Consider the following 72,089-nt stretch of genomic DNA (forward strand, 5'->3'; position numbering starts at 1 on the left):
TGAATCATAAAATCATCACATTTCAGCAGTAAACATAGTCAACCTCAGACACATCCATGGGAGTCACATATAGGGGTTAATGTTCTCATATATGCAGCGTAATCCTCAAGTTTCTCTTTTGTCATGCTTTTTTACAGTTTCTGCCAAAGCCAACGTGCAGAATATATCATTTGCATTCTCATCGGTGAAGTGTAAGAACCAAACTAAAATGTTCAACAAAAAGTAGCGAATGAAACATGTCAAAATGCTTATTTTCTTTGCTGAAAAAGCTATCAAAATGGTACCGTACAATTCAGCATGGTAGGTACTTAGTTTAGGTTCTAACTTAAATCAATTAATTTGTTCTGCATAGATACCATAAGCAAAAAACTAATTGAAACAAAACGTCAATTACCAGGGAGCGAAATGTAAGGTTAATTAGCATAATCACGGTTCTAGGATAAGATGAGTGAGGTCACTCCGTATGTATGGGTACGTCTCCATTGGTCGTAGTCAATAAGGAACTCCTATCACACAACATCTGTCGTAGACAGACAGGAGCGACAGCCAATAGACCCCGCTCCTTTATAAGGCGCTGTCGCTACCTCCTGCCTCACTTGTACAAGTATACGTTCTTCCATACGCAGATTGTGTGAAGGGCAACGAGCTAAGTGACCTCAGTCATTATCATAGAACCAGGGTTAAGTAACTTCACATTCTATTTCAAATAATCATTCGATCACTCAGTATGGGATTTAGCCAGCTCCTGTAGGGCTCGTACACTCCCCAGGTAGTCTAGACATAATCAACTCTCAGATGTGCTGACTCGAAGCACACGTGCCGGTGAGATCGGTCAAATTTACTGAGGAATAAAATCCCATAAATATCTCTGAACAGAGATACCTTCTTAAACCAGGCCTGTGACGCAGCCACACCTCTGGTGGAATGAGCTCTGAAGCCCTCCAGAGGTAGTCAACCCTTGCTATTATATGCCTTACAATAACCTCCACTTATCCAAAGGATAAATGCCGGGTCGAGAAATGGGTTTCCCTACATTATGGAAGTCCTTTCAGGGCTCTCATCCTTTCCATGTAGAAGCACAAAATATGTGGAGCACATGCAGTGGAAACAATGTTCCTCCACGGAGGAATAAGTGGTGAGTGAAAAGCCAACGGCTCTAAAGAGCGGTGATAAAGATTAGTAGGGCTTCTAAGCACAAAAAAGGATTTATGTTGAAATAACTGTGGATAACCCCAGGGCAAGGAACAAGCACTAGTGGTGAAACTGACAGTGCATGCAGCTCACTCACCCGCTTTTGTGGATATAATGGCTAAGTAAAGCGGTATTAAATGAGAGAAACTCATTTCCACGCTTTCCAGCGGCTTTGAAAATGACTCTCAAGCACCCTAGATGTTCCAGGGTGGGACTATCTGCTTGGTCACTGGGCGTAGGCGAAGTCCACCTGCCTGCGGCTGCCGTACTGGGACCCAAGTGAGACCGGCAGGGCCCAAAACAGGGCCATAGGGCTGGAGATGTTGGGGTGTGTATCACAATCCCTCCTTAGCGCACACTGCTAGAGGGAGGCTTCCCTCGTCATATTGCTCCAGCACCCATGTATACCATCTGGTGACAGCCAGGCCTACCAACAGTGAGGAGGCTAGACGTCAATCAGTCTCGGTTTTAAGAGGGCAATACAGAGGAACAGAGCAGGGCGATCTGCCACCGAGGCATAACCTTAGGAAACACACGCATGTTGTGTTCCAATGGTGCCTTGGTCACCATCCCATATCTAGCACCAATGTAACGAACAGCAGGACATGGAGGCCAGCCCGGGTCAGGTGTGGGATGTGCATGATGCCCAATGGTGCTATGGCTTTAGCTAGCAGCAATGGTGAAGAGTGCCTGCTGTCTAACAGTCTGGGAACCAGTCTGCTAGACGAAGATGGCGAACGTGCCCTAGCGGTTGCGAGTCGTCAATGCAGTCAAATCCCTCTAGAGTAGGATAGGATAGAAATGACGTTGAAGGACAGTTAACTAAGTGGATGGAGAACTTTAGTGACCAGCCCAAGGGGTTTGTACCTGCCTACTATAACCCGTCCCCTCTCTCTCTCCATTGCTCGCTAGCTCTCTATGAAAGATGCAAGTGTTTGTGTTCTCGAAAGTAAGACTAATCAGTGTCCTCCGTTCCAAAAATACTGAATCGAATCTCGACACTCAGAAATGGGAGTCGACACTGAAGGAGTCATGGAATCAATTATTCTAGAGTCAACTCTCCACCACTACGTCATCAACATTTGGAAAAATGTCAGAGAAAGACAAGCGACAGCAACCAAATCCTGTATGGCAATACCCTGAGAAGATAAATTAGAAGAAAATGCAAACTTTGGGAGGCGGAATTGAGGTACAGCAATGTTAGTAGAGGTACAATGCTTTACCATCTGAAAGGGACGCACCTTGAGACCCAAACCATTGCTGGCAGCAGCATTGTGAATACACATGGAATGTATGCATTTTTCTTATCATTTTAACGGACAATCGCAAAAAACATAAATGGGCATTTAAACTGTACGATTTTTTCCCCTCCAATTTGTCACATCCCTAGCAGAGCAGCCCCTCTGCTGCGCCCTCCTTATTGCTTGTTTTCCTATGAAGGAGAACAGAGCAGGTAGTAGCCCTACATGCCTGAACCAAATGCAGGGTACAAGGATGAGGCGGAATAGCACTGCAGGCTTAAAGGATAGCTTTCTGGGGCCTAGTCCGACAGCACCTGCCCCCCTCCTTTTTCAAGAACCAAGAAGTAAATACACTATGTTCCCTGGCTCTAATAAAGGATGTAGCAATAGAGACGAATTCCCGAAAGCCAACGGAAACATTGGGGCTGATGCCTGCCGTTCCTAAGCAACCCTGTACATCACCCGAGGGAGACTGCATGTGCAACAATCTTTCCCAGCCAGTAAGGGTGCATGCTATAGGTGCCGAGACCCTCGTTTGCCTGAGGCAAGGATGCCCTCTAGCAGCGCAAACAAGGTGTCACCTCTTTCATTATAATAAATTAGCTCTGTGCCGTCGGTGAGGTGTCTGGATGTAACAGAAAAAGGTTATAAAAGAGGTATAGTGCACAGGGATGGCGCTTGATGGCAACTGGTGTACTGCCGTCCTGCTCCTGTCTGACCTAAGCAGTACGGAGGGAGAGCGAACACATCGTCTCCTGGCCCTGGCTGGAACAACATAGCCGGGGGGGAGAGCTATGAATGGGGGCGGCACTCGGGGGGCGAGGTGCGGATCCCAAGCTTATCACTGTTAACGAGGCCAAAGATAAGACCCTGTGTAGTAGATGGGTAGAACAAACGTAGTAGCATTTCTCTCATACTACAGGGTGGGGAGAGAAGTCTACACTGAACTGGAGAGAGGGTAGGGCAGGGAGCACCTAGTGTGTCTACACGGGTGCAAACAAAATAGAGTCACTGGCCATCCTGGCCACCAGGGGGCTTTAGGATGGCGGAATTTTGCTGTGACTGCATCGAAGGACTGTTAACCTCCAGGTTTTCTCTGGTTCTGGGGCTTTGCCTGTGTATGGACAGTCGGCTGCGTAGCCAGGGACCGGAGTTCCTTATGCCTTATCCGTTGTCCCCTTCTAAACATCCCCATGTGGCTTTTTGATGCAGGACCTAGCGGACTGCCACGTGGGCCAAGTTGGCGGGGGTTACAGGAGTTCGGGGGCCCTCTTTCCTACGGGTACAGCATGTTGCGTAATGAGTGGGCCCCCTCCCTCCTCGTGGGTATGAAACTATGGGTTGCTGCATAGAGGATAGGGCTCTAGAAAAGCAGAGGCACCCCCTCCTTTGTTATGCAGGAATTAATCTTCTGCCTAAGAGGGGGCAGGGCAGGGCCGGACATATGAACTGTGCCCTGTTTTTCTATGGTGCTGGCCTCTAGGCTGTCCCCACTGGCAGCGTTAAAGAGCGCCACTCTTTAAGGATCATAATCACCTTAGACCCACTACAATTTGCATACCACCCCAACAGATCCACGAACGACACAATCGCCATTGCACACCGCCCTATCCCACCTCAACAAGAGGAATACGCAGGTAAGAATGCTGGTCATTGACTACAGCTCAGCCTTCCACAGCATAGTGCCCTCCATGCTCATCACTAAGCTCAAAGTCCTGGGTCTGAAACCCTCCCTGTGCAACTGGGTCCTAGTCTTCCCGACGGGCCGACCCCAGGTGGTGAAGGTAGGCAACAACCCCTCCGCTACACGGGGGCCCCACAGGGGTACGTGCTCACCCATTACTGCGTGGCCACGCACATCTCCAACTCAATCATTAAGTTTGCTGACAACAAAACAGTGGTAGGCCTGATTACCAACAATAACGAGCCTACAGGGAGGAGGTGACAACCCTGGCAGAGTGGTGCCAGGAAAATAACCTATCCTTCACTCAACAAAACAAAAGGATCTGATCATGGACTAAAGGAGACAGCTGAGACAGCACGCCCCCATCCACATCAACGGGGCCGCAGTGGAGAGGGTCAAAAGCTTCAAGTTCCTCTGTGTGCACAACACTGAGGACCTAAAATGGTCCCTTAACACCGACAGCGTGATGAAGAAGACGCAACAGAGCCTCTCCAACCTCAGGAGGTGGAATAAATTTGGCTTGTCCCATGATACCCTCACAAACTTCTACAGATGCACCATCGAGAGCATTCTGTCGGGCTGTATCACCCCATGGTACAACTACACCACCCGCAGTCGAAGGACTCTCCAGAGGGTGTTACGGACATTCCAACGCATCATCAGGGGCACACTGCCTGCTAGGCTTTAGCTAGCTAGCGTTCAACTGGAAAACCCTGGGCTGTGTGTGTGCTACTGATGCTTAGCTGTGTAGCTAGAAGTCCTGTCAGTAGCTAGCTAGAGTTCACCTTGTGGGTTAGTCGTCTAGCTATTGCAAGCACACTGGAAAGAGAGCCATAACTCTGTTGGAGTGAGCTTACAAGCCTCTATAGGCTAGAGAATCTCACAAGACCGCAGTACCTATAGGCAAGACCGGTCAACCTGGTCAGCGAGGCCGCTGGAAAGTTAGGCAGGAGGAAGGGATGCTACCTACGCCAGGAGATAGCTCTAGTCGTGTGCTCGACGACGCTTAGCTGTGTAGCTAGCTAGTCCTGGCATAGGAAGCTGGTTTTCACCCCAAGGGTTAGTAACCTAGCTGGTGCTAGCACACTGCTAGCACACTGCTAGCTGAAGAGAAGGTGCATTCTTTGTGAGCTAGCTGGGTTAAATTCACCTGAAGCAGGACCAAGCCAAGTTTCTTCCTTCCTCCACCTCATTGGGAATAAGCAGCAAGAAGTGGTAGCTAGGTGCGCTGGTAGGGTAGAACTAGCTGTGTGACGCTAGCTAGCCAGAGACAAATTTACTTTCGGGTAAAAAGCTAAACACTCGACAAGAAGCTGGATTCCTACAATCAACAGCGAACCATACGGGTTAACCTATCAACAGTTCAGCAGGAAACAGTAGTCCAAGTCAATGCTGAGGAGAGTATATTAGCAGTATTACAACATCGTAAGGAAGAATGAAAAGTGAGGCAGGAGGGAGCGACAGCGCCTTATAAAGGAGAGGGGTTCCCCCTTATTGGCTGTCGCTTTGTGTGATAGGAGTTCCTTGTTGACTACACCCAACGGAGATGTACCCATACTGAGTGATCAAGCAATTATTTGAAATAAAACATCTAATTCACAAGTATCAACTACAAGGGCATCAGAAATGTGATACCTCAGTTCTTTGTCCATTTCTATTTGGCTGACAAGTGAAATACAGTACCACCTCAAATATGAAAAGCAAAATGGTAACAAGTGAAAAGCAGTGGATAACAACGTAAGTTGTGATAAACCTCCCCTAGTTGTGCTCAACTTGGTCCTCTTCTCACACTAGTGCCAATTTGATTCAGGCCATCGGAAAAGAAACGGTGATGCTTGATAAAAGTTTACACTTCACTACTTAAGAGTCTAAACAAGTTGCACAACAACCTGCATTTTTTTAATGGAGAGTTGAGATATAAGAGTACATGATATGGAAAGCTGTTAAGGCAGAATCTTATCACTCACGGTGATTCGTTCAGATTTCATTTTTTATCTTGTTTGCGTCTGAAAACCAGCTACCATTGGTGGCATATTACAGCCGAAATGTCATTTCATGGATAAATTGCCAAAGTGACGCTAGGCTGACATCCTTTTTTTTTTTTTTATGTGATTTTTCAAGGTTTGTTAAACTGGAATTTAGGTTTTTACTTCAGCTGCCCTGGAAAATCATAAAAGGGGAGGGTTATAACTCCTAGTTGTTCAACTAAGTAAACCGCTTAGCTGTTGACCAGCACTATGACAAGTTCGGAAGGGAACCTAAAGTAAAATACTGGTCAACTTCGTGGCAAAAATCAGAGCACCAATAAATACAACTAGTGTGAGTTAGACAGCGAGGTTAAGGGCATTGATGGAAATGTGACGGGCAAGATTTACCATGAGAGGGCGGTTCTGAAAAGCAGATGAGTGATTATATAAGCTAAGACATGCTAATCTAGAATGGCAGGTGAGAGAAAGATAAACAGTTTCCCCTGCAGACATGATTTGAATCAGTTAATGTCTTCAAAATGGGAGGCGAGACCAATGTAGTGTTGTAGCCCCTACTGTTTTTCTTCTTTACAAAAACCAAAGCATCCAACAGAATGGCCGGCAGGATGCATGTGTAAAAAAAAAAGAAAAAAAAAAAAAAGTTAAGGGATGAAGAAAGGTAAGCACAAACTAGTCACAGCAGGACCATAAGCTCAATATCCACCAGACATGACAACGTTGCCATCCATCTTTCCCATTCTGAAGAGAGAAAGCAAACTGTGTCGACCATTTCTTGACAAACTAATTTCCCTACTACCTCACTATCCCATAGCTCTTAGAAAGGGGCTGCTGGTGAAGGGAGGTGGGATGAACACACTTCACAGCTGGGGCCTCGCCTTGGGCTCCCACACCCCAAAAGTAGCCCTCTCCCCTCAGACACAAGCCCTCAACCCCTCAGGCCGGGTTTCACCGACACAGTCGGTGACTTTGGCAGCAGCTCTACAGCCGGTCCATCCGAAAGGCGTCTTCAGTGGCAGGGTCAGTGAGGACCATGTCAGGGTCATTGAGCATGTGCAGCCCGTCCAGGGTCAGCGGGTCGATCTTCAGCTCGTCTAGGGGAAACTGAGAGTCCGCATCGAAGCTGATGTCAGCTGACAGAGAGCTAGAAGACAACCCCTTGGACAGTCTGGGTGGAGACTCTCCTGTGGCTAAAACAGACATGGGTAGAGAGATGAGGAGATGTCAGAGTCTTCCAGTTGCATTTACTCCACATAAAGAACAGGATCTCATTAAATATTTCAAGGAATAGCCAATAACAACAAGTGAGTGCCAAGCAAAATCAAATCCAAATAAATGCAGAAAACCTCTACTTTTAATGAACTTAGCTAAAGTTAGGAATGAGGGTACAGTCATGACTGCAATTATTTGCACCCTTGATAAAGATGAGCAAAAAATTATACAAATACCGAGCTATATTGTATGCTCCGGAAAAAATATTTTGTTTAACAAATAACACATTTTTCTCAAAAAGATAGGGGTGATAATTATTGGCACCCCTGTTTTCAATACTCCGGCACCCTCCCCTTCAGAGGATAAGAGCACAGAGCCTTTTTCAAAAATGTTTTGTGAGATTGGAGCACACATTGGGAGGGATCTTAGACCATTCCTTCATACAGAATATTTCTAGATTCTTGATATTCTTTGTCTGTGCTTATGGACTGCCCTCTTCAATTCAAACCACAGGTTTTCAATGTGGTTAAAGTCCAGAGAGAGATGTTGATTTTGTGGGCAATTAACCATTTCTTTGTGGATTTTGATGTGTGCTTGGGGTTATTGTCTTGCTGGAAGATCCACATGCGGCTAAGTTTCAGCCTCCTGGCAGAGGAAACCAGGTTTTTGGCTAAAATGTTGGTACTGAGGAATGTTCATGATGCCGTTGACCTTAAAGGCCCAAGGAAGCAAAATAGCCCCATAAAAAAATCTAAGATTCTGTATTTTACAGTAGGTATGGGGTTCTTTCATCCTTCTTTCGACTACTGGTGCTCTATTTTCATGTCATCCAACAAATGTAAATGCCTGTAGTTTGCTAAACGGCATTGGCACTTGGATGGACCTGCTGACGGGTGAGTTCAACAAGGCTCCCGCTTGCGGCGAACATGTTACTTAGTAACAATTTAAATGAACAACAAATCTTACAGTGAAGCCACAAACTGCTACTTTTTGTGTAGATTACTGTGGGTTTTTAACAGCAATATTCAAACAGCCAATTACTTTGCTATTCTTACTACATGTAATAGAAACCATATGTCAGAATTATTATTTGTAGCGGCAGTTTAGACCTGAAACAGACATGTTCGCCACACACTACCGTCTCATACTGTTAGCTAACGTTCTCAACGAACAGAAAACAAATGGAATGCATTAGCTAATGATTGCTAACGTTCGCAAACTATTTCACTTGTTGAACACACCTCAGCTCACTGATTTTTCTGCCATTGAAATCATCAGGCAGTATAAACAAACAGAAATACATTTTCTGGATGGAAAAACACTTTCATTGTAAACTTAAACAACTAAAAACAGATAGTGCCTTCAAAAAGTATTCAGACCCCTTGACCTTCTCCACATTTTGTTACAGCCTTATTCTAAAATGTATGAAATAAAAACAATTCCTAAGGCAATCTACACACAATACCCCATAATAACAAAGCAAAAACAAGTTTAGACATTTTTGCTAATTTATTACAAATAAAAAACAGAAATACCTTATGTACATAAATATTCAGACCCTTTGCTATGAGACTCGAAATTGAGCTCAGGTGCATCCTCTTTCCATTGATCATTCTTGAGATGTTTCTACAACTTGATTGGAGTCCACCTGTGGTAAATTCAATTGATTGGACATGATTTGGAAAGGCACACACCTGTCTAAATAAGGTCGCACAGTTGACAGTGCATGTCAGAGCAAAAACCAAGCCATGAGGTCGGAGAAATTGTCCATAGAGCTCCGAGAAAGGATTGTGTCGAGGCACAGATCTGCGGAAGGGAACCAAAATATTTCTGCAGCATTGAAGGTCCCCAAGAACACAGTGACCTCCATCATTCTTAAATGGAAGAAGTTTGGAACCACCAAGACTCTTCCTTTAGCTGGCCGCCCGGCCAAACTGAGCAATCGGAGGAGAAGGGCCTTGGTCCGGGGGTGTGACCAAGAACCCGATGACCACTGACAGAGCTCTAGAGTTCCTCTATGGCGACAGGAGAACCTTCTAGACGGACAACCATCTGTGCAGCACTCCACCAATCAGGCCTTTATGGTAGAGTGGCCAGACGGAAGCCACTCCTCAGTAGAAGGCACATGACAGAGAGCTTGGAGTTTGCCAAAAGGCACCTAAATGCTCTCAGACCATGAGAAACAAGATTCTCTGGTCTGATGAAACCAAGATTGAACTCTTTGGCCTGAATGCCAAGCTTCACTTCTGGAGGAAACCTGGCACCATCCCTACGGTGAAGCATGGTGGTGGCAGCATCATGCTGTGGGGATGTTTTTCAGCGGCAGTGACTGGGAGAGTAGTCAGGATCGAGGGAAAGATGAACGGATCAAAGTACTGAGAGATCCTTGATGACAATCTGCTCCAGAGCACTCAGGACCTCAGACTGGGGCGAATGTTCCCCTTCCAACAGGACAACGACCCTAAGCGCACAGCCAAGACAACGCAGGAGCGGCTTCAGGACAAGCCCTCTGATAGTCCTTGAGTGGCCCAGCCAGAGCCCGGACTTGAACCCGATCGAACATCTCTGGAGAGACCTAAAAATAGCTGTGAAGCAGCGCTCCCCATCCAACCTGACAGAGCTTGAGAGGATCTGCAGAGAAGAATGGGAGAAACTCCCCAAATACAGGTGTGCCAAGCTTGTAGAGTCATAACCAAGAAGACTCGATGCTGTAATCGCGACCAAAGGTGCATCAACAAAGTACTGAGTAAAGGGTCTGAAAACTTGTGTAAAATGTGATTTCAGTTTTTTATTTTTAATAAATGGGGTAGTGTGTGTGTGGATTGATGGAAAAAACGATTTAATCCATTTTAGAATAAGGCTGTAACGTAACAAAATGTGGAAAATTTCAAGGGGTCTGAATACTTTCCGAAGACACCGTATAAAGTATGAAGAAAATATAATGAAACTATATATTTATTTTAAATAACAATCTTTGAGAACTAACAATCACCAAAATAAAAGCTAGACGGAAAGGTAGAATTGAAAATTCCAAAAACAATGAATCTAGCAGTCTAGATTTTGTTATTATGTTTGAGCAAAATAACACAGCATTAGCCATGGCAAAATGCGTAGAAGAGCAGGAAATTAGCTTTAGAACTGCACAAATGTGTCTCAGCTCAATGGAGGAATGTTTTTAATTGCAGGAAATTTGCTTAAAAATGCTAAAATGTCTCTACACCACAAAGATGGGGGTCTGAATTATTATTATTATTATTATTTTTCTTATTCAGCCGGGTCGATGGGCTTACCACGCCCCCTGACATGCCCCATACTCAACCCACTACCTTATTTGCCCCAGAAAAAAATCCAACAAATGACCTGAAATTACAGCTCTTTGGCACACAAATACGTGCAAGTGATCGGCAGGTGATCAGTGAGAAGAGAGTTGCCATGGATTGAGTAGCCCGGCGAGGTCATTTGTTTGATCATTTTTTGTTTAGGCGTGCCTTTTTATATTTGTCCCAACAAGAACAAATGGGTTGGGCTGGCCGACTTAGATAGAGCTCGCCCTGGTAAGTACTTTTTCTTCCTAGGTAGATACACTGACAACATCAGTCCGCTTAAACATTCAGACAGGTTATGGAACAGCTAGGTGTGCCTTAGACCTGTAGACATAAGAGTTAGAGCCTTGTATGGAGAGAATGTTTACATTGACTGAATTCTATTCCACTGCCTAGCCTTACTGGGGCTTGAGTGAGCCACCTGGTGAGTCAGAATAGTACCTGTGAGAATGATGTTGGGGATGTTGCCATGGCTACTGTAGCCCAGCTGCTGGGAGTCTTGCAGGTTGCCGTGGCTTCCCGTCAAACCCATCATGGCTGCTTGGGAGTAGTTGAGGGTTGAGCCCTGTCTGTACAGACTATTGTTGTCGATCATGTTGAACTGCTCCAGCTGTTTGAGGAACAGAGAAAACAGCACATCAACATGCCAACACTGAACAACAAGGGTTCATTTCTGTACACAAATGGTCAATATAAAGATATAGTACAATGGAGGAAAAAAAATGGACATATTATTCTATTGCGCTTTGTTTCCCAAATATTGTCAGAATGGATCAATAGATAGCCCATCACATCAAGTGTCTTATCCAATATAAAGATCCAGTTCAAAGAAAAAACTGGAGACCTGTTGTGTTGTGAGGCAAACATATTGGAAACTATTGCCATGTAAACAAGTATCTAATATTAGCTTGCATAGTTAGAACTGAGGTAGACTGTTAAACTTAACTTACCTGTTGGGAGAGAGCACTGGTCTGTCTGGATGCGAGTTGCTGGTCATAGAAGTCTGCAAATACACTTCCCAATATGGAGTTGTGCTAGAACACAAGCATATCCCCTCTTTTTGTTAAAAACAACACCAGGATATTAATCCACAAGTATAAAATAAGGGAGAAGAAGAGCAGACACAGAGAGCATTTGAATCACACCACAACTCTGTAAATTAATGATTTCACAATTCATAAGACATTCATATCAAACGATTGGGTATTGCTTTCCATTGAGCTCCAGGCAACACAGAAAACACTGCACACATCTGCAATCCTGCAAACAAACCATAACATACTGTAGCCCGGTCTAGATTAAGCATGATACAGTACAAGCACAGCAGGATTCATGTTTCACAAGCCCATCTATTAATTCACTGTGCATTCAACCTCAATCTCATCCATTAGTTGATTAAGTCATCATAGTAACCGCTTCAGATCTATGCCCATCTCATCTTTCAGGATGACTCTACAGATCAATTGCATTTACCTCTTGTTTTTCTGATGTTCATATAAGTGCCCAACCAGCCAATATGTCAACATGCACTGAATACTAGGACCTACTTGAAAGCTCTTAATAAATGTTATCAACCCACAACCGATAATGTTGTAGGGAGTCTTTCAAAAGGGTTGCGGTTACCATGTAAGCCTTGTACTGAGAATTCTGGTTAACTTTAAATAAGTAAATAAATACAATGATATGAAATCATATGGAAATCCCTTTTCTGAGTAAAGCTAGAATTGACAAAAAATTCAATCGTCCAGTAATGCTCTTCAAGTTTTAAATTGCATATCCTTATTAAACCCGAAAAGAGTATCCTCTTTCATCGTCCGCCTTAATGTAAAAATAATAGCATTTTCACAGGCAGACTCAGTAAGGCAGCCTTCGCCATGCCCCTTTAAGTTCAGAACCACATTATCTGTGCCCTGCCAAAAGAACATGATATTAGCACATGGACTGTCAGCTGCACTGCATATAGCCCACAACACTGTAGGTTAGCCATCTAGATGAGAGAAAGAATCGATGGGCAAAGCCAACAGAAGCACAAACGAATGAACAAATACAACAAATGTAGCTACTCAATGAAAGATTTCCCCTAGCAAGAGATGACTTAGTCGTTCAATGCTGTAAGTTTAGGCCTATGTAATACATTTACATTGAACTTACAATGTACATCTAGCCTACAGGCCCTTGTAGAGGGACACTGCTCCTTGATTTTTCACAATAAACAAGTGATTCAAAACTCTAGCAAGGATAAAAAGGTGGCTCAGGTGGCTAAGTGTTAACTACTAAGTACATTTTCCTTACTCACCTAACTAACTAAAGTGTATCAATTTAGCGACTATGCTACTTAGGATGCAGACACAGAGAAGCAGCAGAGGGGACGGGGTCAGTGACATTGCGAGACACCACGATGGGGGTGGCAGGGAGTTGATGACACAAGAGCAGCCAGTAGGGGCAGCCAAGAGGCCTAGCTGGCGACGAAAACAGAACTACGATGGAGGAACAGTGTATACAGTAGGCAGGTTTTGGCCACACGCCCTTACTTGAGGCGAGCCTCCAGGTGAGAAGCCTTGATTGGAGACTGGAGAGGTTGGAGACTGATTGGCTGAAGACCCAGCCCTACTGCGGTACTGTTGGGGGAAAGAGCCCTAATACAGGACATTTTAGTTAGACTGACTGACTGACTGTCCCTTCTGAGAAGGTATGCTGTGTGTGTCCCAGCCTGCCTATGAGGACACATACACACAGAGGATGGGGCTCATGTCTTTGCTAATTTTTTGCTAAATATGCCCTGTATTAGTTGACTTGTACCATCATCACGGCTTTGATTTAACCTAACTGCATAAAGAGACCAGAATTAGGCTAACAATCAAATGTTTTAATGGAATCCCTCAGACTCTGTGGCTTCAATGATCAAAAGTAATTTTATGTAAGGGTTTGTTCCTCCTTTAGGGTGTGTACTGTGCAAATAGCTGACTCACTAGCTAGCCATTTGGGGTCATTCTTCAACAAGATAACCGAGTAATCAACATTTACAGTAGTAGCTCTCTCCTCTCTGTCTTCTGCTCAAGACAAGAGCACTGCAATCCACTTCCACAGGATCCAGCACATCACCACTACAATGGTCAAATTCCATGTTCGCGCAATAGAAGGTTAGTTGACTGTATATGTTTACTCAAACAGAAGCTGAGTTGACACATGATCACCCAATGTGAGGTGATGAATCACGTCAGTATTGACAGACACTCATATTTTATCTCAGTTCACTACTGAGGTGTACAGTATGTGGGTCTTTCTATAAATAAATGGGGCCAATGTGTGACATTGGGGTAAACAATTTAAAATGGTTTGAAACAAAAATATGCTATACATTCATGTTTTTGTATTTTCTTATATCTGAGAATTAACCAATGATATCAGGCCACACCCGGCCATGGTTACAGACACCTGTGTGTTCTTTGACGCTTTATAAACTAGTGACCCGCAGTGTTTGTCATTATACCCTGATGAAGACAGCTTGTCTGTCGAAACGTTGGTGATTAAATTATTGCATCTGAGCTCCTAGAGTGTGCGGCTCTCCTTTTATTTTCCAGGTGTTCTACTCCGCTAGCCAGCACCTCACCTAAACAGTTGTTCTACTCCGCTAGCCAGCACCTCACCTAAACAGTTGTTCTACTCCGCTAGCCAGCACCTCACCTAAACAGGTGTGCGTTTCTTTCGCCTCTAGATTGAAACAAAAATAAAACAGATTTTCATGCAGTTCCACATACTTCGAGGAATAATTAATTCATTACTCCATCTATACAACAGGCCTATAACTATACATAATTTAAGCAGGGTTCATACAGACATTGGCAAGTCCAAGCACTTAAATATAATTGTCAAGGACCTCAATGTTAAACAATCGTATCATTTATATTATGAACTGGTTGGTTTGAGCCCTGAATACTGATTGGCTGAATGTTTTGTTAGACAAAACATTTATTTTCACTGTTCTAATTATGTTGGTAACCAGTTTATAATAGCAATATCTCCGTGTAGTGTCGTACAAGAACAGCCCTTAGCAGTGGTATATTGGCCACAGCCCCTCGTGCATTATTGCTAAATTATACCATGACATTGTTGAATGCTCGTTTCTGATTGGCTTGAAGGGCATTCTAGAGTGTGCATTACGTAAGAAATAATCAACGAGATGCTATGCTTTATATGGTAAATAGTGAACGTCGTAGAAGGTGTATTCCACGACACGCTAGCAGAATGGAACTAACGTTCAACGGAATTGCATTATTTTCCAGAGAAAGCATAACGTTAGATCCCCGAGTTGATTATCCGTTTTATACCATGGCTATAATTTAACACATTTGCACGGTAGAATTCAATGGCTAGTTCATTCTTACATGTTCTATGTTTGAGCTGCTTTTGAAAGCAAACGTCAAATTGAAACATTATTGGCAGAATTGGATTTTCATAATAGCAAGCTAGGACAAATAGTTTGGTTAGCTAAACTAGCAGGTCCGTTTGTTTGGTTACCATAGCAACTACTGTAGTTCTCTAGTAAACTGGCTAGCTACTTAGGTGGATGTTGAACACATTTCTACCAGCAAATGAACACATTTCTTGCGGGCAAATGTGTTAAATTATAGCCATGGTATAATAGGGATAAACAACTCTGGTCTCTATGCGTTCTCTGGAAGATGACTTCCACGACGCACTAACACCTCCCACATCGTACATTATTTTCCATTTACTAATTGTACATATAGGGCCTAACATAGATTTTCCTGTAGCCTACATTATGTGGCCGGCGCAGGCACACAAAATAAATCCATGAATAGCGGTAGCATTAATCTCACCATTTGAATCTCACCATAACTGTTTTTATAATGAGAAAGTAAACAAAAAACAGGTTCATTTTTTTAATGGAAGGATTTGTATGGAAAGCCAAGTAGAAGCCAACAGATATTGTCTTCCTCATAATAACCATACATGGTTTTATCGCAACAGAGTAGCAAGACCCTTCAATTGAAGCAGCGGGAAACAAATGAAAGTGGCCACATCTCTCACAAAAACGGATCAAAAATGAAATCACAGATAATTATAAAGGAGTAGGATAACTTATAATTTGGCTACAATAATTACAAGGACTTCTCAAGCCCAAATTGTGGAAATGTCTGATTTTCAAGGTAGGCCTATTCCAGTACTTGAATTTCTGAGCTCCAAATTCAAGTAGGCTTTTTCAAGCCCCTTGTATTGTTCAAAATTGCAGGTGTAACATGGAAAACAAAATATATTTATGTTATTTCATTACCAGATCATGTAAAGACGCCCACTAGGCTATGTAATTTGTTGTCATTATATCCAGAATATTTAATAGGAATAGCGTAGACTCTGTGTCCAATTCGAGGCACAAAAACATTACCCTGATTCTTTCTCTGTGAAATCTAACAAGACCCTGCTGTAAATCAAGCAGAAAACCACAGATGATTTTTCAATTTATTATTTGGGATTTGTGTGCCCATGAAAAATGTTTTCATCCCGTAACATAAGGAGACTAAATGTTACGTAGTTACACTGAATTTCTGAGACCTCTATACAAAAAACTGACCGACAGCTAGATCCAGTATTCTTACAGGGTTTAAGTTCAATGTCTATTTTAACTGTAATGCTTAATATAGATAACGATAACTTAAACTCCCATGAAGTCATGTTTTATCTCACGATTTTGGACAAATCCATCAAGACACCAACCATGATAAAGGGATAAACATAGGTTTTAAATAAACTTGTGAATTGTACTGAATATAGCTATGTAGCTATATATAGCTATATACCCCCTTATATCTTAATGTAATGACATGAAAATGACATGAAAAATTGGCAGATTATTATCAATGACTTATCAACAGCTGTAACAAGTTGTCCAGTGTTGGAAATCCTCACGGGTACCCTAACTTATAGAAAGACCTATGTATGGGTTGCTCAATAAATGATGCTGTGAATTAAGAAATAAGTGATGCTATATAGCTGAAGCAGATGCCTCTACTACAGCCATAAAATAAAAGTAAAAGGGTTAGCAATAGCTTCAGACACATCAAGTTGACATAAAAATAGAATAACTTGTCATGATAGAAAACTGCACTCTGCTAAGAGGTAGTATACAGTATTTGAACACACTTGCAACAGAAACTGATGCATTCGTATTGTAATACTATTCAATGAACCATCTGCCTACACATGGGCACTAAAATCTCTAAGTTCAGCACGGTTGGGGCGATGCTAAAGAAATGTTTGACACTTAAATTCCAGAGCATTTCTCTACCGAACGCTCCTGCAGCAGAAAGAAAAAACGACTTCAAGAAGTAGGCTAGTTCCTCTGATCTCAAGATCAAACCAAAGATAGTTGAACAGGAAAAAATGTATTTGTGTTCCATAGTGTAGGAACACTAAGTGGGCTTGAGTACTATATTGTCCTACGGACATAGTAGTGTAGGACAGGGAAAAGTTTGAAGAGGGAAGGGTTTGATTAGGTAAGCTTACCGAGTTCATATCCATGGAGTTCTGTGTCTGGATGGAGGAGGTGTTCAGAGGGGAGGGGAGCTGGACCAGCCTGGTCAGTCCTTGAGTGGTCTGCTGCTGTTGCTGCTGCTGAGAGGAGGACTGGCTGAAGAACGCATACTGGGACATCTGCGCTTCCAGAGTCATGGCATCTATGGTCTCCGCCTGAGACAGATGGACATAGGGGTTTGAAATTAGTCAGTGGGGAAAAGGGAGAATTAGGTCTACAAACATCTACTACATTCCTCCATTCTCTTACCTTTTAGTCATTTGGCAGATGCTCTTATCCAGAGCAACTTTAAGTGCATTCAAATAGGGAGGATACAACTACAGAATACAATAATTGTCAATACACAAGGAAGGTTCTTTAGAAATATGCAACAATCACAGTGCTAGAAGGGTAAAGTACGGTACGTGCTACCTGGGCGAGGGTGAGCGGTGGCGACAGGGTGGGGGAGAGCTGTAGGGAGTGGTGCTGGTGGGAGTCCTGGTTGACCATGTTGTCCTGCCTGCCTTGCTGGGAGGTGGTCTGTCCTGGTGGGACACAAAACAGCAAACATCCCCTTGAGAATTCCCACAGTTTCATAGAAAGCTAGAGCAATAGAGTCATAGATAGATACATTTTGGCACCATAAATACATTTTGGCAAACTGTTTGCCATTTTGTCACCATACGTTGTCATCATCTCCTCACACTTTTGAAAAATCAGAATTTCAAACCCGGTTTGCAAAACTCTGTATATCTATTGTTCTGGAAGGTGGAGGACAGAGGTCACCTTGGCTGGTGGAACTGAAACTGTGTGAGTGGCTGGGGGCCAGGTTTCCCGTGCTGTTGGAGGCGCTGAGGGTGGAGTCTTCGGGGTCCAGGGGGGTGGGCAGCGGAGGGGGGAACTGGATGTTGGTCAGATCAGGCAGGGAGCCACCGCCCGTGTCGTGGGCTGATGGCATCAGTGTCGCGGTCAGATCCTGATCCGGAGACGGGAATATACTGAAAATAGAAAAAGAGTTGATCGGTATCCCCATAATGATAGTTGAGGTAGTATCAATGATGTATATCAGCCCTGGATTGCTGATGCTATGTATTGGCCAATAAGAGGTGTTGACTCCACCGGTCAGCCATATTGGTACTCAGAAGAAGAAGCAGTCCCTCCATAGGAATGAATGGAATTTTACAGTATTTCAATTAAAAGGACAGAATTACATGTATTTACAGTGCCTTCAGAAAGTATTCATACCCCTTGACTTATTCCACAATTTGTTGTGTTACAGACTGAATTCAAATAGATTTTTTTCTCACCCATCTACACACAATACCCCATAATGACAAAGTGAAAACATGTTTTTTGAAAATGTTGCTAATTCATAGAAAATAAAATACAGAAATGTCTAATTTATATAAGTATTCACACCCCTGAGTCAATACTTTGTAGAAGCACCGTTGGCAGCGATTACATCTGTGAGTCTTTCTGGGTAAGTCTCAATGAGATTTTCACACCTGGATTGTGCAACAATCGACCATTATTCTTTTAAAAATTCTTCAAGCTCTGTCAAATTGGTTGTTGATCATTGCTAGACAACCATTTCAGGTCTTCCCATAGATTTTCAAGTCGATTTAAGTCAAAACTGTAACTCTGCCACTCAGGAACTTTCATGGTCTTCTTGGTAAGCAAATCCAGTGTAGATTTGGCCTTATGTTGTAGGTTATTGTCCTGCTGAAAGGTGAATTAATCTCCCAGTGTCTGGTGGAAAGCAGACTGCAAATAATCTGGGTAGCCATTTGATTAGCTGTTCAGGAGTCTTATGGCTTGGGGGTAGAAGCTGTTAGAAGCCTCTTGGACCTAGACCTGGCGCTCCGGTACCGTTTGGCGTGCGGTAGCAGAGAGAACAGTCTATGACTAGGGTGACTATAAAGAGTGTTATTCAGTAATGTGTTGTATTAGCCCCAAACATAAGGCTTTGTATTCAGGACAAAAAATGAATTGCTTTGCCAATTTAAATGGAAATGTACACTACCGTTCAAAAGTTTGGGGTCACTTAGAAATGTCCTTGTTTTCCATGAAAACATACATGAAATGAATTGCAAAATGAATAGGAAATATGGTCAAGACGTTGACAAGGTTATAAAAAAATGATTGAATTGAAATAATAATTGTGTCCTTCAAACTTCGCTTTGTCAAAGAATCCTCCATTTGCAGCAATTACAGCCATGCAAACCTTTGGCATTCTAGTTGTCAATTTTTTGAGGTAATCTGAAGAGATTTCACCCCATGCTTCCTGAAGCACCTCCCACAAGTTGGATTGGCTTGATGGGCACTTCTTACGTACCATACGGTCAAGCTGCTCCCACAACAGCTCAGTAGGGTTGAGATCCGGTGACTCTGCTGGCCACTCCATTATAGGACAGAATACCAGCTGACGACTTCTTCCCTAAATAGTTCTTGCATAGTTTGGAGCTGTGCTTTGGGTCATTGTCCTGTTGTAGGAGGAAATTGGCTCCAATTAAGCGCTGTCCACACGGTATGGCATGGCGTTGCAAAATGGAGTGATAGCCTTCCTTCTTCAAGATCCCTTTTACCCTGTACAAATCTCCCACTTTACCACGACCAAAGCACCCCCAGACAATCACATTGCCTCCCCCATGCTTGACAGATGGCGTCAAGCACTCCTCCAGCATCTTTTCATTTGTTCTTCTTTGTGATCTGAACACCTCAAAAACGTCGATTTGTCTGTCCATAACACTTTTTTCCAATCTTCGCCTGTCCAGTGTCTCTGTTCTTCTGCCGATCTTAATCTTTTCTTTTTATTGGCCAGTCTCAGATATGGCTTTACTTTGCAACTCTGCCAGCATCCCGGAGTCGCCTCTTCACTGTTGACGTTGAGACTGGTGGTTCTGCGGGTACTATTTAATGAAGCTGACAGTTGAGGACTTGTGAGGAGTCGGTTTCTCAAACTAGACACTAATGTACTTGTCCTCTTGCTCAGTTGTGCACCGGGGCCTCCCACTCCTCTCTATTCTGGTTAGAGCCACTTTGCACTGTTCTGTGAAGGGAGTAGTACACAGCGTTGTATGAGATCTTCAGTTTCTTGGCAATTTCTCGCATTGAATAGCCTTCATTTCTCAGAACAAGAATAGACTGACGAGTTTCAGAAGAAAGTTCTTTGTTTCTGGCCATTTTGAGCCTGTAATCGAACCTACAAATGCTGATGCTCCAGATACTCAACTAGTCTAAAGGCCAGTTTTATTGCTTCTTTAATTAGGACCACAGTTTTAAGCTGTGCTAACAATTGCAAAGTGGTTTTCTAATGATCAATTAGCGTTTTAAAATGATAAACTTGGATTAGCTAACACAACGTGCTATTGGAACACAGGAGTGATGGTTGCTGATAATGGGCCGCTGTAGATATTCCATTAAAAATCAGCCATTTCCAGCTACAATAGTCATTTACAACATTAACAATGTCTACACTGTATTTCGGACCAATTTGATGTTAAATTAAATGGACAAAAAAAGTAGCTTTTCTTTCAAAATCAAGGAAATTTATTTTAAACGGTAGTGTACATGGTCCTTCAAGCCGGATAGGAAGTTGAGCATCATGTTGTGCTGAGCGATTAGTGCTTTTTGAGGTTGGTTCGGTTAGAATATTAAAACATTTCGGTATCTATATATATATATTTTATTTTTTTATTAAATGCACTATGCATTATGTGGGCTGAATGCTGTAACACAGAATTAAACAATTAATACAAAAGTTTAAAAACTATTAAATGGTAGTGACTACCCATTACTGCTTATTAACCATCATTTATTCACATTACTTTATTTTAATAAAACATTTGTTTTGCTTTATTTTAGTAGTTCTTCAAAGTAAATATGGCATACTTTTATGACTACTGAATACCAACTATCAATCACTTAGATTGTGTATTTTCTGGTAGCAATACCTTGTGAAGCAACTGCTTTTATTCCTCAATCATGCAGTCGGTCTTCCCTCAGTCTCTGTGTCTGCTCCACACCGTTCTTATAACAACTCAGTGCTCCACACAGACTGGACAAGTAGGAGGTCACGCAATGGATTATGGTCACTGTAGTTAATTACCACGTTTTCTGAGCTAAACTTTGTTGAATATTTTTCTGTTGGAAACTACAACTCCCTACTACATCGCACACATCAGGCTTGATCTGATTAATCTCTACAGAAACTACACATTCAGCTCACAGAAGAAGAAAAAACAAAATGGAATTCAAACAATGGAACCAACATCGGTCAATTAGTTGTTAAAAAGCTAAAAATTAATTGCACACAAGCCAAAGGGAAGGCAAATTGTCTCCAGTTGTTTCCCCTCTTATAAGATCAGGACACATATCTGCTGAGATCCATGCAAGGGACTCTGTTCACATTCTAAAAATAACAATAACATAAATCATACACAGCCAGAAATGGCTGGATCCACAACATTTCTCAAAGATCTCAAAGTATTCCAAAATATAAGATGTCTACAGGTGAAAAAACATCAACATTACTAAGCCACCATAATCTGTCAGCTGTCGCAGGCTATCGTAATCAGCCATTCAAAGCTCACATGAAGGCAGGATTTTTTAAATGTTACAGTCTGTGGAACTCTTTGAAGTACTCACTTGATTCCTGGGACCTTGGACCTTGATGAAGCATTCTAAGGGAGAAAATAAAAATTACAACTCAGAATACAATACAACTCAGTTAGGGCTGTATAACAGTGGAGATACAGTTGAATTTGGAAGTTTACATACACTTAGGTTGGAGTCATTAAAACTAATTTTTCAACCACTCCACAAAAGTGTTGTTAACAAACTAGTTTTGGCAAGTCGGTTAGGACATCTACTTTGTGCATGACACAAGTCATTTTTCCAACAATTGTTTACAGACAGATAATTTCACTTATAATTCACTGTATCACAATTCCAGTGGGTCAGAAGTTTACATACACTAAGTTGACTGTGCCTTTAAACAGCTTGGAAAATTCCAGAAAATTATGTCATGGCTTTAGAAGCTTCTGATAGGATAATTGACATAATTTGAGTCAATTGGAGGTGTACCTGTGGATGCATTTCAAGGCCTACCTTCAAACTCAGTGCCTCTTTGCTTGACATCATGGGAAAATCAAAAGAAATCAGCAAAGACCTCAGATTTTTTTTTGTAGACCTCCACAAGTCTGGTTCATCCTTGGGAGCAATTTCCAAACGCCTGAAGGTACCACGTTCATCTGTACAAACAATAGTATGCAAGTATAAACACCATGGGACCACGCAGCCGTCATACCACTCAGGAAGGAGACGCGTTCTGTCTCCTAGAGATTAATGTACTTTGGTGCGAAAAGTGCAAATCAATCCCAGAACAACAGCAAAGGACCTTGTGAAGATGCTGGAGGAAACGGGTACAAAAGTATCTATATCCACAGTAAAACGAGTCCTATATCGACATAACCTGAAAGGCCGCTCAGCAAGGAAGAAGCCACTGCTCCAAAACCGCCATAAAAAACCGCACATGGGGACAAAGATCATACTTTTTGGAGAAACGTCCTCTGGTCTGACGAAACAAAAATAGAACTGTTTGGCCAAAATGACCATCGTTATGTTTGGGGGAAAAAGGGTGAGGCTTGCAAGCCGAAGAACACCATCCCAACCGTGAAGCACGGGGGTGGCAGCATCATGTTGTGGGGGTGCTTTGCTGCAGGAGGGACTGGTGCACTTCACAAAATAGATGGCATCATGAGGAAGGAAAATTACGTGAATATATTGAAGCAACATCTCAAGATATCAGTCATGAAGTTAATGCTTGGTCGTAAATGGGTCTTCCAAATGGACAACGACCCCCAAGTATACTTCCAAAGTTGTGGCAAAATGGCTTAAGGACAACAAAGTCAAGGTATTGGAGTGGCCATCACAAAGCCCTAACCTCAATCCCATAGAAAATGTGTGGGCAGAACTGAAAATTGTGTGTGAGCAAGGCCTACAAACTGGACTCAGTTACACCAGCTCTGTCAGGAGGAATGGGCTAAAATATTCACCCAACTTATTGTGGGAAGCTTTTGGAAGACTACCTGAAACGTTTGACCCAAGTTAAACAATTTAAAGGCAATGCTACCAAATACTAATTGAGTGCATGTAAACTTCTGACCCACTGGGAATGTGATGAAAGAAACAAAAGCTGAAATTAATCATTCTCTCTCCTATTATTCTGAAATGTCACATTCTTAAAATAAAGTGGTGATCCTAACTGACCTAAGACAGGGAATTCTTACTAGGATTAAATGTCAGGAATTGTGAAAAACTGAGTTTAAATGCATTTGGCTAAGGTGTATGTAAACTTCTGACTAAAACTATGTCACCAGATCTAGGTGGATTTCACCTTTTTCCCATCCCAGTTCTGTTTTTGTTCGTCTTTGTCCATATCTGATTCTGTGTCTTCTGGCCTTGGTACATGAAGCAGAAGCACTGGGGAGATTGAGGAGAAGAAAGAGGGAGAGGGAGTTGGATTTATCTAATTGTCACTTATCTAGAATAACAAAGCTACAAATATACAGTACCAGTCAAAAGTTTGGAAAACACACCTACTCATTCAAGTTTTTTTTTTGTTGTTGACTATTTTCTACATTGTAGAATAATAGTGAAGACATCAACACATACGGAATCATGTAGTAGTCAGAAAAGTGTTAAATAAATCAAAATATATTTTATATTCTTCAAAGTAGCCACCCTTTGCATTGATGATGACAGCTTTGCACACTCTTGGCATTCTCTCAACCAGCTTCATGAGGTAGTCACCTGGAATGCATTTCAATTAACAGATGTGCCTTGTTAAAAGCTAGTTTGTGGACTATATTTCCTTCTTAATGCCTTTGAGACAATCAGTTGTGTTGTGACAAGGTAGGAGTGGAAAACAGAAGATAGCCCTATTTGGTAAAAGATCAAGTCCATATTATGGCAAAAACAGCTCAAATAAGCAAAGAGAAACGACAGTCCATCATTACTTTAAGACATGAAGGTCAATCAATACGGAACATTTCAAGAACTTTGAAAGTTTCTTCAAGTGCAGTCGCAAAAACCATGAGGGGCTATGATGAAACTGGCTCTCATGAGGACCGCCACAGGAAAGGAAGACCGAGGGTTTTCTATTTATTTTCACCTTTATTTAACCAGGTAGGCCAGTTGAGAACAAGTTCTCATTTACAACTGCGACCAGGCCAAGATAAAGTAAAGCAGTGCGACACAAACAGAGTTACACATGGAATAAACAAACGTACAGTCAATAACACAATAGAAAAGTCTATATACAGTGTGTGCAAATTAAGTAAGATTCGGGCGGTAAGGCAATAAATAGGCCATAGTGGCAAAATAATTACAATTTAGCAATTAAACACCGGAGTGGTAGACGAGCAGAAGATGAATGTGCAAGTAGAGATACTGGGGTGCAAAGGAGCAAAAATAATAATAATAATATGGGGATGAGATAGTTGGGTGGGCTATTTACAGATGGGCTATGTACAGGTGCAATGATCTGTAAGCTGCTCTGACAGCTGATGCTTAAAGATAGTGAGGGAGATATGAGTCTCCAGCTTCAGTGAGTTTTGTAATTCGTTCCAGTCATTGGCAGCAGAGAACTTGAAGGAATGGCAGCCAAAGTAGGAGTTGGCTTTGGGGGTGACCAGTGAAATATACCTGCTGAGTGCGTTTTATGGGTGGGTGCTGCTATGGTGACCAGTGAGCTGAGATAAGGCAGAGCTTTATCTAGCAAAGACAAATAGATTACCTGGAGCCAGTGAGTTTGGCGACAAATATGAAGCGAGGGCCATCCAACGAGAGCATACAGGTCGCAGTGGTGGGTAGTATATGGGGCTTTGGTGACAAAACAGATGGCAATGTGATAGACTGCATCCAATTTGCTGAGTAGAGTGTTGGAGGCTATTTTGTAAATTACATTGCCGAAGTCAAAGATCGGTAGGATAGTCAGTTTTACGAGGGTATGTTTGGCAGCATGAGTGAAGGATGCTTTGTTGCGAAATAGGAAACCGATTCTAGATTTAATTTTGGATTGGAGATGCTTAATGTGAGTCTGGAAGGAGAGTTTACAATCTAACCAGACACCTAGGTATTTGTAGTTGTCCACATATTCTAACTCAGAACCGTCCAGTGTAGTGATGCTAGACGGGCGGTCAGGTGCGGGCAGCGATCGGTTGAAGAGCATGCATTTAGTTTTACTTGCATTTAAGAGCAGTTGGAGGCCACGGAAGGAGAGTTGTATGGCATTGAAGCTCGTCTGGAGGTTTGTTAACACAGTGTCCAAAGAAGGGCCAGAAGTATACAGAATGGTGTCAATTTCACCTTTTATTGTATAATCTAAAATGCGAACGTCATCATCCAAACATCACACGGAACACATCCACAGCCAAACTCATTCCATAAACTAGTCTAAATAACAGGTTGCGCTGACCCCCCCCCCCCCCAAAAAAAAAACATAAGTTAGCAACCTAACAGCTAGATTTGTTTACAATGTACCACATCTCTGGTGACCACAAGGAGAGATGTAATATTGTTTAGAAAAGAGATGTGTGTCAGTTAAGCTAACAGCAGCTAAATTCTTTATGATGGCAGCCATGTTTGTTTATGTTTGAAAAGCAAAAACTCCTAATTCCTGAATGCCAATCACTATAAAATGCAAATAAACAAAGTTTAAAAAAAAGAATAGTAACTTACTTTGGCCACTTTTCAGCATATTACAAATCTTTGATGTACGTGTTACAGTGTATACAAGAACCGGAGCATATGACTTGTAACACGGAACCCAAACCGGCTGCACGCGTGCGCCATCGTGCATAAATGTATTTTGTCCCCCCACACCAAACGCGATCACGACACGCAGGTTAAAATATCAAAACAAAATCTGAACCAATTACATTAATTTGGGGATAGGTCGAAAAGCATTAAACATGTATGGCAATCTAGCTAGCTAGTTTGCACTTGCTAGCTAATTTGTCCTGGGATATAAACATTGAGTTGTTATTTTACCGGAAATGAACAAGGTCCTCTACTCCGGCAATTAATCCACACATAAAACGCTCAACTAAATTGTTTCTAGTCATATCTCCTCCTTCTAGGCTTTTTCTTCTCTGGACTTTATATTGCGATTGGCACGTTTCATAAATTAGGTGCATTACTGCCACAGACCTTGTTCGTCTTTCAGTCACCCACGTGGGTATAACCAATGAGGAGATGGCACGTGGGTACCTGCTTCTATAAACCAATGAGGAGATGAGAGGCAGAACCTGCATCACAAATAGAACTGACTTCTATTTTAGCCCTTGGCTAAAGGAGAAATTTATATGCTAAATAAAAATAAAACCCCTGGAAAGCGGGTCTGAGCTGGCAACCCTGAAGTAGCATAGTTACAATCTGATGCCGCGTTCAAAACAACACTGGGAACTCCAAAAAAAGAGAAGCTCCAACTGGGAAAAGTCATTTTGAACGGTCATCCAACTCGGATTTCCAACTCGGGAACCTCTCCAGAGCTCCGACCTTCCAACCTGAAGATCACTGATGTCGTGATTTTACCTCGTATTTTTCAGAGCTCCCAGTTGTCTTGAAAGCACCATAAGTCAGTCGAGTGAACGATCCCTTGTTATAACATCTTTGGTCTGACAGACGCTTACGTGACAACTAGAATGCATTGTATGACATCAACAAACATGACGCCACCCACAGCTGGCAAATAGCTTAGCATTAGCTCATCATAATCAGTACAACCCTCAAAAAAGTACGTTACACACATATGTGTCCATTACAATCTATGCAAGAATCAGAATGCATGATTTGACATCAGTACTTGAAAACATGTGAATAAAACAGTAAATACATTATGATCCATACATACGGTATGCTCCCGAGGGGCTCCCGAGTGGCGCAGCGGTCTAATGCACATCAGTGCTAGAGGCATCACTACAGACCTTGGTTCGATTCCAGGCTGTATCACAACCGTCCGTGATTGGGAGTCTCATAGGGCGGCGCACAATTGACTCAGCGTCGTCTGGGTTAGGCGGGGGTCACTGATGTCATGATTTTACATCGTATTTTTCAGAGCTCCCAGTTGTCTTGAAAGCACCATAAGTCAGTCGAGTGAACTATCCCTTGTTATAACATCATTGGTCTGACAGACGCTTACGTGACAACTAGAATGCATTGTATGACGTCAACAAACATGACACCACCCACAGCTGGCAAATAGCTTAGCATTAGCACATCATAATCAGTACAACCCTCATTGTAAATAAGAATTTGTTCTTAACTGACTTGCCTAGTTAGTGCAAGGGCTGTTCTGACTAAAGATATGCAATGTCTTCATACTTAATCTGGTGTAACTATGGGGAAGTGCTTGGGCTCTCATTGAAGAGAAAAGTTTGTCTGGCTCAGTAAATCCTCAAAGATAAATTATCCGCAACAGTGAAATGGGCTACTTCTTACGTGAATTCATGGGGACACGGAACACACCTGAATTAAAACTGTTGTTAGAAACTACAAATTGTTCGAAAATAATTTGAAATTGACAAATTGAAATGTGGACTATAGATAATTAGCCTTGGTTTGAGGGCAGCTCGGGTTAACTTCTTATGGCTGGGGGCAGTATTGAGTAGCTTGGATGAATAAGGTGCCCAGAGTAAACTGCCTGCTACTCAGGTCCAGTTGGTAAAATATATGCATATTATTAGTAGATTTGGATAGAAAACACTCTGAAGTTTCTAAAACTGTTTGAATGATGTATGTGAGTATAACAGAACTCATATGGCAGGCAAAAACCCGAGAAAAAATCCAACCAGGAAGTGGGAAATCTGAGGTTTGTAGGTTTGCCTATCCAATATACAGTGTCTTTGGGGTCATATTGCACTTCCTAAGGCTTCCACTAGATGTCAACAGTCTTTAGAACCTTGTTTGATGCTTCTACTGTGAAGAATGAGGGAAGGAGAGCTCTTTGAGTCAGGTGTCTGGCATGAGCTGACCATGCGCTCTCCCGTGAGAGTGACCTGCGTTCCATCGCATTACAAAGGAATTCTCCGGTTGAAACATTATTGAAGATTTATGTTAAAAACATCCTAAAGATTGATTCTATACATTGTTTGACATATTTCTACGAACTGTAATGGAATTTTTTGACTTTGTCTGGACCTGGTGCCTGCGCATTTGGATTACTGTACTAAACATGCGAACAAAAAGGAGGTATTTGGACATAAGTTATGGACGTTATCGAACAAAACATTTTTTTTTGGTGGCACTGATTCCTGGGAGTGCATTCTGATGAAGATCACCAAAGGTAAGTGAATATTTATAATACTATTTCTGGCTTCTGTTGACTCCACAACATGGCGGATATCTGTATGGCTTGTTTTGGTCTCTGAGCGCTGTACTCAGATTATAGCATGGTGTGTTTTTTTAAAATCTGACACAGCGGTTGCATTAAGGAGAATTTTATCTAACGTTCCATGTATAATACTTGTATTTTTTATCAATGTTTATTATGAGTATTTCTGTAAATTGATGTGGCTCTCTGCAACATTACTGAACATAACGCGCCAATGTAAACAGATTTTTGGATATAAATATGAACTTTATCAAATAAAACATACATGTATTGTGTAACATGAAGTCCTATGAGTGTCATCTGATGAAGATCATCAACGGTTAGTGATTCATTTGATCTCTATTTCTGCTTTTTGTGACTCCTCTCTTTGGCTGGAAAAATGGCTGTGTTTTTCTGTGACTAGGTACTGACCTAACATAATCAGATGGTGTGCTTTCGTCGTAAAGCTTTTTTATTTATTTTTTAATCGGACACTGTGGTGGGATTAACAACAAGTTTATCTTTAAAATGGTGTAAAATACTTGTATGTTTGAGGAATTTTAATTATGAGATTTCTGGCGCCCTGCACTTTCACTGGCTGTTGTCAAGTCGATCCCGTTAACGGGATCTCAACCATAAGAATGAACTAGAATAGTGAGTAAAAATATTACATACCAACAATTCCCTCTGGGCAAGTCTGAAGACTATATCTAAGAATAACCAAACAACATTTGGTGAACACAGATGATTCTGAAGCAGATAAAAACGGCAGGGGTGGCAGGTAGCCTAGTGGTTAGAGCGTTGGGCCAGTAACCGAAAGGTTGCTAGATCAAATCCCAGAGCTGACAAGGTAAAAATCTGTTGTTCTGCCCCCGAACAATGCAGTTAACCCACTGTTCCTAGGCTGTCATTGTAAATAATAATTTGTTCTTAGCTGACTTGCCTAGTTAAAAGGTTAAATACATGTTTTTATTTTAAGAAACCATTAGCATGTAACCTTGAGAACCACTCAGATATTCCTATTCATCCCATGAGTAATATCTATAGCCTTCGAAGACGTAGTCTAAAACCTTTTATCAGGTACACTAGACACTATTCAACAGTACAATAAAGAGTAGCCAGCAAAGCCATTACAATATATTTCATTGTCAATACATTGAATACCACCTCCCTCATAACAACTTGGCTAATAATTCAGGGCTGGACTCAAAAATCATTACTAAGCCTACCAACTGGAAACAGAGCATTGTACCCTACAATGGCTAGTCATTCCTCTTATGGGGTCATTGTAGGGCCAAGGCATTACGCTAACCGGTTCTGTCCAAAAATAATTAATGTGTAATGATGAACTAATGTAAAGTTTATACAACTTGAAATACCAAGTTCAAATCCAACACACCTCGTTTAGGCTGCATGTCCTGTGAGCCTCCCGCGAAAATGTCCTGTGGGTTCAAGGTGCTTTGATGCAACGCAGAGTCCGAGTTAGTCCTATAGCACAGGGAAAGAGACATACACCACTTAGGGGGTGACCAACTGTATCAGTTGTGGAAAGTCAAGGGAGCGTTTCACAACGAAATCCCAACAGTTTCACGTCACATAGTTGGGTTATCTTACCTCCTCCAACTGGTGTCAGGTGGGGGTGACAGATACACTGAACCGTATGGACAGCTATCAATGTGATACCCCTGGTTAAGGGCAACACAAATCTGTAGCATTTCACAACTGATGTCAATGTAAAACACCATTATGCCATAAAGTACAGCATATGCTTTTGAAGTTCAATGGTTAAAGATGTTACATAGTGGTGCTTGCTTTAATGAAAAGGCAAATTGTTACTGTAAAATGACTATGTAATTACCATGTCATTCATAATCAAATATCCGTTGCATAGCAGACCGTAAAATAAAAAGTTATCAACTATACAGTAGCATAAGCCGACAGTAAAAGATATTTGGCGTCCATGTTTGTCGAGGGGCCTTCCATGTGGGGACGTGATGCGGTTTCTGTCCCGGTAAACTCTGTCAACCAATCCATGATGCCGTGTTGTCCTGCTAGTGTCACCTGAACCTTGAAAGGGAGTCTGCAGACACCGCACAAAGAAAACCAGTTACAAGCTCCATAGATAAAAGAATGAAAAATATGTCAAAAGAGTAAACAAATTTCCATTTCGGGTAAGACACATACAGAACCTTCAAAAAGTATTCACACCCCTTGACCTGATTGTCTTTTTTTTGTGTGTTTTTTTTGTCACTGGCCTACACACAATACCACATAACGTCAAAGTGGAATTGTTATTCGAAGTTTCTACAAATTAATAAAAAATGAAAAGCTGAAATGTCTTTCCAGTATTCAAACACTTTATGCAAGCCTAAATAAGTTAAGGAGTAAAAATGTACTTAACAAGTCACATAATAAGTTGCATGGACTCTTTATGCAAAAATAGTGTTTAACATTTTGAATGACTACCTCATTTCTGTAACCCACACATACAGATAATTGTAAGGTAAGTCAGTCAAGCAGTGAATTTCAAATACAGATTCAACCACAAAGACCAGGGATGTTGTCCAATGCCTCGCAAAGAAGTGCACCTATTGTTAGATGAGTCAAAAAAAAAAAAAGCAGACATTGAATATCCCTTTGAGCATGGTGAAGTTATTAATTACAATTTGGATGGTGTATCAATACACCCAGTCACTACGAAGATACAGGCGTCCTTCCTAACTCAGTTTCCAGAGAGGAAGGAAACCATGAGGGATTTCACCATGAGGCCAATGGTGACTTTAAAACAGTTACAGAGTTTAATGGCTGTGATAGGAGAAAACTGAGGATGGATCGACAACTATGTAGTTACTCCACAATAGTAACCTAATTGACAAATTGAAAAGAAGGAAGCATGTACAGAATATGTTTGCAAAGAGGCACTAAAGTAATACTGAAAAAAGTGTTGCAAAGCAATTATCTTTTTGTCCTGAATACAAAGTGTTATTTTTGGGACAAATCCAATATAACACATAACCGAGTACCACTCTCCATATTTTCAAGCATAGTGGTGGCTGCATCATGTTATGGGTATGCTTGTAATCGTTAAGGACTGGGGAGTTTTTCAGGATAAAAAAATAAACGGAATGGAGCTAAGCACAGGCTAAATCCTTCAGGAAATTCTGGTTCAGTCTGCTTTCCACCAGACAATGGGAGATTCATTCACCTTTCAGCAGAACAATAACCTACAACACAAGGCCAACTCTACACTGGAGTTGCTTACCAAGAAGACAGTGAATGTTCTTGAGTGTCCGAGTTACAAATACTCACAGCTGTAATCACTGTCAAAGGTGCTTCTACAAAGTATTGACTTAGGGGTGTGAATACTTATGTAAATTACATATTTCTTTAATTAATTTTAAATAAATTTGCAAACATTTATTTGGGGTATTGTGTAGGTGAGAGAAGAAAAATGTAATCCATTTTGAATTCAGGCTATAACACAACAAATTGTGGAATACGTCACGGGATATGAATACTTTGAGTCCTACAAACACACATTACCTGAAAAGGCATGTCAATGGTGCCATTTCCAATCTGATTGACATTTGGCAATGATCCGCCATAGTACTGCCCACGGTTTTGTCCCAGCTGTAAATACTGGGTCTTCTGTAACTGTAACTGTATAAGGAGTGACAAAACAAAAGCAAACATGGCATCAGATAATGTTCGGTATGAAATATTCAACAATAATTCAAAAACAAAATGAGTGTGACAGAGAGCACAAAAATTCTGACTGATGAAAAAAACAACACTATCCTTGTTTAACATTGATTCTATAGATTACAAATCACTCCATCCATCTCAGTCAGAACCAAGGGGATAAGACTTGTCTGGCCTAAGCAATCACCCATTGTTGTGTGAAAATGACATTTACTCACCTTTAACCTCAATTTACCTAATAAACGTCATAGAGAAAATACATTTTTCAGCAATTACAGATCACCCATGATTAAATTATGTTTTCATTATTTATAATCTTGCCACACCGACTCATCTTGACATTGAATGGCGCCACATATAGGCCTAACTGGGATAACTATCACCTATATGAATGTCTTTCCATCCTTACAAAAACTCAAGGTCACACCCTTATAGGTTCAACAGTTCACCTGCTATGAGTATGCAAATAGTTGACCTCAAATCAAATCACATTTTATTGGTCACATACACATAGTTAGCAGATAATGCGAGTGTAGCGAAATGCTTGTGCTTCTACTTCTGACCGTGCAGTAATATCTAACAAGTAATCGAACAATTATCTATGATTGGCTGTGATTTCAGGTGGTGACAGCCAACTACATAAACTCAGCAAATAAAGAAAAGTCTCACAGAAACGTGTCCCTGAACAAAGGGGGGGTCAAAATCAAAAGTAACAGTCAGTAGCTGGTGTAACCACCTGCTAAATTAAGTACTGCAGTGCATCTCCTCCTCATGGACTGCACCAGATTTGCCAGTTCTTGCTGTGAGATGTTACCCCACTCTTCCACCAAGGCACCTGCAAGTTCCCGGACATTTCTGGGAGGAATGGCCCTAGCCCTCACCCTCCGATCCAACAGGTCCCGGACATGCTCAATGGGATTGAGATCCGGGCTCTTTGCTGGCCATGGCAGAACACTAACATGCCTGTCTTGCAGGAAGTCACGCACAGAACGAGCAGCATGGCTGGTGGCATTGTCATGCTGGCGGGTCATGTCAGGATGAGCCTGCAGGAAGAGTACCACATGAGGGAGGAGGTTGTCTTCCCTGTAACGCACAGCGTTGAAATTGACAACATGCTCAGTCCGATGATGCTATGACACACCGCCCCAGACCATGACGGACCCTCCACCTCCAAAATGATCCCGCTCCAGAGTACAGGCCTCGGTGTAACGCTCATTCCTTCGACGATAAACGCAAATCCGACCATCACCCCTGGTGAGACAAAACCGCGACTCGTCAGTGAAAAGCACTTTTTGCCAGTCATGTCTGGTCCAGCGACGGTGGGTTTGTGCCCATAGGCGACGTTGTTGCCAGTGATGTCTTGTGAGGACCTTCCTTACAACAGGCCTACAGGCCCTCAGTCCAGCCTCTCTCAGCCTATTGCAGACAGTCTGAGCACTGATGGAGGGATTGTGCATTCCTGGTGTAACTCGGTCAGTTGTTGTTGCCATCCTGTACCTGTCCCGCAGGTGTGATGTTCGGATGTACCGATCCTGTGCAGGTGTTGTTACACGTGGTCTGGCACTGCAAGGACAATCAGCTGTCCGTCCTGTCTCCCTGTAGCGCTGTCTTAGGCATCTCACAGTACGGACATTGCAATTTATTGCCCTGGCCACATCTGCAGTCCTCATGCCTCCTTGCAGCATGCCAAAGGCACATTCACACAGATGAGCAGGGACCCTGGGAATCTTTCTTTGGGTGTTTTTCAGAGTCAGTAGAAAGGCCTCTTTAGTGTCCTAAGTTTTCATGACTGTGACCTTAATTGCCTATCGTCTGTAAGCTGTTAGTGTCTTAACGACCGTTCCACAGGTGCATGTTCATTAATTGTTTATGGTTCATTGAACAAGCATGGGAAACAGTGTTTAAACCCTTTACAATGAAGATCTGTGAAGTTATTTGGATTTTTACGAATGATCTTTGAAAGACAGGGTCCTGAAAAAGGGACATTTCTTTTTTTGCTGAGTTTACGTTTCAGAAAGTTCTCTTATGTACTAGAGATACTGAGTAATATCACGAGACAATCATTTTGCTATTTTGTTTAGAAAAGCAGGTAATCAAAGTTGTTTAATCCTATACACAGACAGTACCCAAACTGTTCATGTCTGTCACGCACACGCACTATTGATTAAAGCAGGGAAATCATTTATTAACAATCTCTAAAGCCTATTTCTCCAGAGTATTTTGAAAATACAGTAATCTCCCAATAGTGAGTCAAGTTTGAATACATCTTGTTATTTTGTTGACAGAAGATTACATGCATTTTGGGATAAGTGTTTCACAAATCCAACCACATATGAATCAAGTCAATAGGGTAAATGTGCCTACTTGAGTGAACTTGTAGGCTCGCTGCCTACTGCACTGTCAAAAGGTATTATCAAATACTGAGTATTAGACTTGCCCTTCCTATTATTGTATGCATACTGTATGTTACAAAGTAAGGATTATATTTATAGCCTCATACTATACTAGGGCTGGGAATTGCCTGGGAACTCATGATACGATATTACGATACTTAGGTGTCAATACGATATGCATTACGATTCTCACGATTGTATATTTATTGCGATTCGATACTGTGATTTTATTGCGATTTGATGTTCCAAACCTATATTGATCACCATATGTCTGCTGCAGAGTGTCAAGAGAGACAGTGTTTATCAGTCATGGAAATAAAAGTGTTGTAAAAAAGTGCAGGTATACAGGCAACTAGCACAAAAATGATATTGAGTTATTGCCACAATGATACGATACAATATATTGTCCAAAATAATATCCCGATATGTAGCTGTATCGACTTCGTCCCCCATCACTATACTATAGGGCCAAAAGCAATATTTTAAAGAGATTCTCCAGTACTTTTGTATACTTTTTAGCTAGTAGCCCTCTCGCTCACTCTGTGTGCATCTTGCTAGCTGTCACTCAAATGGTGAGGGGCTAAAACTCATTGGCTAGAACTGGAATTGCTAGGGGGCTGTCCCATGTGAGGGAAAATGTAGGGGAAAAGGTGCACCATTTCCATAAAAACAATCGCTTTTCATGGCTGACTGTGGTAACAGTAATTCTGCTCATAAATGCATGTCTGAACTACACATTGACACATCCACCCCAAAGTTCCAGAGCATGTCTTCAAATAGTGAAACCTACTCTTCCCAAATGTGTTTGTTGAAATTGCACCCAATTTTGACTTCCAAAGGTTCCAGCCTAACACAATAAATCACCCACTTCAGGAAAAATAATACATGTCACCTCAACACTGAATGAATCAATTGAAATCAATAGAAAATGTGTTATTTTCTGTGAATTAAAAACAAAAACTACACTGATGATTGTCCAACGTATTCAATTTTACATTTACATTTAAGTCATTTAGCAGACGCTCTTATCCAGAGCGACTTACAAATTGGACAAGTCAGTTAAGAACAAATTCTTATTTACAATGACGGCCTAGGAACAGTGGGTTAACTGCCTTGTTCAGGGGCAGAACGACAGATTTGTACCTTGTCAGCTCGGGGATTTGAACTTGCAACCTTTCAGTTACTAGACCAACGCTCTAACCACTAGGCTACCCTGCCGCCCCAATGGATAGTACCATCCAAATAAGGATGCAGTAATTTAACCAGTCAGTGAGCGATGCCAATATTGCTACAGTATCTCAGAACCCGCCCATTTGAAACTCTTTCAAATGCGCTGGTTCTGCTGGCAACGTTTCTCAAATGCACCAATGTTATTTCGTATACATTTTGTAGAAAAATGTACTGCCAAAAGCACTGAAATGACATTGATGAAGAGCGCAATATGTTGCTGGCATTAGAGGCCTGCGGCATGCGGTTTGTCGTCAACATAATCTGTGCGGGTTTGTCCTCATCTTTGATATGCCACTGTCAATCATATTACTGTACTTGTCTGCCCAGTTTCACAGCACGACTGCTTTTCCCACCTGATTATTAGCTTATGTGTCTTTGGTGATCTTTAAACTGAAAATACTGCTTTCCAAAATACCAATACATAGAAATTGCTGTTCATCTGAAGCGTCTTCCTCGCCTAGAGTGCGATCAGAAAAACCAACGAACGTTCTATTTTGATGTGGCTGTCAAACACGCATGCACGCCCCACATTAGTTGGCTATTGCTTGCACTGGAGCTATATTGTGCAACTTTTGAAGACGGAGGGACTTGAGCCGGGATACCTCTCCATTTGAGAATAACTACACGAATACGATAATAAGACTGCTGGTTGCCATTCATGCCAAGAATATTAGCTGGCACGTAGGGGCTGTTTGTTATTGTTTACCTCCCTGGCCAAGCTACGTGCCCGCCGTGAATATTACTGAATTTGACATCTCACCAGCAATAACAGCAAATGGGTATAAACAGACAAGCTTACCCTCGCTGCTCGGGTAATACTCAAATCTTTCATCACTTCCTCGAATGCTGCGGTCTCCTCTGCCTGCTTCTGATTATGTAAAGCGATTTTCTCGCTAAATTTCCGCGGATTGTTTGATGTCGCCATGTTTCGCTCTTCTGCTCTGCTTTCCCTCAATGACGTTGCATGCACACGTCCTTGCGCGTGGGCGTAGGTTACGCGCACATCTGGAACGCCTGCAATCCCCACCTTTTTCACCAGGGATGGGTAAAATACAAAAAAGTGATATTAAGTTATACATTTTACCCTCATTGTTGCTTGTCTGAACATGTTATCAACGGTACACTTGTCAGACGTATGCGGATAATAACAAAAATAAGATGATGCTCCAAAGAACGTGTTTGTCAGGTTCTTCTTGTTTGCCTGCCTTTTGTAGCCACTTAGCCTACATGGCATAACAATACTCTATCCTGTTCCCCTTATTTTCCTCTGATGAAGGCTATAGCCTATAAAAGTTGTTGTGTGTGTCTGTTCCTTTACAATTCTTGTAGGCCTAGTGTCTTTAATAACTAGCCCCTGGCCAGATGTCCCCACTCAAAGGAGAGTGCTTACTGGCAATATAATTCTCACTTGGAATTAAACGCATAAACCACTGTAAATCACACAATTCACTACTAATATGCTGACCTCACATCTCAAAATAGGGCTACTTAATGTTAGATCCCTCACTTCAAAGGCAGTTATAGTCAATGAACTAATCACTGATCATAATCTTGATGTGATTGGCCTGACTGAAACATGGCTTAAGCCTGATTAATTTACTGTGTTAAATGAGGCTTCACCTCCTGGTTAAACTAGTGACCATATCCCCCGTGCATCCCGCAAAGGCGGAGGTGTTGCTAAAATCTACGATAGCAAATTTCAATTTACAAAAAAAAAAAATGACGTTTTCGTCTTTTGAGCTTCTAGTCATGAAATCTATGCAGCCTACTCAATCCCTTTTTATAGCTACTGTTTACAGGCCTCCTGGGCCATATACAGCATTCCTCACTGAGTTCCCTGAATTCGTATCGGACCTTGTAGTCATAGCAGATAATATTCTAATTTTTTGGTGATTTTAATATTCACATGGAAAAGTCCACAGACCCACTTCAAAAGGCTTTCGGAGCCATCATCGACTCAGTGGGTTTTGTCCAACATGTCTCTGGACCTACTCACTGTCACAGTCATTATGCTGCAGTAGTTTATGTGTCGGGGGGCTAGGGTCAGTTTGTTATATCTGGAGTACTTCTCCTGTCTTATCCGGTGTCCTGTGTGAATTTAAGTATGCTCTCTCTAATTCTCTCTTTCTCTCTTTCTTTCTTTCTCTCTCTCGGAGGACCTGAGCCCTAGGACCATGCCTCAGGACTACCTGGCATGATGACTCCTTGCTGTCCCCAGTCCACCTGGCCGTGCTGCTGCTCCAGTTTCAACTGTTCTGCCTGCGGCTATGGAACCCTGACCTGTTCACCGGACGTGCTACCTGTCCCAGACCTGCTGTTTTCAACTCTCTAGAGACAGCAGGAGCGGTAGAGATACTCTTAATGATCGGCTATGAAAAGCCAACTGACATTTACTCCTGAGGTGCTGACTTGCTGCACCCTCGACAACTACAGTGATTATTATTATTTGACCATGCTGGTCATTTATGAACATTTGAACATCTTGGCCATGTTCTGTTATAATCTCCACCCGGCACAGCCAAAAGAGGACTGGCCACCCCTCATAGCTTGGTTCCTCTCTAGGTTTCTTCCTAGGTTTTGGCCTTTCTAGGGAGTTTTTCCTAGCCACCGTGCTTCTACACCTGCATTGCTTGCTGTTTGGGGTTTTAGGCTGGTTTTCTGTACAGCACTTTGAGATATCAGCTGATTTAAGAAGGGCTATATAAATAAATTTGATTTGATTTGATTTGAAAGTACCAACACTTTCAAAAAGGTATTTTTTTTAACAGACACTAAGGCCAAAGATGAGGTTTTGAGCGACAGGCACAGTCCAAGCACAATGAAACAATATCCTGTTTCACCCACCATTCAGAGTAGTGGAAATAAATTGGCTGTAAAGTAACCAAGGAAACCATTGAAATTGTATTCCAGGGCACTGGGTGTGTGGGATTATGCTGTTATTGCAAACTAAACCCTGGAAAAAACCTTGGAGTTGAGCCTCATTGAAAAGGCTAGCTAAAATGGAGAGAATGTCATGTCTTAGTAGATTCCTGTATTCTGCTCCTCAGATACGTTTATCTGGTTACATAAACACAGAAACGGCAAGCATTTCCAAAGCATGAGACAGCATGCTTCCCTGTACATTCAGTGCCTTCGGAAAGTATTCACACCCTTGACTTGTCCCACATTGTTACGTTACAGCCTTATTCTAAAATGTACTAAATAAAAAGAAATCCTCAATCTACACACAATACCCCATAATGATGAAGCAAAAACATATCGATATGTAAAGCTTATTAAAGAGCAGTGAAACTACCAAGAGTATTGTGCAGGTTTCTTTTTTTCCTCTTCTATTTATCAGAACTCAGAATAAGACCCAGATGCAGACAGCTAGAGTCACAGATGTTTATTGACCCAAACAGGGCAGGACAAAGTCAGTTCAAAGGCAGGCAGAGGTCCGTAATCCAGTGCAGAGTCAATAAGGTACAGAACAGCAGGCAGGCTCGGGGTCAGGACAGGCAGAGGATCGTAAATGGGTCAGAGTCAGGCAGGTACAGAACAGCAGGCAGACTCTGGGTCAGGGCATGCAGCATGGTCAGAACCAGGGAAACCTAACTTGAGACCACAGGGCGCAGCGCAAACACACTGGTAAGACCTGCCGAGACACACTGGCAACAGACAAACAGAGAACGCAGGTATAAATACTGGGGATAATGAGGAAGATGGGCAACACCTGGAGGGGGGTGGAGACAAGCACAAAGACAGGTGAAACAGATCAGGGTGTGATGCTATTATTAGAAATCTTGTCTTCCAGATTGATATTTCTGTCATGTCGGTTTTGTGTATGACAGACACCTGCTAAGATACTGTATTTGCATTTCACACAGCCTTACCAGAAATGTGTTTCTGAAAACTGCTGTGACAGTCTTTATGGTGTATACTTCCCTTGCAAGGCTTCTCCAGTACCATTTGACCATGTCAGCAGGTAATGTGCATGTATATAAATACTAAAATGGAGATTTCACTTCACTTCCCTCAGAAATAAGGTTTTGGTGTTTGTGATGAACAACATTTTTCAACATCCACTGTATACACAGTAATCTCTCTGCCAATACACATTATACACTGAGTGTACAAAACATTAAGAACCCCTTCCTAATATATATATTCTTTAACCTGTCTCCTCCCCTTCATCTGCACTGATTGAAGTAGATAGATGAAGTGACATCAATAAGGGGTCATAGACTAACCAGGGGAAAGCTATGTCATGGAAAGAGCGGCTGTTCTTAATTTGTACACTCAGTGTACGTAGGTTCATTTGAAGAACCTGCCAGACATTTCTTGAATCTATTCAAATGTGGTAGCCTTCCAAAAGAGAAATGAAGATGTGTCACATGAAATAGAAGTAGGCGTTACAGCTAGAATATCAGTTAGCAGAAATCATTTGCCGGTGGAAATTACATCTAATTGTGTAGGCTATGGACAATAAACCATTGTCAAATGTGTTCTGGGTTGTCACATTTCAATAAGCATTCCTGGATAGCAATTATTCATAAAACATAATTGCACACAGTCTCACTGCTTAGTAGTTCATATGAGTGAATTAAACTATACTTTAAAACAATTGTTATTTGAATAGTGAACAATACAGCAATAATGTAGAGTACACCCTTCAAGGTGAGGTACAGACTAATGGAGAAATCTACATAAAAAAATGGAAGTCCCAAACTTGTCTCTTCATTGCAGTGTGATATATTGTCTAGATTGACAATGAGGAATTTACAGTCAATCTTCAAATAAAATAAAATCTAATTTGATTTGTCACATGCGCCGAATACAACAGGTAACCTTACCGTGAAACGCTTACTTACAAGCCCTTAACCAACAACGCAGCTTTAAGAAAATACAAACAAAAAAAAGAAATAAAAATAACAAATAATTAAAGAGCAGCAGTAAAATAACAGTAGCGAGGACATATACAGGGGTTACCGGTACAGAGACAATGTGCGGGGGCACCGGTGTCGATGGTAATTGAGGTAATATGTACATGTAGGTAGAGTTATTAAAGTGACTATACATAGATAATAAACAGAGTAGAAGCAGTATAGAAGAGGGGGGAGCAATGCAAATAGTCTGGGTAGCTATTTGATTTGATGTTCAGGAGTCTTATGGCTTGGGAGTAGAAGCTGTTTAGAAGCCGCTTGGACCTAGACTTGGACCTTCGGTACCGCTTGCCGTGCGGTAGCAGAGAGAGCAGTCTATGACTAGGGTGATTGGAATCTTTGACAATTTTTAGGGCTTTCATCTGACACAGCCTGGTGTAGAGGTCCTGGATGGCAGGAAGCTTGGCCCCGGTGATGTAATGGGCCATACTCACTACCCTCTATAGTGCCTTGCGGTCAGAGGCCGAGCAGTTGCCATACTAGGCAGTGATGCAACCCGTCAGGATGCTCTTGATGGTGCAGCTGTAGAACCATTTGAGGATCTGAGGACCCATGACAAATCTTTTTAGTCTCCTGAGGCGGAATAGGTTTTGCCGTGCACTCTCACGACTGTCTTAAAACGACAATCTGAAAGCAGCAAACAACAGTTGAAACAATAACAGCCCACGACCGTTTCGGGATAACATGGGGGGATGGGGCTGGAGAAATGTAACCATTCAAATTCAAAGGCAGAGCTATGGATGCAAGGACCGACCATCTCATGATATCAAAATGACAGTTTTAACTGTGTTTATTATGCTATACAATGTGTGTCTACATTTACTTTGTTTACAAACATTGGAGTAAAGTAAGCTTATTTTGGCTGCTGATATGGTACCACGTTTGAACTAAGCTCATGAGGAATTTTATAAGTAATATTCTTCAAGAATCAATGGGTACATATAATTCATTTATACGTCCAAAAATGGATGTAGCAACTGCTGATTGCCCCTTTAAGCGATTGCTTATTTGCCAAGTTCCACTATTTTACTATGGAAATAATGGAACTTTAAAGTTCCGCCAACATCTTCATTGTCTTTTACTCATAGACCAAGTTGACCACACTGCTGTTCTCACCCTGGCCTGGTAAGACACATTTTTATTGGTTCTGACCTACTGATCTTTTGTATCTCATGGTTGCTATCCAGGGGCTATTCAAACAAACCTGGAAACTGGAAAATGTTATTAGGACATGCATTGTATTCATTTATTTTTCATGAATTCATTTTTATTGATTTCAATTGAATAAATCCTTTATTTAGCTCATATGTTATTGAGATTATTTTACAATGATGACCTGGGTTTGGTTAGTTTGGTAGTTATCATTAATATGACACAATTCATTGAATGCTTTAAATACCAGACTTTCTATATATAGTAGCAGTGGTGGGAAAAGTACTCAGTTGTCAAACTTTAGTAAAAGTAAAGATACCTTAATAGAAAATGACTTAAGTAAAAGTGAAAGTCACCCAGTAAAATACTACTTGAGTAAAAGTCTAAAAGTATTTGGTTTTAAATATACTTAAGTATCAAAAGTAAATGGAATTGCTCAAATAAACTTAAGTATCGAAAGTAAAAGTATAATAAAACTCTAATTCCTTAAACTGGATGACACAATTTTCTTGCATTTTTATTGACAGAGCCAGGGGCACACTACAACGCTCAGACATAATTTACAAACAAAGCATTTGTGTTTAGTGATTCCGCCAGATCAGAGGCAGTAGGGATGAGCAGGGGTGTTCTCTTGTGTGAATTGGATAATTTTCCTGTCAAAATGTAACATGTGCTTTAGGGGGTTAGGGGAAATGTATGGAGTAAAAAGTATATTATTTTCTTTCGGAATGTAGTGAAGTAAAAGTACAGATACCCCAAAAAACTACTTAAGTAGTACTTTAAAGTATTTTCACTTAAGTACTTTACACCACTGTATAGTAGGCTACCCTTCATTTCAACTCCCCAAACTGTTATCATCCAATCAATTTTGTCATTTACAGGTAATGATGTTTAATAGGACTTGTCTCTCTGGAAACTCTACCACAGAATCCTTAGACCCAATCTCTCTTAGTTCTTCTGTGGGACTTGCTGTGGGTCTGTCTCTGTTCTTCATAGTGCTGGGAGTAGTGATTGCACTGGTTTTCACCCAGCGCAGTAAATTGAGGAGCATGTCACAGTTAAATCAACTGAAGAGCACAGAGGTCAAAACACGTTAGTCGGAGGGTTCCCAATACACAGCCATGGTCAGACCACAACCTGCTGATCATAGCTCTATCTACGAGAACGTCACTGACTCCAACAAGACAGCCAGAAACATAAACAGGTCAGGGAGGCTACATGATGATTCGTTTGGGTTGATTTGTATTGGAAAGTTCAAACAAAATGGATTGTAAATGGAAGTTGATTAGGTTTCATTTGCCTTTTGCAAACTCTTCATTTTCTAGATTTCATGTATTAATCCTGCTGTGTATCAATGACTCAACACTGGACTTTTAACAAAATTGAGGAATGTTGACCACATGAACGTGAGCACACATATGCCATGTTTGTTGTGGTGCAACTGTGCAGGGAAAGCACATTCTGATGTTTGCTCACCTGTCTACCCATCTCGACAGGTCACCTGTGGAATCCGAGGATGTATACCTTCAGTGTGATTCATCCGATGACGCAATTTACAGCAACGACCCGCCGTGTAGCCTGGCCGTGCTGCCTGCTGACATTGAGGAGGACGACCTTTATATAATGCCAGATGCTTTATAGGTACAACCACAAAGATGACCCTATCAAGTCCAGACTGAGTCATCAATTCATAGGACAGGAAGGGGAATCAAAAGAAAAGACGCAATATGCTTGTCTTTTATGTTTTAGCCACCTTTGAAGTAAAATTTGGCCACATGACAAAATAGGCAAATTTGTCTTCATTCGATTGTTATGCTTTGTTTAAAGGCCAAGCGCAGTAAAAATTCTGTTTTGCCTGTGTTTTACATCATACTGTGCAACAGCTGATAAAACTAACACTGTAAAAGTGTGAAAAAGTTATTTTCCCCCATTTAAATTGCAATCTAATGGCAATCTACATTAAGATTCTTAATTGTTACCCAGAAATGATTTGATATTGATATAAAAAAAGAGCTGCATCCAGCCTTTAACAGACTGAAAACTATGTTATTCTGTGATTGTACATTGTAAATATTTTAAGAGGCGTCTGCTAGGTTAAGAACAACCCCTTTTTTGGGCAAATTGAATCATAAGTAGGAGTGAAGCCCTAAATATATACAGTTGAAGTCGGAGGTTCACATACACCTTCGCCAAATACATTTAAACTCAGTTTTTCACAATTCCTGACATTTAATCCTAGTAAAAATTCCCTGTCATAGGTCAGTTAGGATCATCACTTTATTTTAAGAATGGGAAATGTCAGAATAATAGTAGAGAGAATGATTTATTTCAGCTTTTATTTCTTTCGTCACATTCCCAGTGGGTCAGAAGTTTACATACACTCAGTATTTGATAGCTTCGCCTTTAAATTGTATAACTTGGGTCAAACTTTTTGGGTAGGCTTCCACAAGCTTCCCACAATAAGTTGGGTGAATTTTGGCCCACTCCTTAAATCAAATCAAATCAAATGTTATTGGTCACATACACATGGTTAGCAGATGTTAATGCGAGTGTAGTGAAATACTTGTGCTTCTAGTTCTGACCATGCAGTAATATCTAACAAGTAATCTAACAATTTCACAAGAACTACATTATAAACACAAGTGTAAAGGAATGAATAAGAATATGTACCTATAAATATATGGATGAGAGATGGCCAAACGGCATAGGCAAGATGCAGTAGATGGTATAGATTACAGTATATACATATGAGATTAGTAATGTAGGGTATGTAAACATTATATAAAGTGGCATTGTTTAAAGTGACTAGTGATACTTTTATTACATCCAATTTTTTATTATTAAAGTGGCTAGAGATTTGAGTCAGTATGTTGGCAGAAGCCACTCAATGTTAGTGATGGCTGTTTAACAGTCTGATGGCCTTGAGATAGAAGCTGTTTTTCAGTCTCTCGGTCCCAGCTTTGATGCACCTGTACTGACCTCGTCTTCTGGATGATAGCAGGGTGAACAGGCAGTGGCTCGGGTGGTTGTTGTCCTTGATGATCTTTTTGGCCTTCTTGTGACATCGGGTGGTGTAGGTGTCCTGGAGGGCAGGTAGTTTGCTCCCGGTGATGCGTTGTGCAGACCTCACTACCCTCTGGAGAGCCTTACGGTAGTGGATGGAGTAGTTGCCGTACCAGGCGGTGATACAGCCCGACAGGATACTCTAGATTGTGCATCTGTAAAAGTTTGTGAGTGTTTTTGGTGACAAGCCAAATTTCTTCAGCCTCCTGAGGTTGAAGAGGCGCTGTTGCGCCTTCTTCACCACGCTATCTGTGTGGTTGGACCATTTCAGTTTGTCCGTGATGTGTACGCAGACAAACTTAAAACTTTCCACCTTCTCCACTATTGTCCCGTCAATTGGATAGGGGGGTGCTCCCTCTGCTGTTTCCTGAAGTCCACAATCATCTCCTTTGTTTTGTTGACATTGAGTGTGAGGTTATTTTCCTGACACCACACCTCACCTCCTCCCTGTAGGCCGTCTCGTCATTGTTGGTAATCAAGCTTACCACTGTAATGTCGTCTGCAAACTTGATGATTGAGTTGGAGGCGTGCATGGCCACGCAGTCATGGGTGAACAGGGAGTAAAGGAGACGGCTGAGAACGCACCATTGTGGGGCCCCAGGGTTGTAGATCTGCGGGGTGGAGATGTTGTTTCCTACCCTCACCACCTGGGGGCGGCCCGACAGAAAGTTCAGGACCCAGTTGCACAGGGCGGGGTCGAGACCCAGGGTCTCGAGCTTAATGACGAGTTTGGAGGGTACTATGGTGTTAAATGCTGAGCTGTAATCGATGAACAGCATTCTTACATAGGTATTCCTATGCGATTGCATCGTCTGTGGACCTATTGGGGCGGTAAGCAAATTGGAGTGGGTCTAGGGTGTCAGGTAGGGTGGAGGTGATATGATCCTTGACAAGTCTCTCAAAGCACTTCATGATGATGGAAGTGAGTGCTACGGGGCGATAGTCGTTTAGCTCAGTTGCCTTAGCTTTCTTGGGAACAGGAACAATGGTGGCCCTCTTGAAGCATGTGGGAACCGCAGACTGAGATAGGGCTTGATTGAATATGTCCGTAAACACACCAGCCAGCTGGTCTGCGCATGCTCTCAGGACACGGCTAGGGATGCCGTCTGGGCTGGCAGCCTTGCGAGGGTTAACACGTTTAAATGTTTTACTCACGTTGGCTGTGGTGAAGGAGAGCCCGCAGGTTTTGGTAGTGGGACGTGTCAGTGGCACTGTATTGTCCTCAAAGCGAGCAAAGAAGTTGTTTAATTTGTCTGGGAGCAAGACATCGGTGTCTGGGACAGGGCTGGTTTTCTTTTTGTAATCCGTGATTGACTGTAGACAATGCCACATATGTCTCGTGTCTGAGCCGTTGAACTGCGACTCTACTTTGTCTCTTTACTGACGCTTAGCTTGTTTGATTGCCTTGTGGAGGGAATAGCTACACTGTTTGTATTCGATCATGTTTCCGGTCGCCTTGCCATGATTAAAGCAGTGGTTTGCGCTTTCAGTTTTGCGCGAATGCTGTCATCAATCCACGGTTTGGGTAAGGTTTTAATAGTCACCGTGGGTACAACATCACCGATGCACTTGCTAATAAACTCGCTCACCGAATCAGCGTATACATCAATGTTCTTGTCTGAGGCTATCCAGAACATATCCCAGTCCACATGATCGAAGCAATCTTGAAGCTTGGAATCAGATTGGTCGGACCAGTGTTGAACAGACCTGAGCATGGGCGTTTCCTGTTTTAGTTTCTGTCTATAAGCTGGGAGCCACAAAATGGAGTCGTGGTCAGATTTTCCGAAAGGAGGGCGGGGGAGGGCTTTGTATGCGTCGCATAAGTTAGAGTAGCAACAATCCAGAATGCTGCCAGCCTGGGTCACGCATTCGATATGCTGATACAATTTAGGGAGTCTTGTTTTCAGATTAGCTTTGTTAAAATCCCCAGCTACAATAAATGCAGCCTCAGGATATGTGGTTGCCAGTTTACATAGAGTCCAATGAAGTTCTTGCAGAGCCTTCGAGGTGTCTGTTTGGGGGGGATATACACGGCTGTGATTATAATCGAAGAGAATTCTCTTGGTAGATAATGTGGTCGGTATTTGATTGTGATACAATGAATTGTAAGTTAAATAAACTGTCTGTGAACAATTGTTGGAAAAATTACTTGTGTCATGCACTAAGTAGATGTCCTAACCGACTTGCCAAAACTATAGATTGTGAACATAAAATTTGTGGAGCGGTTGAAACATTTGTTTTAATGACTCCAAACTAAGTGTATGTAAACTTCCGACTTCAACTGTATATATATATAAATAAATAAATAAATATATATTTTTTTTACTCTTTGGTTATAGAGTTGCTAATGGCTTTTGGTTTTAGCTTCTCCTTTCTCATTGTCACGGCCGTCAAAATGAGGAGACCAAGGCGCAGCGTGGTATGCGTACATTCTTCTTTATTATTAAGAATGAACACTGAACAAAACGAACAAAATAACAAAACGAACCGTGAAGCTATGCAAATGAGTGCTGAACAGGCAACTACACATAGACAAGAACCCACAAATACCCAAGGGAAAATGGCTACCTAAATATGGTCCCCAATCAGAGACAACGATAAACAGCTGCCTCTGATTGGGAACCATATCAGGCCACCATAGACATATATATACCTAGACCTACAAAAAACCCTAGATATACAAAAACCCTAGAAAAGACAAAACTAGCATAACCACCCTAGTCACACCCTGACCTAACCAAAATAATAAAGAAAACATAGATAACTAAGGTCAGGGCATGACACTCATAAAAAATGTAAAGTAACAGTCAGTACAAAAAGAAAGGGGATGCCCTTTTTGAATCAGACCATGGGTTATCAAATAGTGTGAAGTGAAGTCATCCATTGAGCTGATTCTGTTATGTAAGTTCAATAGCCCTAATCAATCAAACTGGTGGTGTGGTGTATGGGGTTGATATAGAAAAAACATTCATCCTGCACTGAGAGAATGCATATTTGCATGCTTGATTAATGAAATTACTTTTGGTCATTAGGGACAAAGAGAAGCTAGTCAGTGTGATAGTTCAAACATGCTCTCGCATGTTATTTGTTTTACCCCTGGACCCAGTAACTAGTTCTGTACGTGATACTGCCCAGCTAAGTCTAATGCTCAGCTGACTGCTGGGAAAATAAAACAAAGTTCAGGAAATTTGAAGAGGGACTAAGCTGATACGTTTTTATTTAAATTACCTGCTTATGAACTCAGGATAGAAAAGACAGGAGCAGCCAAAAAATGAAATAGCAATAAAAGTAAATGTCTGCTCTCTGTCCTCTGCTGTTTTTCTTTTGCATGCACATAAATCACAGTATCATCAGCATACAGTGTCAAGAAAAAGTATGTGAACCCTTTGGAATTACCTGGATTTTTGCAGAAATTAACCATAACATTTGATCTGATCTTCATCTTCGTCACAACAATAGACAAATACAGCGTGCTTAAACTAATAACACACAAACTATTGTATTTTTCTTGTCTATATGAATACATAATTTAAACATTCACAGTGTAGGTTGGAAAAAGTATCTGAACCGCTAGGCTAATGACTTTTCCAAAAGTTAATATGAGTTAAGAGTCAGCTAACCTGGAGTCCAATCAATGAGAAAAGATTGGAGATGTTGGTTAGAGCTGCCCAGCCCTATAAAAACAAACACAAAATTTGAGTTTGCCATTCACAAGAAGCATTGCCTGATGTGAACCATGCCTCGAACAAAAGCGATCTCAGAAGTCGTAAGATTAAGAATTGTTGACTTGCATAAAGCTGGAAAGGGTTACAAAAGTATCTCTAAAAGCCTTGATGTTCATCAGTCCACGGTAAGACAAATTGTCTATAAATGGAGAAAGTTCAGCACTGTTGCTACTCTCGCTAGGAGTGGCCGTCCTGCGAAGATGACTGCAAGAGCACACTGCAGAATGCTCAATGAGGTTAAGAAGAATCCTAGAGTGTCAGCTAAAGACTTAAAGAAATCTCTGGAACATGCTAACATCTCTGTTGACGAGTCTACGATACGTAAAACACTAAAAGAATGGTGTTCATGGGAGGACACCACGGAAGAAGCCACTGCTGTCCAAAATAACATTGCTGCATGTCTGAAGTACGCAAAAGAGCATCTGGATGTTCCACAGCGCTTCTGGCAAAATATTCTGTGGACAGATGAAACTACAGTTGAGTTGTTTGGAAAGAACACACAACACTATGTGAGACACACAACACAATGGAGAAAAAAACCTCATCCCAACTGTAAAGTATGGTGGAGGGAGCATCATGGTTTGGGGCTACTTTGCTGCCTCAGGGCCTGGACAGCTCGCTATCATCGATGGAAAAATTAATTCCCAAGTTTATCAAGACATTTTGCAGGAGAATGTAAGGCTATCTGTCTGCCAATTGAAGCTCAACAGAAGTTGGGTGATGCAACAGGACAACGACCCAAAACACAGAAGTAAATCAACAACGGAATGGCTTCAACAGACGAAAATACGCCTTCTGGAGTGGCCCAGTCAGAGTCCTGACCTCAACCCGATTGAGATGCTGTGGCATGACCTCGAGAGCGGTTCACACCAGACATCCTAAGAATATTGCTGAACTGAAACAGTTTTGTAAAGATGAATGGTCCAAAATTCCACCAGACCATTGTGCAGGTCTGATCCGCAACTACAGAAAACATTTGGTTGAGATTATTGCTGCCAAAGGAGGGTCAACCAGTTATAAAATCTAAGGGTTCACATACTTTTCCCACCCTACACTGTTAATGTTTACACGGTATGTTCAATAAAGACATGAAAACGTATAATTGTTTGTTTGTTATTAGTTTAAGCAGACTGTTTGTCTATTGTTGTGACTTAGATGAAGATCAGATCAAATTGTATGACCAATTTATGCAGAAATCCAGGCAATTCCAAAGAGTTCAGACTTTTTCTTGCACTGTACATCTGTTTTTCAACGCCAGTGCAAGCAACAGGCTCGTCATTAATGTAGAGACTAAACAAGAACGGGTCTAGGATACTCCTGGGGGACACCAAAAGCATGTTTAGGATTCCCAAACATTGTCTTAATTTGTAATACAACAACGTTTCAACCGTGATAGAATTGAATGTGGACCTCAAACTTAAGGTAGATGAATGCAGTTCATGTCCAGCGTGGTCAAATGCTGAAAAAAAAATAAAAAAAAATGAAATGATATAAAGAGGGAAGTGATGCTCAAAGTCAAGAAATGGCCAAACAAACATTAATTATAGTTGAACCAATGAGTCTCCCTGTGCGATGGAAAGGTTCCAACAATGAACTTTGTGGGAGTAGTAGTAGTAGTGTTTCATTATGGTTTTAAGGAGACACATAGAGAGGAAGCAAATATCCCTGTGACCTAGTTGCATGCTCTTGTGGTGGGATACCTTTCAGATTTATCACGCCACAGTGAGTACATCTGAAAGAGAGAGACTCTTAAAAACAGCTTAATACCGAAGCCCGTTATAATACTGCCTCCTGAATAACCACACTCAACATCACACGCCACCCACCCAAGTTTGCACAATGATGAAGACTGATTCAGATTTTTGACTCCCTGCAAATTGTATACATTGGGTGGTAACAAGACCTTTCAAAACGTAAGATTGAGGATGTTAATATCAGGTCTTGGCTGTGGAGAATTAGAGGATGGACTTCTTGTAAGTATGAACAAAGAACTTGGCGAGTTACCTAGTGTACATTCTCTGTACTTTTACTATATGAAGACGGCTACATTTGTAAATATTTGTGTATGTCTGGAGATTGATTACTTACTTATATTCAACTTTCCGGACACTTGATACGTCACACCCCTCATCAATCTACTCAAGCAATGGACAAGTAACCTGTGTACATAGCACTGTAGGCTTCCCGAAATGTATTAACGCTTTAGAATACACAATTTGAAATTATATCAGTATATAAAATATTTAAATGAACATACACAAATATACACTGAGTGTACAAAACATTAGGAACACCTGCTCTTTCCATGATATTGACTGACCAGTTGAATCCAGGTGAAAGCTATGATCCCCGTATTGATGTCACCTGTTAAAACCACTTCAAATCAGTGTAGGTCAGGGGTTCCCAAACTTTTTTGGCCCACAACCCAATTTTGATATCTGAAAATTCTCACGCCCACACTATTGTGAAAACAATTATGTAATTAACAGCCAATGTTAACTTTTTTATTTGGGGCTATGGCAGTCAATTGAAAAACATTCTAACAGTATTTATGATTGTCTTCTCAACTCACCATCACATACTTTTAATGTGGGGCAGTCAACTGGAACTTACATAATGTCTCTTATCTCACCACCACTAATAGATGGGGGTGCTTGAGGCATGTCGCGTCGGAGATTTTCAAAATCAGAGGGTGTGGTCGACAGTGTGCGCCTCATCTCTGCTGTCATATCCAAGCTGGATCGATATCTGGTTTTAACGCAGACGAGAGCACTGAGCTGGCGAAGGGTAGTCTCTGCAATAATGTGTGGTTTCATGGCGTAGAGGGCCTAGAATGATTCATATGGAACGGTTAAGTGCGGCCTTTTCCCAATTTTCAAATTTGAATAATTTTCATTCATATTTTTAAGGTTAACCACATAACAATGATTTTGAGATACAAAGACGATATTACAATATATATACATATATATATTTTTGGAAATATTTTGTATATTTTGGGGGGGGATTTTGGGAATTCTCCTGTGACCCTATTTCCATATCAGGAACTGCTGGTGTAGGTGAAGGGGAGGAGACAGGTTAAAGAAGGATTTTTATGTAGTGGTCTGGGTGTAGCTGGTGCAGAGGAGTCTGGCGCAGGACAGCAGAGATGAGTAACACAAGTAACTTTACTCAAATATTCCAATAACATGTCGTAATACCGAGCCCACAGTAACGGACCGAACATACATAAAACATTCACGCACAAAAACCATGGGGAAAACAGAGGGTTAAATAATGAACATGTAATTGGGGAATTGAAACCAGGTGTGTAAAACAAATACAAAACAAATGAAAAGTGGATCGGCGATGGCTAGAAGGCCGGTGACGTCGACCGCCGAACGCCGCCCGAACAAGGAGAGGGACCGACTTCGGCGGAAGTCGTGACATTTTAAGCCTCGAGACAATTGAGACATGGATTGTGTATGTGTACCATTCAGAGGGTGAATGGGCAAGACAAAATATTTAAGTGCCTTTAAACAGGGTAGAAATGGGGTTACTCGAAAAGGTGTTACTAATGTTATGTACACTCTGTGTAAATATATACTGTATTTGGAAATGTTATAATATACATTTTATATAAATACGTATATATACTATATATATTAGTATGTGTATACAGTACGTACACTGACAAATATATTTTATATTGAAATGGGCTATCCTCTGACTTTCATATCAAAATCTCTCTCACAATTTACAAAATAGGTCTTCTACTGTACACACCCAAAAGTAGTGTTGGGTTATGTCTCAAAACGGTTGTGTTATATGTTGGGTTGTTGTGTGAATAATTGTTCGTTTTGAAGTTGTTTGATAGAAAACCAACGGGTTTGGTTGCCTGCTACCTGTTTATTTTTTGTTATCTTTGTCTTAGATAAAAAGTAAGATATGATGATAATAGTTATTACACAGTATCTTTAGCATTATTTGTTTTTTATTTATTTATCCGAATTTATCGCTATAATATTGAATTGTGGTTATCAAAATACAGTATTGCCTTTCATATTCCTTTATCATTACGTTACACTAAAATACATTTTATTTATTGTTTAAAGATATGATATCTGTTCATGGGGCTGAGTTTACAATGCATTGCATCATGTGTGCAGTGTGCTATTCTTACTGTCATGCAAAATTAAACACTACTCATTTGTCCCGTAGGTCATTCACTCCTTGGTCAAGGCTACACTCTTAGAATAAAGGGTTCCAAAATGGTTCTTTGACTGTCCCCATAGAACCATCTGTGGAAAATGTCCTACATGGAACCAAAAAGGGTTCTACCTGGAACCAAAAAGGGTTATTCAAAGGGTTCTCCTATACTCCCAGTCGGTATTAGATAGAATGTCGCAGCCTCGCCCCACCTGTGGGGAAAACAACCTGTGGTTACCTAGGTTACCCTATTGGCTCACAGAAAAATCTTGACCTTTTCAAACACAATTTTCTTGTCTGCTTGTTTTATTCAGTTACAAACTGACATTTAAGAAAAGTACGACATGTCTAAAGATTACTTTTCAACATTGCCTGCTCCCGAGCGTTCTCACTACTTAGAAAAATGTACTGTTGTAGGGCTTCCCTCATGCCCTTTTGCAGCCACGTGAGTGAGTGCTACTGTAGCTAGCTACCGACCGGAACATTAAGCTAGCCAAGACCAACAACACAAACAGACTATACAGGTACAAGTAGTGAGTGTCGTTACGAACGAACTATACTAAACAAGATGCCTTACCTGTGATTAAACGTTTTCCACACAGATAACTAGCTACGTGCACCTTCTTGGACACCAGCTGCCCACAATTTCCTACTCTTCCACATCGAATAGCCTGAAGCAACAGGGCTCTTCTCGCAGGCTCTATTTCCCAACTTGGAAGCATTGTGAACCATAGGTCGGGATTTTTGACCTGGTTACATGTTCATTGAACAACACAGCAGCTTTTCAGCATGTTTTGTTCGTTCTTTTATGTTCTAAGTAGCACCTTTTTTTCTAAGAGTGCACAGTATGAACGGTTTCAAGGCTACAGCTGCATGATATTGGCTATCATATATGTATTTCACGGCACACCCTAACCTTGAAATATTATCTGACTAGATGGTATTCCGAAGCACAACCACACATATCTTGTCAGAATTTCAAGTTCTGTTACTGTTGCTAAGGAATTAAACACATGGGGTAAAAACATAATTTGTATGTAAAAATATTTATTGTCAAGTTTGTGTACAGATGCATTCAGGCACAACAACCCAACATAAAGTAGTAATATCCATACTACCATTATTGAAATGTTAAAGAATAGTATATTTTCTATGGACAAACTTCCAAAATGTTTGGAAATAATACTGTACATAGCATTAAATTCAATTGAATATATATTTAAAGTACAGTGATGTAAGGAACATACTAAATATTGTAACATTGAAAACTACAAACAATACAAATACGTTTTAGACCCTGTTAAATAAATTACAATAAATAATGTAATTTTGTAAATAGTCTTGGAAGAATATGACATTACGGGCCACATGAGACTAACATAAGTTTAATCTTCCAAATAAAATAGTAAATATCGGAATCATCACTCCACAGTAACTAGAATTGTTTACAATGAACCTATTTTTGCTCTCAGAATCCATGGATGATGGATGATGTTGGGTATTTTTGTTTGTTTAACCATTGAAAAGGACACTAGGAATGTCACTAATTGAGCATGACAACTGTTATTTTCTTACTTCCTTTGAAAACAGTAACCCTTCTATTTCAGAATGTACCACTAGCACATTGTATCTAATGGCTCGCCAAAAGGAAAAAGTTTGTTCCAACTCTTTTTTTGTCCTTGCCTGGTCTTTCCCCGAAGGACTCAAGCACAGTGGCATTTGCTGACAATCAAGTCATTGAAGGGTGTGAGCTTCAACTTTCCCCGACTGTCGTAGTGCATGAGGACCATAGGTTCATAGGCTGCCGGCACACAACAGGGCCGAGGTGTTGCTCCCTTGTTGATATGATGAAGACGAGACTTCACCTGCGCGTGCATGCTAGCTGGCTTGTAGTTGTGGGGGCAGGAGCCGTCACAGAAGTGCATGTTGTAACCATCGGGGGCAACGACCCAGTCTGACCAGCCAATCTCCTTGAAGGACACGTTGACAGACTTTCGGCAGCAGCGACCATCTTCATCGCAGTTGTCTTCTTTGTTGGAGCGAGTCCGTCTCCTTCTGCCTGCTGATCTAGGCTCTACAAGGTCTACCTCCAGGACCATCTGAGGGGTCCTCCTGGGATCAGTTCCCTCTTCGACGACCAGTCCTACTTCCACAACCAGAGAGTAGCCGTCCGACCTCCCTCTCCACTTATCAACAACAGTTCTGATGTCCAAAGTTAAATCTCCAGTTCTTGTAGCGAGCGTCTGAACAAGGGTCTCTGTGTGAATCAATAGAGAAGAGTTCAGCGGTTTCATCTCATAGATCTTAACATGAACCTCTTCACTAATCGTGGGCTCGGCAGCTTTCGAGCCATCCAACAGTTGTCTGTAGAGCTTCAGCTCAGCCCGGGCCAAAGTGAGATCCTTCCTGATGTTTGGGTTCTTGTGGAAGACAGCTCTGTACCAAAGCACATCTGATGTGTGTTCCTCATCAGTCCGAAGCACTTTGAAAGGCTCCACTGAAAGAGGTGAAAAGACGGTTGTTAGACAAATGCTCAGCTTCTTGGAATTACTGTCATCACTTCAATAGGCTGTGCTTTTAAGAGTTATAATGGATCTGTCTTTACCGCCTCAAAATATTGCTAAATTACATTCAAATGATTTACAAATTAGAATAGTTCATTATTATATACCTTGGAGAAGAGGTACAGTTGAAGTCGGAAGTTTACATACACCTTAGCCAAATACATTTAAACTCAGTTTTTCACAATTCCTGACATTTAATCTTAGTAAAAATTCCCTGTTTTAGGTCAGTTAGGATCACTACTTTGTTTTAAGAATATGAAATGTCAGAATAATAGTAGAGTGAATTATTTCAGCTTTTATTTCTTTCATCACATTCCCAGTGGATCAGAAGTTTACATACACTCAATTAATATTTGGTAGCATTGCCTTTAAATTGTTTAACGTGGTTCAAATGTTTCGGGTAGCCTTCCACAAGCTTCCCACAATAAGTTGGGTGCATTTTGGCCCATTCCTCCTGACAGAGCTGGTGTAACTGAGTCAGGTTTGTAGGCCTTGCTCACACACAATTTTCAGGGGTCAGGGCTTTGTGATGGCCACTCCAATACCTTGACTTTGTTGTCCTTAAGCCATTTTGCCACACCTTTGGAAGTATGCTTGGGGTCATTGTCCATTTGGAAGACCCATTTGCGACCAAGGTTTAACTTCTTGACTGATGTCTTGAGATGTTGCTTCAATATATCCACATAATTTTCCTTCCTCATGATGCCATCTATTTTGTGAAGTGCACCAGCAAAGCACCCCCACAACATGATGCTGCCACCCCCGTGCTTCATGACTGGGATGGTGATTTTCGGCTTGCAAGCCTCCCCCTTTTTCCTACAAACATAACGATGGTCATTATGGCCAAACAGTTCTATTTTTCTTTCATCAGACCAGAGGACGTTTCTCCAAAAAGTACGATCTTTGTCGACATGTGCAGTTGCAAACCGTAGTCTGGATTTTGTATGGCGGTTTTGGAGCAGTGGCTTCTTCCTTGCTGAACGGCCTTTCAGGTGATGTCTATATACGACTTGTTTTACTGTGGATATAGATACTTATGAACCTGTTTCCTCCAGCATCTTCACAAGGTCTTTTCCCATGATGCCAAGCAAAGAGTCACTGATTTTGAAGGTAGGCCTTGAAATACATCCACAGGTACACCTCCAATTGACTCAAATGATGTCAAATCGCCTATCAGAAGCTTCTAAAGCCATGACATAATTTTCTGGAATTTTCATAGCTGTTTACAGGCACAGTCAACTTCGTGTATGTAAACTTCTGACCCACTGGAATTGTGATACAGTGAATTATAAGTGAAATAATCTGTCTGTAAACAATTGTTGGAAAAATGACTTGTGTCATGCACAAAGTAGATGTCCTAACCGACTTGCCAAAACTATAGTTTGTTCACAAGAAATTTGTGGAGTGGTTGAAAAACGAGTTTTAATGACTCCAACCTAAGTGTATGTAAACTTCCGACTTCAACTGTAATTAATATCTGCTCTCGGAATTACTATCAAGCCTTTGCTAAGTCCAAATGCTAATGTTAATGGTAGGCTTTTGTTGGAGTGCACACAAAAACGAAGCACTAAGACTAAATTATATGACTCACTCATTCTCACAAGATATGGTTTGAGAAAACACTGACAGGTACATTAACATTATACCCAAAAAATGTTTTTTAAGGCTTTTTGTTTGTTTCTTCATAAAAGCGCATTTGAATTATTCTTGTTGAAGACACCACCGTGGGAGAATGTTTATTGGGACACAGGTACACACCTTTTACAAAGCCCAAACCATTGGCTTTGACGTCTAACTCAGACCTTTTCAATAGGTTATAAATACACCATACGTAAAGGCAAAATTCCATGCAGTCAGATCTAAATCTAGAATGTCAACAGTCAGGTCCTTGTGGTTAAAACCAGTACAGTAGAAATGTGTCTTTAAATAAGGTCTCACCTGTGGCTGGGAGAAGCAGGGTGGATGTCCTCCTAGGGGAATGCCGGGATTCCCCCTCCTGACTGGAGTTCCCTGTCAGATGCCTCAGTGTTTCCCTGTAGAGCTGATGCATCCTCCTCAGCTCCTCCTCTGAAGCCAATTCCCTGGGCCTGGGCTCCTTCTCCATCCCCACGGAGCTCAAGATGCCTGTCTTCACTGCCTCCAGGAGCAGGGCCCTCTGGCTCTCCTCCTGCCCCAGGCGGGGTGTACTGTCTTGGGCCAGGCGGGGCCGGCCCTCCCCCTGATGGAGGCTGGAGAGGAGGGCCACCCAAGAGAAGAGAAAACGCAGTGCGACTGAGCTAGGCATGGTTGGTTTGTTCTCAGAGGTGCACCCTGTCTGGGGTTGTCAATGTTATGAATGAAATTCCAGACATGCTTTCATTTATACAGCTCCTGCATGGCCACACCTCTCCTTGATGTCAGGTGAGCACTCTTCATTATGTAGAGGATTATGTAGCATGCATTATCTATCATGTTCCACAAGGTGGGAAAGCACGCTTTGTATAGTACTCCTTAGAAGAAATTAATATAATTCATGTCTGAAAACAGTTGAACCTTTCATGTATTGATTGAGTTCAATGGATTGTTTCCAGACAAAATACTGCATATAACCATATATAATACCGCTCATATTAGTGGTATCAATATGTGTTGTAAATACAATAAGCTATGATTGTATGAGCTATGACTAACCCTAAGCTATGACTTTCACCAAAGCAGAGCCACTGTAAAATGTGTGGTGAGACAACGTTCGTCTCAATACTTTCAAACTGTCATAACACTTCCAAAGCAGCGGCACGGACCAGGCCAGCTACTTCTCAGCACATTTTTGCCTTCCAGGTCCAACATTTTGCTGCTCTGTCGCAGTCTACCATGGAAGACAATACGCAGAAAAGTAGTGCTATTTGTATTTGAGCAATATGATTGGCCTTTCATTCATTCAAGCACCACTACGCTCCAGCGAGTCACAACCTTTCGAGCACTCGAGCAGTGCAGAAGTTGATCTCTACGTTCACATGCGAGCTGTCCTGAGCAAAATGAAGCGCCCATCAATCTAGTCGCTGAGCTTATTTATTTTAGGGAAAGTGATTTACAAAAGTAAAACTAGCAATAGGCTGGTTACGGTTCATAGTCTGCAAAAAGAAATCTATAAAAACACACTGTAGCATTTGTCTTGGAATGCCTACTGTAGTCAGGTTGATTAAGCAATAAGGCCAGAGGGGGTGTGGTATATCTCCATTATACCACGGCTAAGGGCTGTTCTTATGCACGACGCAGCGCGGATGGATACAGCCATTGGCCATATATGGATGGGTACAGTATATTGGCCATATACCACAAACCCCCGAGGTGACTTATTGCTATTATAAACTGGTTACCAACATAATTAGAAGAGTAAAAACAAATGTTTTGTCATACCAATCAGCATTAAGGCCTCGAACCACCCAGTTTATAATATCTCTTTTGGAATGCAATTGTCTTAAAAGGGCAGTGTCCTAATCTTCTCAAAATTATAAACATTTATGCAATTAATACAGTGCAACTCTAAAGAATGGAGTAATGACTTACATTGCTAAATTATATTAAACAGCTTTTTAATACATATCATCATAACCAAATATAGCCTGCATGAACCCAATGCATTTAAAAACAACATCATCTGGGCCAGTAGAAATTCTGTTCTGGCCAGTAGATTTTTGGCCAACTGGCCCGCTTGAGCCAGTGAGAAAAGTTAAAGTTGGAACCTGTTATAGCCTACGAATGGGACCCAGAGTTTTAATTGATCAGTTCAAATTTTTATTTTTTATTTAACTTGCCAAGCCAGTTAAGGTCAAATTCTTATTTACAATGACAACCTACACCAGCCAAACCCGGACGACACTGGGCCAATTGTGCGCCGCCCTATGGGACTCCCAATCACAGCCAGTTGTGATACAGCCTGGATTTGAACCAGGCTGCGCCACTCGGGAGATCAGGAAAAACTCCATTCCACAGAAAAGACACATACGAATTTTGCAACCTCTGCACCAAAGGCATTGTAATGATATAGAATTAACCTACTCAGACATCATTTGATCAAGTAAATGACATACACGACTACTGTATATCATGTCAGCCTTAATTATTGTGGATCCCTATCATGTAATATTCTAATTGTCTCTTTCCCCATGTCATCATGACCACTCTGTTAGCCTTATCAGAAAAATGGCGTGTCACAGCAATTGACCACATATTACAGATACTGTAGTGTTTGTTGTGGAAGACACTTGTACTGTAAATAGACAGTAGATTCTTTTCATTTATGGTGGGTGGATCTCTTTTCTCCAGACTATGTGGAAGTCAGTCAGACTTCTTTAACCAGTATCAGCGCAGGATCAGTACATTGTGTGTTTATGGTGGCGTCCCCACCCTATGACGTGTCTCCAAGTGTGACTGACACTATTTTCTCCACTGTGGCAGCTTTTCTCTTTTTCGGGTTTATAAAGCAGTCACAGTGGCCTTCAAATAGACACACAATGTGTGCTTGAAGCATATGAACCTTGTAATGGAAGCAGGGCCAGCCCTAAATGTTATTGACATTAGTGGTCGCGTAGGGCCCCCAGCCCCTAGGTGGCCCCTGACCAAATAAACAAGTATTTTAGATGTTTTATTTTCTGGGAAACCGAGTGGAATTAGAATATTAGAATACACAAGGTGCAATTTCAAAATGTGGTAGTGCATCAGCAGTTTTTCTGTTATGTCAGTCACTCAATTAGCCGATGTCTGCTAACATTTTTTAGATTGCTAAATTGGTCTAGCCAGCTATCTAACTTGTAATAATCAAGGCCAAATTACTGATAGGGCCCTGACCTCCAGGGAGCCCACATTGATTTTGTTAGTCACTCTTACAGTACTCAGATATGTTTCTCTCCGGCATCAAGAGGGGGGCCACTAAAATGTTTTGCCCGCAAGGTGGGGGGCCCCGACCAAACCTCACTTAGGGCCCACAAAAGGATAGGGCCGGCCTTGAATGGAGGGTGCTATGTGTACTGTAAGTTAAGCCTCCTGCAATCAATTATTTTATTTCTGTCCATAAAACCGGTTTTAAATCAGGAAAGGTGGTTAGAACGGTTTTGAAGAGGATAACCTGGAGAATGGATATGGTTGTGGAATAATGATTATCATAATACAATGTTTTTTCTTGTATAAGCAGAGAATGGCCTATATGAAAAAGCCATACATTCAATGTCATCAAATCGTATGTGACTAGGCCTAGTTTATTGAAGTGAGCGTCACTAACATTAACCACATTTCTGACTATATTGTCTAATTGGACTGTGTAAATTTCCAATCTATGAGTCACTGACATGATTAAACAATCACGTGCAATGTGAATTAGACCTTGGGGCTAAAAGTGTGTGAAAGGTGACCAAGTATGAATCATCGACAGACCGACAGTGACATTCACTTTCTCATGTCAGGGTGAGCAAACAGAACAGGAGATTGAGTAATCAGCCTTAGGCCCACTGTCAGCATTACAAAGGGAAGGTGTTATTTTTGAGACCGGAAGGCATAGAGCGCTGCCACTCCCAATTACGATCGCATTCTGGATTCCACTAGGACAATGGCTCGTTTGAACTGACAGTGCTGTATAGCCTATATGGGTGACCACTCATTCTTTACTTCATTTTCGATGACATCTAACGAATGGAATGGGTGGACATTGGGCTTGCTTGGCAAATGTATTTAGAAGGTGTATTCTGGAGTAGCTTGAATTGTTTTATGTATCAATGTTTTATTACAATCATTTTATAATAATTGTTTGTATAATAATATTTTAATACAACGTAGCAATGTCAGTGGAGACAAGCAAGGATGTCACATTGGGTCAATTCTGTTCCTTGAGATTAAATGAATGCCATAGCTTTCAATTACATTTCAATTAAGTTTTCAATAAATTAAACATTTCATTTTGTGAATAACCACAAACTGAATAGAATAATTTGCAGTATGAGCACTTGTCATCTCTCAAATAGATCGTTTTTGGTTTAGCTAGCTAGCAAATGTTTTGCCATATTAGAATTGACATGAAATCAGTCAAAACACCTCAAAACAAGACATGGTATCAAGAACAAGATTAAACTAGCTGAAACGAGCCACACGATTCCCCATGTGGAATTTTCTTGTCATTCTTTCAAGCAATCTGGCCATCCAGAATCACAACAACACATGGACTTCTGCCACAAAGAAGCATGCACATTGTTTTCGTGCCGTTGTCAGGTAACCAATCTACAAAGAAGGCCCTGAGTGTTCCTGACTGTGACCCAGGGGAAAACAACTGCCCCCTCTCATTGAATCCACAGATTTCAAGGCCGACCGCGGTACTGCAGGCATTGTTTGCAGAAAACAGTTTGCTCCATATACATTTCAAATTTTGTTACAGCCTTATTCCAAAATGTATTAAAACATTTTTTGCCCTCATCAATCTACACACAATACACCATAACGACAAAGCAAAAACAGGTTTTTAGAAATTGTTGCTAATGTATTAAACATAAAAAACTGAAATATCACATTTACATAAGTATTCAGACCCGTTACTCAGTACTTTGTTGAACCACCTTTGGCAGCGATTACAGCCTTGAGTCTTCTTGAGTATGACGCTACAAGCTTGGCACATCTGTATTTGGGGAGTTTCTACCATTCTTCTCTGCAGATCCTCTCAAGTTCTGTAAGGTTGGATGGGAAGTGTTGCTGCACAGCTATTTTCAGGTCTCTCCAGAGATGTTCAAGTCCGGGCTCTGGCTGGGCCACTCAAGGACATTCAGAGACTTGTCCCGAAGCCACTCCTGCATTTTCTGTGTGTTTAGGGTCATTGTCCTGAGGTGAACCTTTGCCCCAGTCTGATATCCTGAGCGCTCTGGAGCAGGTTTTCATCAACGATCTCTCTGTACTTTGCTCCGTTCATCTTTCCCTCGATCCTGACTAGTCTTCCTGTCCCTGCAGCTGAAATACATCCCCACAGCATGATGGTGCCACCACCATGCTTCACCATAGGGATGGTGCCAGGTTTCCTCCAGATGTGGTGCTTGGCATTCAGGCCAAAGAGTTCAATCTTGGTTTCATCAGACAAGAGAATCTTGTTTCTCATGCTCTGAAAGTCTTTAGGTGCCTTTTGGCAAACTCCAAGCGGGCTGTTATGTGCCTTTCACTGAGGAGTGGCTTCCGTCTGGCCACTCTACCATAAAGGCCTGATTGGTGGAGTGCTGTAGAGATGGTTGTCCTTCTAGAAGGTTCTCCCACATCCACAGAGGAACTCTAGATCTCTGTCAGAGTGACCATCACCTCCCTGTCCAAGGCCCTTCTCCCCCGAATGCTTAGTTTGTCTGGGCGGCCAGCTCTAAATCAAATCAAATCACATTTTATTTGTCACGTACACATGGTTAGCAGATGTGAAATGCAAGTGTAGCGAAATGCTTGTGCTTCTAGTTCCGACAGTGCAGTAATATCTAACAATAATATCTAAAAGTAATATCTAACAAGTAATCTAACAATTCCCTAACAACTACCTAATACACACAAATCTAAAGGGGTGAATGAGAATATGTACGTGTAGTATATGGATGAGCGATGGCGAAGGTGCAATAGATAATGTAAAATACAGTACTATATATACATGTGATATGAGTAATGTAAGATATGTAAACATTATTAAAGTGGAATTATTTAGAGTGCATTGTATAAAGTGACTAAAGATCCATTTATTAAAGTGGCCAGTGATTGGGTCTCAATGTAGGCAGCAGCCTCTCTGAGATAGTGATTGCTCTGTAGCAGTCTGGTGGCCTTGAGATAGAAGCTGTTTTTCAGTCTCTCGGTCCCAGGTTTGATGCACCTGTACTGACCTCGCCTTCTGGATGATAGCGGTGTGAACAGGCAGTGGCTCGGGTGGTTGATGTCCTTGATGATCTTTTTGGCCTTCCTGTGACATCGGGTGCTGTACGTGTCATGGAGGGCATGTAGTTTGCCCCCGGTGATGCATTGTGCAGACCGCACCACCCTCTGGAAAGCCTTGCAGTTGAGGGTGGTGCAGTTCCCATACCAGCCTGACAGGATGCTCTCGATTGTGCATCTGTAAAAGTTTGTCAGGGTTTTGGGTGACAAGCGAAATTTCTTCAGCCTCCTGAGTTTGAAGAGGCGCTGTTGCGCTTTCTTCACCACACTGTTTGTGTGAGTGGACCATTTCAGTTTGTCTGTGATGTGTACGCCAAGGAACTTAAAACTTTCCTCCTTCTCCACTGCTGTCGCTTCGATGTGGATAGAGGGGTGCTCCCTCTGCTGTTTCCTGAAGTCCACGATCATCTCCTTTGTGTTGTTGACGTTGAGAGATGTTGTTTTTCTGACACCACATTCCAAGTGCCCTCACCTCCTCCCTGTAGGCCGTCTCGTCATTGTTGGTAATCAAGCCCACTACTGTTGTGTCGTCTGCAAACTCTATGATTGAGTTGGAGGTGTGCATGGCCACGCAGTCGTGGGTGAACAGGGAGTACAGGAGGGTGCTGAGCACGCACCTTTGTGAGGCCCCAGTGTTGAGGGTCAGCGAAGTGGAGATGTTGTTTCCTACCTTCACCGACTGGGGGCGGCCCGCCAGAAAGTCCAGGACCCAATTGCACAGGGTGGGGTTGAGACCAGGGCCTCCAGCTTGATGATGAGCTTGGAGGTTACTATGGTGTTGAATGCTGAACTGTAGTCAATGAACAGCATTCTTACATAGGTATTCCTTTTGTCCAGATGGGATGGGGCAGTATGCAATGTGATGGCGATTGCGTCGTCTGTGGACCTATTGGGGCGGTATGCAAACTGAAGTGGGTCTAGGGTGGCCGGTAAGGTGGAGGTGATATGATCCTTGACTAGTCTCTCAAAACACTTCATGATGACAGAAGTGAGTGCTGCAGGGCGATAATGATTTAGTAACGTTATCTTTGCCTTCTTGGGTACAGGAACAATGGTGGTCATCTTGAAGCATGTGAGGACAACAGACTGGAATAGGGAGCGATTTAATATGTCCGTAAACACACCAGCCAGCTGGTCTGTGCATGCTTTGAGAACGTGGCTAGGGATGCCGTCTGGGCCAGCAGCCTTGCGAGGGTTAACACGTTTAAATGTTTTACTCACGTCAAACACAGAGAAGGAGAGGGGGGGGGGGGGGGGGGCACAGTCCTTTTTAGCGGGCTGCGACGGTGGCACTGTATTATCCTCAAAGTGGGCAAAGAAGGTGTTTAGTTTGTCTGGAAGCGTGACGTCGGTGTCAGTGATGTGACTGGATTTATTTTTGTAGTCCGTGATTTCCTGTAGACCCTGCCACATACGTCTCGTGTCTGAACCGTTGAATTGCGACTCCACTTTGTCCCTGTACTGGCATTTCGCTTGTTTGATTGCCTTGTGGAGGGAATAGCTACACTGTTTATATTCAGACATATTCCCAGAGCTCTTTCCATGGTTAAATGTGGTGGATCGCTCTTTCAGTTTTGCGCGAATGCCGCCATCCATCCACGGAAGAGTCTTGGTGGTTCCAAACGTCTTCCATTTAAGAATGATGGAGGCCACTGTGTTCTTGGGGACCTTCAATGCTGCAGACATTTTTTGGTACCCTTCCTCAGATCTGTGCCTCGACACAATCCTGTCTCGGAGCTCTATAGACAATTCCTTTGACCTCGGGGCTTGTTTTTTCTCTGACATGCACTGTCAACCGTGGGACCTTGTATAGACAGGTGTGTGCCTTTCCAAATCATGTCCAATCAATTGAATTTACCACAGGTGGACTCCAATCAAGTTGTAGAAACATTTCAAGGTTCATCAATGGAAACAGGATTTCGAGTCTCATAGCAAAGGGTCTGAATAGGTGTCTTATTTTTTTTTTTAAATTACATTTGCAAAAATGTCAAAAATCTGTTTTCGCTTTGTCATTATGGGGTATTGTGTGTAGATTGCTGAGGATTTTTTATTTAATCCATTTTAGAATAAAGCTGTGCCGTAACAAAATGTGGAAAAAGTCAAGGGGTCTGAATACTTTCCCGAATGCACTGTATGTCCTTGAACCAATTACTTTAAAATCGCACACAGAAGAAATTATAAGGATAATTTATTAGCTAATTAGACCTGCCAGATCCAGGTCGGCCTTCAATTTGAAATACTCAATGAGAGGGGGCAGCACTGAGCTAGCCTGCAACATCACATCCAGGAGTAGCTCAAACTTCACATGTTACGTCTACATAAATCTTCCACATGAGACGCCATCTTAACCGACTTCCTTGGCTTCACATGCGCTATTCAGTCCTCACATAAAAATCAAGGGTGTCACGTGATCGATGGCATTGTCCATTAATAGTGTATATAGAGTCATTGGTGTGACCTGACCGGAAAAACTCTGAGCCCTACTTATATAACATTAAAATGCATATCAAAGTCATCAGAGTTGACCCCATGGAATACTATATTATCTTTTGTTTAGATGAGTCATTCAATTCCTACTGTATGAAGATGTGAGATGGACTTCGGTAGAAATGCATGGTTTGCTTGCTGTGCTAACGTACAATGTCGTAGCAGCTTCATGGTCCATTCACGAAGACCAGTTTAATGCTTGTGTGTGTGTAAGCTGTGTGGCGTCCCATCAGGAGGCAGGGTGTAAACATCATCCTCTCTCTCCCACACACCGGCAGATTGTCAAGGAGGCAGGATGTGGGTGTAGCTATCAGTGAAGGAGTCTAAGGCAGGACATACTGTAGAATGACATGTCTCCCTCTAGTGGCAATAATAGAGTTTACCAGTAAGTGTTCTATAAAAGTGTATCTTCATGCATCTATGATCAGCTTAGCCTCCCCAAATCCCAACCTTCACCATTAGGAGAGAAACTGCAAAACTGGCCTAAGATCAGTGTTTAGGGGCATTTTCATGCTACACCAGAATCCTGGGGCTGAATTGATGTTAGTTGCTATTGATAGCGTAACATGTAGCCTATAGCGTATGTGATCAAGCATAACAGTGTAGGCCATTAAGATTGGAAGATAAACTTGTCATCTGTAGATGTATAGCAAGGAAAATTGGGATATTTTTGGACAGACTATAGCTGGGCGATATTCATTTGGAATTCAAAGTTTGTGCTTAGAAATTATTGAAACTTAGCAGATCTGTAGCAAACCTCAGTTGTGTACTGTATGTCATTGTTGTCTCCCTACATCACAGAGCCAAATGCAGTAGCTACGTAACATGCATCAGTGGCTTCATTCTGTTGAACAACCAACCTGGTTTACTTCCCATAGGGCTCCAGTCAAAAGTAGTACCTTATATAGGTAACAGGGTGCCATTTGGGACGGGGTCCTCGTGTACTTTCAGTCTCCTCTGTTGCTATGGCAGTGGAAGAGTATAGGAGGAGGTGAGAGAAAAAGAGAGAAACTTTCCTATGACATTTTCATGCCTGAATAGTTCTAACAAGCACTGATCATTTACAATTGACCTGCCTTGCATCCCAATGCAAAGGGCATGCTGGCAGGGTTGCCCTTTGCCTAGAGTGGCACATTGACGAGGGTGGCATTTTCTGAACTAAAATGACCAAGACGCACCTCCAACAGCACCTCACATAATTCTGCCCCAAAACACTGAAAACCTCTCTCACCTAGTGGCATATGGGCTATTAATAAGGTGAGCACTGATGCCGCCCCATGATAATGTTACTTTCCCCAGCAAGAAACCAGAAATGATCGCTCAAACAGAAGGGGAAACTAACAAAGAGTCATTAACTACCAAAATGAAACAGGTGGGGTTCTAGGAGGGAAAGACACTCATGGGAGTGTCCTCTGAAAGTTGACTAGCAACAGCAACTGGAACCTAAAAGACACCCACCATGAGCGCACACTAAATTTGCCCAAGAACAAGCAAACAAAATAAAAACCCACACCAAACTTAAAGACAGGAAACAAACCAGAAAGTGGAGCAAAAGAAAACAGGGAAGATCAGATAAGGGATAGTTAAAATATGAATAATCACCTAGGGAGTGTCAACTAAAGGTGTTAACCCTCCAAATATTTAAAGACCACTGGAGCACTGGGCCAGCCGCTCTTAAATATCACATGTCGGCACAGATAAAACACCTTCTGAGTAGCGAGATGACAAGCCAGCACAGTTAAAACACCTTCTGACTAGTGAAACGACAAGCCAGCACAGCTGTAATACATACTGACGATGTGACACCAATCGGTGCATTCCGATACATAAACCTCGATAGTCGAGTAGTGTCTTTGATATGAGACCATTTTCTTTTAAAATGCACCCACAGGGTGCATACTTAACATTGTTATTGTCTCTCTGTAGGAGCACAGCCCCTGCTCCTACTTCGCTGGCATCAGTGTACAAAGCAAAAGTACGACAGAAATCTGGAGCAGGCAGCACTGGTGCAGAGACCAAAAGGGTCTTTGTCTTCGCAAAAGCCTCCTGACAGTCGGGGCTCTAACGGAGAAATACTTTCAGACTGGTCAAATCTGCAAGTGGTGCAACAACCTGGGCAAAGTTCTTGCAAAAAGCCTGGTAGTAACCAGCCATTCCCAAGATGGAGAATGCTGGTACAGGAAGGTTATTGATGACCTCGACTTTTGCCCGGACCGGTCAGACTTTCCTGTACCCCACCACCTTCCCGAGATATTTCACTGTTGTTTGGGCAACAGGTTAACTGTCAAGTTGACAGCTGTGAAACGCTCGAAAAGACTCCTAATATACCACCATATTGTACAAATATGCCTCAGAACATTCCAGACCCCGTAGTATGATGTGCATGAGCCTTTAAACTGTGGCTCCGGCATTTTGTAACCTGAACGGAAGACGATGGTGGGAAAACAAACCATCAGCATTGACAAAAGCAGACAGATCTTTGGTGCGCTCAGTTAGAGGGGCCTGCCAATATCCCTTCAGCAGATCGAACTTGCTAACGTAGTTAGCAGTGCCAACACGGTCAAGTCAATCATCGAACCCGGGCAAAGGGTACGAGTTCGACTTAGTAACAAGCATTGAGTTTCTGAAAAAGAATAATACTTTTATTTAACGCAATGAAAATAACGATTGTGCCTTTTTTTAAAAGACCTAGGCCATGCTGCTGGTTCATTGATTGTACAGGGCGGCTTACAGAGTTAGCCTACAATTATAGTTAATTTGTATTTGATTTTGAATACCAATAGGGCATTTTTTATATTTTCATAATTAAAAGGCTGACATATTACCTTAAGCCACAGAATATCAGCATTTCCATCTCCTCCTCTTTCTCCTTAATTCAAGCGCACAGAGAGAGGGGCTGTCAACAGTTTAATGAAATATGTTTCGTTGTGAAAACATGTTACTATTGATGTTCACGAACAGATTTCACTTAGTTTCCCAAATTAAGCACTGGGTACCTGCAGGAACAGGGTTGGAGAGCCCATGGCATAGAGTTTGGTCGGAATATGTACCTGTAGCCCAGCGAGAGGCTGCGTGCTCCTCAAACAGTGGTTGCTGGGTGGAGTGAAATAACCGGAGTAGCCTACCTACATGGCCATTCATTATTGGAGTGCATATGTCTGACATGTATTTTTTCCACTGCCCCTTTTCCTGTCCATTTGAATATGAGCCATTCTAAATTGAAACAAAATGTTACATATTGTTAAAGACAAGATTACATTGAGAATAGTCTGATGAGTGAAAATATGATCACTTGATGAGAGAACAACATGTGCAGCCTGAGGCAAGGAACAGAGCACAAGCTTTTTTTGTGACTTTCTCAAATCTATCATGCAGACCATAAGCCCTAAGACCCTCACAAACCTTTACAGATTCACCATTGAGAGCATCCTGTCAGGCTGTATCACCGCCTGGTACGGCAACTGCACCGCCTGCAACCGCAGAGCTCTCCAGAGGGTGGTGTGGTCTGCCCTCTGCCTGTCCTCCAGGACACCTACATCACCCGATGTCACAGGAAGGTCAAAAAGATCATCAAGGACATCAACCACCCGAGCCACGGCCTATTCACCCCACTATCATCCAGAAGGTGAGGTCAGTACAGGTGCATCAAAGCTGGGACCGAGAGACTGAAAAACAGCTTTTAGGTATTGTTTGCTCATTTCATATGGATATACTGTACTCTAGTCAAGGCTATCCTATTCAACCTTTGCTGTATATATGCTATTCTACCCTACTTATTCTACAGATATACTAAATATTCTATCCACATACTGTTCATAATGTCTATACATCCTATCCCATTTATATTTAAATATATATATATATATATATATATATATATATATATATATATATATATATATATATATATATATATATATATATATATATATATATATACGTATATATATATATTGATGTTAAAGTTTCTCAGTTTTCACCCCTCCCAGTAGGTGGCGGCAATACACAATGTTTGGATGTAGTTCACCAATAAAACCTTGAAGAAGAGGAAGGGGATGTCTGTATAACTGGATCATGGACTTCCTGTTCGATCGGGTCATACGGGTGAGGGTGGGGTCAGAATTGTCAATGTGGTTTGAAGTGGACAATGGTACTCCTCAGGGAAATTCGGTTAGTCCGATGTTGTTCACCCTGATGATAGATTACATATTTAAGGTGGGACAGGGAGTGGGTGTGGCCTTGTATGCTGGTGATGGGGCTGTATGGAAGAGAGGTGAGAATGTGAAATATGTGATGAGGAAGACGCAAGTAGCTGTGGGAGTTGTGGAAGATTGGTCTGTAACATGGGGGTTTAGGATGTCTGTGGCCAAGTCCTGCTTCATGGTGTTTTCTAGGAGGAAGGTTAAAGATGTTAGGCTGCAATTATACGGTGGTTTAATGAGAGGCTTACGTGGAAGGGACATGTTTAGTATATGGAAATTAAGTGTAGGAAGGCGCTGAACCTCATGAGGGCAGTGGCAGGATATGATTGGGGGTCGGATAGACAAACACTGTTGTATATGTATCAGGCATTGATCAGGTCATCTTTGGATTATGGGTGCTTTGTATATGGATTAGCAGCCCAAACGGTACTATAGTGCCTGGATAGGATACAGTCAAGGGCCCTGAGATTGTGTGTGGGAGCCTTCATGACGACACCTGTTGAGGCATTGCAGGTGGATAGTGGGAAACTGCCACTGAGGATAAGGCCAGACAACCTTGCATTAGCATACTGGGCGAGGTTGAAAGAGAGTTCAGAAGGACATCCTGCGGTCACGGCAACTGGGGAATGTTGGGAGCAAGGAGTGGGCAAGCAGAGGGCATACGGGTGGACAATTGAGTAGAATATGGACTGGGGGAGAGGGATAGGGCCTGCAATTGCATTGGGGAACGTTCCTCAGTGGCTGTTTCCGAAACAAGGTATAGATGTGGATATGACTGAGGGTAGGAGAGAATGGAATAAGGACGTGAGATGTGGTGTGGAGAGATATCTAGATAATTGTTTTTATTCGTTTTTAACGATTCAGATGGTTCAAAGGATCCAGTCAGTGGTAGGTTGGGGGCAGGGGTGTATATCCTAGATTTCAATGTTCGAGTATGTAAGCGGTTAACTGATTATGTGTCAGTGTATGCAGCCGACTTGATGGCCATTATTATAGGTTTGAGATGGGTGGAGGGGGTGAAACCACTCAGAGTGGTGATCTGCTCTGATTCGACTGCAGTGTTGAGTAGTGTGAAGACGGGCAGGTCGGATAGGGGAGACTTGTTTGTGTAGATGATGGTGCTGTTAATGGGATTGGAGAGGAAGGGAGTGGTGATAAGCTTTTGCTGGGTTCCCGCCAATGTGGGTGTGGAGGGTAATGAGAAGGCTGAAGTGATGACTAAGAGTGCAGTGAGGAGAGAGGGGGTAGATATTCAGTTCCCGTTGGAGAAGTCAAGTCCTTGATTCGGGCAAAAGGGCTCGATCTTTGTCAAAGGAAGTGGGATGCTAGTAGTAAGGGGAGGCAATTTTATTGCATTTAAGTTAAGGAAGAGGTGGGCGGTATGGGATGTAGGAGAGAGGAAGTTGTGTGGAGTGGACTGCGGTTTGGACACACAGGTTTGAATGTCACATTGTGGATGATAAGGAGTGTCACGATCGTCGTAACTTTGAAGAGAGAACCAAGGCGCAGCGTGATATGAAGACAAACAAACACGAAGCTAAACAAACTACGTGCACACATGCAACATAGACAATTACCCACAACCAACCTAATGCCTATGGCTGCCTTAAATATGGCTCCCAATCAGAGACAACAATAGACAGCTGTCTCTGATTGAGAACCAAACCAGGCAACCATAGACTTTCCTAAACACCTACACTGAACACAACCCCATACACTCTACAAAACCCCCTATACAATACAACCACCCAAGACGAGACAAAACACACAAACATCCCCCATGTCACACCCTGACCTAACTAAAATAATACCGAAAACAAAGATAACTAAGGCCAGGGCGTGACAAGGAGACATCAAACAGGTCTGTGTGATGAGTGTTAGTGGAGGAAACTGTGGAGCATGTGTTGATATTTTGTGAACTGTATGACGTAAATAGAGAGAGATTGTGTGAAAGGGTTAGAAAGGCTGGACGGGGTTTGGGGTTTGGGTGGTGTTGTGAGGGGAGGGAAGT

General features: G+C 41.9%; 2 protein-coding genes across 2 annotated transcripts; both read right to left on the reverse strand.

Annotated features, from left to right (window-relative positions):
* Positions 1-6,706: 6,706 nt before the first annotated feature.
* LOC120055800 (CREB-regulated transcription coactivator 1-like) lies at positions 6,707-36,854 on the reverse strand. Its single transcript, XM_039003773.1, has 13 exons — positions 36,667-36,854; positions 32,086-32,202; positions 30,494-30,622; positions 30,157-30,218; positions 29,942-30,030; positions 23,566-23,651; positions 21,816-21,850; positions 17,913-18,166; positions 17,601-17,692; positions 17,162-17,344; positions 11,587-11,670; positions 11,078-11,246; positions 6,707-7,291 (listed from the first exon to the last, which is right to left on the reverse strand). Exons 1-13 carry the CDS (start codon positions 36,790-36,792, stop codon positions 7,083-7,085), a joined length of 1,635 nt encoding a protein of 544 aa, XP_038859701.1. The 5' UTR covers positions 36,793-36,854; the 3' UTR covers positions 6,707-7,082.
* Positions 36,855-54,620: 17,766 nt separating this feature from the next.
* Positions 54,621-57,765, reverse strand: LOC120056274 (inhibin beta C chain-like). The gene is made up of 2 exons (XM_039004520.1): positions 57,420-57,765; positions 54,621-55,414 (listed from the first exon to the last, which is right to left on the reverse strand). The coding sequence occupies exons 1-2, from the start codon at positions 57,763-57,765 to the stop codon at positions 54,621-54,623; spliced, it is 1,140 nt and encodes a 379-aa protein (XP_038860448.1).
* Positions 57,766-72,089: the final 14,324 nt, after the last annotated feature.

The sequence above is a fragment of the Salvelinus namaycush genome, chromosome 11 (genome assembly GCF_016432855.1).
Source record: "Salvelinus namaycush isolate Seneca chromosome 11, SaNama_1.0, whole genome shotgun sequence".
Classification (NCBI taxonomy): domain Eukaryota; kingdom Metazoa; phylum Chordata; class Actinopteri; order Salmoniformes; family Salmonidae; genus Salvelinus; species Salvelinus namaycush.

What these genes read in the sequence shown, in the direction of transcription:
- LOC120056274 (XM_039004520.1), bottom strand. Translation starts at nt 57,765, where the DNA reads ATGCCTAGCTCAGTCGCACTGCGTTTTCTCTTCTCTTGGGTGGCCCTC. An exon ending in CCTGCTTCTCCCAGCCACAG is followed by an intron (nt 55,415 to 57,419) that starts GTGAGACCTTAT and finishes CACCTCTTTCAG; the next exon opens with TGGAGCCTTTCAAAGTGCTT.
- LOC120055800 (XM_039003773.1), bottom strand. Translation starts at nt 36,792, where the DNA reads ATGGCGACATCAAACAATCCGCGGAAATTTAGCGAGAAAATCGCTTTA. An exon ending in CAGAACAATAGATATACAGA is followed by an intron (nt 17,693 to 17,912) that starts GTTTTGCAAACC and finishes CCTCCCAGCAAG; the next exon opens with GCAGGCAGGACAACATGGTC. An exon ending in ACTCCATGGATATGAACTCG is followed by an intron (nt 11,671 to 17,161) that starts GTAAGCTTACCT and finishes CTTGTGTTCTAG; the next exon opens with CACAACTCCATATTGGGAAG.